Genomic DNA, 72089 nt, shown 5'->3' on the forward strand with positions numbered 1-72089 from the left:
GCTGAGTAACTTCAATGTGTATTTAGTTGTAAATGAAAAATCTGAACTTGTAGAAAGTGCTAGACAGATCATATCTGTGATGCAAACATGACCACTAGGGACTATTGTAGAACAGCTAGCCTGCTTAACTGCTTGTTATGAGAATAATTTTGCATCTTCTGTCATTGTAGATACCAAAGTGTAAACAGTGGGCAGAAAGATGATGCAAACTGAATATGTTGTTTAAAATGAGGTATTTTTCTGGAGATGAGTGGTATTTTGTGATCTGTGAATGGACCACTTTATTACTAACTGGGATTGTGGGTGCTTGAAAGGTCCATTATAAGAATTCCTGTTAATTCTCTTCTTGGGCAGTTGGTAAGAGACTTTTGGATTTGTGAAATGACATATGCATAGCAGGAGAGCAATGAGCAGGTAAGAACTGCCTGTCTGCTTGGCCAAGATCTTGTTATTAGTCCCTGCTTCTCATAATTCGGTCTACAGAACCCTGGAAGTCTGCTGATATCTCTAGGGAATCTGTAAACTCTCTGAAACAGCAGGAAATGAGTCATCTGGATAATGTGGAAATGGAGACCTTGCTGTTTCCTCAGAATGATAGTAGTGATTCTGCACCTCAGGGAAAGGATATGGAAATAGATTCCCCTTCGTTCAGAGGCTGGAAGATCCATCAGCACCTACAGTCATTTGTAAGTACAAGGTTTTCACAATCCCTTCACAACTCTCTTCAGCTAGCCTTTGGCTAGAATTTATTAATCAATGACAAAGTTTCTTGTTGTTTCCAAACAGGGTGTTTTCCAATCAAGGGATTAGAGTGGTTAATATTTGGTTCAGTACTTTTGAATTACTGTGGAATTTGCTATCTTCTAAAACCTAACCTAGGTATGTCCAGATAACAAAAATATTTGTCTAACTTGATTTTATAGAATCATAGAGTTGGAAGTGATCTGCAGGTCATCTAATCCAACCCCCTGCACAATGCAGGAAAATCACCAGTACCTTTCCCTGCCTTCCTTCTCAAGATCTGCCTAATTTCACAGAATCAGCATTGCTGTCAGGTGGACATCTAGCCTATATTTAAAAACCTCCAAGGAAAGGAGTGCTGTTAAGGGTCAAATTACTCTGAGGACTACAGAGTAGAAACTCTGTGAACGAGTAGGAACTCCACCATGGTTTGCTGCACATACTTTGAAATGGGTTTGCATGGTACTGCCAATAGGGGGAAGTAGGAGAATGCTTGATAATAAAAATGGGATTCCCAGGATTGCTCATGTTTGACAACCACTGTTTTAGGTAACTCTTCCAATGCTCCTGGACAGTACTGCCAAGTTTTAAATTTTTGGTTTCCTGTGCCTTCAGCAATTGTTCATTAAGCAGAACGTGAGAAAAGACAATATTCCCTATAATCACATCTGCACTTGTTAAAGCCACAGGAGTCTTGCAAAAAAAAAAAAAAAAAGTTGGTAATACTTGTTGTAGCTTAGTCTTGATAGTTTCAGCATGAACTCACTCTGTCCTCAGTTCTATGCGAGGCTGCCAGTGGCCCAGCCTGTGACCCCAGCCTTAGGATGCCTCTTGAAAGAAAAATAAAGTTAAATGCTACGTACCCTTATTTTCATCAATCTTGTGAATACCACTTTTTGTTAAACCCAAAGCAGAAACCTCAAAATGAAATGGAGGAAGAGGCAGAGCCATAACTAGGTGGGGGCCATGGCGCTGGCATCCCCTCCCAAATCTGCCAGATACACCCTCTCCTGGTTTTTGACCCCCTTCCCATTGTTTATGCTTTGCTTATTAAATTAGCATCCCTCAGTTCCCCCTCCAGAAAAGCATCCTAGATACAGGGAGGACAAACATTGCCAACTAATAATGACTTTTAAAAAATGAGGTACTTTTCATTTGCAAATCATGTTCTTAGTGTCTTCTTTGGCTTAGCAAGCCTTTTATTATTAACTTTATTTCTATTTTTATTGTTAATGTGCTATCTATCATTAATTTGTTAATTAGCAACTCAAAGGTTAGAAGGTTCTGGATTTAACACCACATACCACAGCTTCATCAAATTTTATTTATAGAGACTAAGGTGTTAATTAAGAATTTGATTTGGCCTGAAGCACACCCACAATTCTGCAAAGGTGTCTTTCTCCTAAATTCAGTGCTAGAATATATAGCACATGGATATGGATAACATTTAATGCTTATGTTAACATATGGTCTAATTAAAAATTATAAAAATAGTTTAGAATGTAAACAAATCAAACCATCATATGGGCATTTGAAATTTCTAGGTTTCCCACCCGCCTTGACAACATAACAATCAAATCTTCTTCCACATCTGTGCCTTTAAAGTGCAAATTATTCAGTAAGCAAATTGTATGTTTCATTTGGTATGATTACTTAAAAACCTGTTCAGAAGCATTGATATATTGACTTCTCTATGAGGCTATCAGACTATTGTACCCCGTAAGATATAATATTCTTATAGACAACTGAACTCCCAGAAAGTAGGGGTAGAATATCTGAGGCTGGGGTATAGCACGTATCTCTGAAAAATCTCCTGTTCCCTGATGTGAACAGCTAATTTCACAAACCTATGTTCAGTAACTTTGGAATAAATTCTTTTGAGCTGAATGGAATTTACCACTTAATAAATAAGCACAGATCAGGCTGTAAGTGGATGAAGTTAATCATAGATTTTTATTATACTAGTGTTTTGGATGCCTTTAGTAGCTTGCCACTGAGGAAGAGCAACAAACTGTGCTATGTAGATAACATTTTTGATTCTGACTGTTGTGTCCTAGGCTCAAATGGGAGAACTGTTACTTTTGGAGGGAACTGTTACTTTTGGAGGGAAGCCGAACAAGCCAGAGCTTGAACTCCACACCAGGGTTCCAGAGAAGGCCTAAGCATGCCCAATCAAGGGAAGGATTGAAACATAAGTAGCCAATCAACATCCAGGCTCATACTGTACCCTGATAGGCCCTTAGGGCCCTGTAAGTAGCCAATCCATGTAGATAGTTAAGGACCAATCAGAAGGGGGGACGAATTGTATAAAGGAGCGGGAAGTTTGAACAGAGCTCAGTCTGTGTGTGTTTGTTCCTGAAGTAAAGCTTGCTGAAATCACTCTCCGACTCTGGTCTCTTACTGCGCCGATCCCAGTACATTACACTGACAAAGGGAACGTTGACTCTTGAAAGCTTACAGAGTACTATTGGACTTGATTTTTGATTGTGTCATTCTAAAAATTACTAATAGTTGAGCATGCTAAAAACACTGAGTTCAATGCAAACAAGATCAAGACTTCAGTGGATTTTAATGGAAGAGAATGAAGCACATGTGCTCAGTTCTATTAAAATCAATGGCACTTAAAAAGGGCTTTATTTTGGTTTGCATTTTAAAAAATTGTTTACAGTTCTGTTGCATTTTGAGAATCCACAGTCTTGTAATTCAGTTAGAGGAGCATAAATCAGGTTTATCACTCAGGGCTGTACATATTATGGCACATTTGAACTAATATCAATACATTCACTGAAAGGTAGAGTTAGATAACAAGCTGCTCATTGTCTTTCTTGAGAAAAGGAGTGCTAGGTTAGGCAATTGAGAAAAAGTAACTGAAATAATGCAACAATTAAGCTATTAGACACAAATGGGCAATCAACAGTTATCTGGCTGCTCTTATTGCATGAATGGTGGTGTGCCTGATTAATGAATCTACACCATGTTGGAAAGCATGGGATTTTTTTTGAGTTTAAGGTAGGAATGATTCTAGCCACTTTCTGAGGATAGTACATAACATCAGTACTTCAAGGCAGGACTAGTTTGGTATCTGGTTGTCTCCTTGTCACTTTAGAGTTTTCTTGGGTGTTTACTTTATAGTCCACCTTTCTCAGTCAGACTCAAGACAATGTAAGATAAACATTCAAATATGAGAAATTTAATAAATAGAATTATAACAAAAATTAGAAACAGTGCAAACAAGTATCAGATGTATGTCAACCAACAAAGAAAACAGAATTGCAAAAATAGAAAATAATACAATAAGAGCAGAATCATAGATAATTCCCCTATGATGGTGGCCAAATGGAGCACTTCCATTGGCTGACAGGTGCACTCAAAAACTATTGGCCTATCATGTGTCAGTCACCACTTCTGGGTTCCCATTGGTTGACACTCTGTCTCCCACCTATTACAGGCATGGAAACATTGAACAAACTGCCCAAACAATCATCAACTGGCCTCAGAAACGGCTGCCCTTCTACTGCAGCCTCACAAATCGTTTTCTCAACTGGGAAAGCTGCTAGCCATAGGTTGTTGCTAGGCAACCAAGGTTGTCCTCAGCTGAATATAACTGCCTCCAAAGCAGTTATTTTCTCCAGAGGGAGAGAGATCTGTTGTCTAGAGTTCAGTTGTGAACCCAGGAGATCTTCAGGCTCTACCTGGAGGTTGGCTACCCTACTTCTGAGTGACTTGATGCCACCTGACTGGCAACTAGGCCTGGCTGTTGGCTCCGGTTCAGCAGAAGCTCCCCCTATAACAGCTAGTGTAAATTAGCAGTTGCCAACTCCAGGTTGGCAAATTCCTGGAGATTTGAGGAGTGGAGCCTGGAAAGCGTGGGTTTGAGGAAAGTTGGGACCTCAGACAGGTACAATGCCATAGACTCCACCCTCCAAATCCTGAGGAACTACTATTGCCAATCCCCATGTGAGGACTGGAGATCATTCAGAATTACAACTGCTCTCCAAATAGCAGACATTAACTTCCCTGGAGATGGCGGGGTGGGGGAATGAATGCCTTCACCAAGGGTGGAATGGCACTCTTTCTAGTGCCTGTTGCGTTTTTCTTCACAATGGGCCTTTTTCTTAGTTAACAGATAATTTACATTGTACATAGAGGTATAGTCGTGTTTTTTTAAAACATTGAAAAACTGAAATAGCCCTTGGGGGAGTTTTATCATCATCTTGAAGCTTAGAACCTGAACCCTGTGGATGTTAGGAAGTGCTACCTCTTATATATTTCTTCCCAATCATATTGATTTCTCTGTATATTTGGTTGGTAGAAATGAGCAGTGACATTTCTGTAGTGGCACCCAGCTTTCAGGATATCCCTTCAGTTCCACTAAACAACATTTCTGATATACTTAATTTGAAAGTAAAAGCTATTTTCTTTAATAGAGCTTACTTTCTCCAAGTATTAATATTTCTGTATTCTTTTTTCTGTTGTGCTAGCTTTTTGAGCCATATATTTCTTTATGGTGGTTTTTCTTTTAATAAAAAAAGAAATAAATATATTAAATTTATAAAATAACTTCTTAGGAGGAACTGGTTCTGCTACACTGATCAAGTTGTTCTCTGTATGAGTCAAATAAGAGAAAGCTTAAGAAGTTTAAAAGCTTAAGAAGGCTTAAGAAAGTCTGACTTTGGTGGTGAAGCCAGGAGCAAGAGTGTAACAGGCACAACTGAACTTGAAGGGAATTCTGGCAAACAATTGCCTTCCTGCCATTTGGAAATAATGAAGGATAGGGGCACCTTCTTTTGGGGCTCATAGAATTGGACCTCTGGGTCCAATATTTTAGAAACTTGCGGGGGGGGGGAGTGTTTTGAAGAATGCTATGATGAAAAATTGGTGCCTCTACCTCAAAAAGCAGCTCCCCAGATACCCCCTCAGATCAATTTTCCACTATATCTTATGGGAATTGTTATCCATAGGGAATAATGGAGACATTTTCCTCCCCTGCCTTGCTTTCTGTTAACCCTGGAACAGGGGGAGGCCCTGCAAACTGGGGATCCCCTGCCTCCAACTGAGGCTTGGCAGCCCTGTAACATGTAATTTTACCATTTAACACATAGTTTTTAAAAGTTGCTCAGATTCATACGCAAGTCACAGTTTTCTTAAAATATTGTGTGTTCATGTTGTACTTCAGTTTTTTTTGCATTCTATTTCTATTATGTTGCATTTGTCAACATTAAAATTGGGTTTCTACTTGTCAACCTAGTTACACTGTAGAACTGAATTCATTTACATTTGACTTACTGCTTGCAATGTGTGCAGTATTCTTCCCAATTTTATATCATCAGCAACTTTAACAATCTAGGTCAGTTATAAAAAGTAAGAAACAGCAAAAGCAGAAGCTCTGGTAAAGATGACCCCAATAAGATCCCCACTATTTTTCTTTCATCCACTTAAAAAAAAAATACTTTCTCTTGTTAAAGTTAGCAAATAAAGAGCCTGGAAATGTGACTTAAATCCTTGAAAAGTGAATTACTTTGTATTTCAACCTTTAAAACTGGAATCATCATTACCTTATTTGGCAAAGAAATTAGCAGCTTTTTAAAGGAAGGACATATTAAGTATACGTAGAGTCCCAAAAGTTATAAAACAGCTGCATATGCAGAAAGTCTCAGAATGTATACCTAATCCTTTTACAGTTCTCCCTACATTTTTGGATGAACTGAAATATTCACTTCCACCCTTATTCTACTGTTTTGCCTTGACTCCCTTACCATTAGTCCACATGTGCATCTATGCCTGGGGCAGCTAATTTTTTAACATTGCCCCTCTAAATATATTTTTGCCATCAAGTCACAGCTGACTTATGGTGACCCATAGGGTTTTTAAGGCAAGAGATGTTTGGAGGTCGTCTGTCATTGCCTGCCTCCATATTAGCCCTGCTTAACTTCTGAGAGCTGCGGGAGGATGGGGCACAGAAAAAATAGGTGAAGGAAGACAGAAATGGATAATAAACATGTGGAAAAGAGGGAGAGAAATTAAGAAAGGAAAAAATTGTTTATCTCACTACACCTTAACTACTGCTTTGCGAGATCTGGTTGAGCTGGGTTCAAGGAAAGAAAGAGAAATGCTGGATCAGAGATGGCAAACTCATTTGTTATGAGGGCTGGATCTGACATAAATGTCACTTTATTGGGCTGGGCAATATGTGCCATAAAATGTAACAAGTACTTGATTGGATTAGGTGTGTTTTGCAGAGAGATAGGCATAAAGATATTAACATTAGTAATGAGACCTAGGTCTGAGTTTAGTCCAGGAGGATGCAAAGAATAAATGGACATAACTCTGACATTAGAAACCACAACATTCAAAAACCAGTGGGGAAACGTTTTAATCTTCTAGGACATTCAGTTGCTGGCCTGAGAGTAGCAGTTCTCTTACAAAGGAATTTCAAAAGGATATTAGAAAGAGAGACTGCTGAATTGCAACTAATAATGAAGCTCAAAACAAAGACATTTTTCTCTGGAAAAAGAGGTTCCAGAACTTTCAAGAGGGAAATGAAGGATGCCCATCACAAACTTTTAAAGAATTTTTGAGAATAAAGATTCCAAGCTGCGCTCTCACATTTATTTTCTTCTTCATCTTCAAAAATGGAGAAGGGGATTGTTCCAAGTCAAATAATGTATTGATTTCAGACTGGGTAAAATCCATTCAGTATTAGTGATGAAGGACTAGGAGAATCATAGAGTTTGAAGAAACCTTCAGGGTCATTTAGTCCAACCCCCTGCACAATGCAGAAAACACACAAATACCTCCCCCTAAATTCACAGGATTCTTATTGCTGTCAGATGGCCATCTAGCCTCTGTCTAAAAATGTCCAAGGAGAGCCCACCACCTCCCAGGGAGCCTGTTCCACTGAGATCCCTAGATCTTTTTTGCACATACTACTGCTAAGACAAGTCTCCCCCATCCTATAACCATGCATTGGATTTTTCCTACCTAAATGCAGAACTTTACATTTATCCCTGTTAAAATTCATTTTATTGGATTTAGTCCAGTTTTCCAGCCTGTCAAGGTCATTTTATATCCTGTTTCTGTCTTCTACTGTATTTGCAACCCCTCTCAATTTAGTATCAACGGCAAATTTAATGAGCATTTCTTCCATTCCTTCATCCAAATCATTTATAAAGACGTTGAATAAAATAGGTCCCAGATCAGATCGTTGAGGCACTCCACTTGTCACTCCTCTCCAAGAGGATGAGGAACCATTCACCAGCACTCTTTGGGTGTGATCTGTCAACCAGTTACAGATCCACCTAACGTCAACAGGATCCAAACCACATTTTATCAACTTGTCAACAAAGACAGTATGTGGAACCTTATCAAAAGCCTTACTGAAATCGATAAACTATGTCTACAGCATTCCCCTGATCCAGCAAGGTGGTCACTTTCTCAAAAAAAGAGATCAGGTTAGTCTGACATGACTTGTTCTTGAAAAACCTATGTTGGCTCTTAGTAACCACAGCCAGCCTTTCTAAGTGTTCTGGGACTGACTGACTGATGATTTATTCTAAAACTTTTCCAAGTATAGACGTCAGGCTGCCGGGTCGGTAGTTACCTGGATCCTCCTTTTCCCCTTCTTGAAGATGGGAACAACATTTGCCTACCTCTAATCTTCCAGCATCTCTCCTGTTCTCCAAGAATTCTCAAAAATAATAGCCAGAAGCTCAGAAATTACATCCACAAGCTTTTTCAGAACCCTTGGATGCAGTTCTTCTGGCTCTGAGGACTTAATTTCATCTAAAGAAACTAGGTATTTATGTACTACCCCTATGCTGATCCTAGGTTGGAATTTCATACCCTTATTATGTTGAGCCTCTGTTGGGCTGGGTCATGACTGGCAGCTGGGAGCAGTCAGACTGTGCCACAGCCTGCTGCTGGGACAGGGATGGGCTGCGTGCACTCTGGACGAGTGGTCATACCACTCAAGTGCTTGAGAATTGCTTCCCAGGAACTCCCCAGCCATTCAGATGGCCAGGAAAGGTGGCAGGGAAGTGCTGTGAGGATTTGCTACCACTTTGGAAGTGGTAGCTCTTTCAGATGCTTCAAGGACAATGAAGGACAGGGTGAGTGCAGAAGTGGATGGTCTCCAGATGTTTGGGTCTGAATGTTCTATTTTAATCGTCTGGGGGCCATCCCTGTATTGCTTCAAACTGCCCGCCGGACCCAGTCCTGGATAGACACAGAGAAAGCTAAACTAAGAAAGCCTTTTCATAATAAGCCAAAATAATTTCCTTTTAATTTCTCTTTCCCTTTATCCCAATGCATCTCTTTCCTGCATCATCTTCCTTTCTTTTAACATGCATGTGTATGATCGGAACTCAAAGTAAACAGCACAGCATGGCAATGTCAATATAAATTTTGCTTGTCAGATAGGGTTGCCAGGTCCAATTCAAGAAATATCTGGGGACTTTGGGGGTGGAGCCAGGAGACTTTGGAGGTTGAGCCAATAGCAGGGTTGTGACAAGCATAATTGAACTCCAAAGGGAGTTCTGGTAGGGTTGCAAAGTTTGACTCAGAAAATATATGGGGACTTTGCTGGTGGAGTCAGGAGACTTTCACATTACCTAAAATAAAAACCAGCAGCGCAGTTCCCCTGAATACATTCTTCATTTCCTCACCCCAACCACTGCACCTCCTCCATACTCTCTCTCTCTCACACACACATTCACGAGAGAGAGAGAGAGAGAGACCCACCCCAACAGCCTCCATGTGCCTTCAAACCTTAAAGGCTTTAGAAGACACTGGGAACAGCTTTTTTCCTAGAAAGGTCCTGTGCCTTTAAATCTTAGAACAGGCTGGGGGTGGGGTGAGCCTGCAGAACAATGTGCCTTGGGGAAGGGAAGGGGGGGGGAGGCAAGGAGCCCAGAAACTGTGTTGACTTTATAATCTTCTCAGAGGCTGTTTGCACAGGAAAGAAATAAAATGTGTGTTTTTGCCTCAGATAATCCATCCCACTATAGATGTAGAGCACTAAAGAACACCTAACATCATTGTTACATATAGTGCTCAATAAGAACTAAGGACACCATCTTGGATTCTAGGGAATGAAATTGAAACTGGAAGGATTGTTTTAAATTGTATAATTATATGAAATGTTTAATGATTTTATTGTGATTTTATTCAACACGATGTTGTTTTTATTGTTGTTAGCCGCCCTGAGCATGTCAAGGGAGGGCGGGATACAAATGTAATAAAATAAATAAATAAAATAATTCTAAACATACTAAGCTGGAAGTAAACCATACTGAGATCAGTGCAACATACTTGGTTGGAAGTAAGCCACACTGAGATCAGTGCAACCAGTTTCTGAATAAACATGATTAGGAGTACATTTGTTAACATGGTATGATTTTAAAGTGCTTATATACTAAGGAAATAGAGATAAAGGTATGTTCAAGTTTAACTTCTGTCACTTTAACTGGACATTGACTTATGCAATTGACCATTCTCCAGGCTTGCTTCCACATACTAACTTTTTTTGTTTTATCCACATTTGTATGCAATAGCCCATATTTCTTCTGGTCTCTGTGTAACAAATAAGTGTCAGTTTCTATACCTTATGTACTACTTGCAAGTTATGCCAATTACATGGAGGTCCTAGGAATGTGGCAGATAAGCCCCTAATTATTTGGTTAAGATTATACCCACTTGTTCAAAGAGTATCAATTTGAACTTCTGTGTTGAATTTGTAAAAACCATATTTCTTATGATCATTCTAATATCAGTAAACTAACCATCCAGATGTAAACCCATCTATGTAAGAGATCTTATTGAGAAATATCTGTTTTAAAGTGGATTTTGGTTGAAAGCAGAATGATAGAGAATAACTGATAACCTGTTATATCTGTTGAAGATTTTGTTGCAGTTTTAATATAGATTAAGCTCTTCATATACAAGTATTCTTTTTGACTTTGGTTCAGCATGTTCAGACTGAGACTCTAGATTTCTTTGTGGAATCATAAATGCAACATATTCTATTGAAGATGTAAAACAAAGATCCTATTACTATTATACCAGACACATAAATTTTGTCATGGTATTATAAGTGCATAAAAATAATTTTGGAGATATCTTTTAAAGCCAGTTAGGGTATCAACTATACATACTACCCCCCTCCAGCAGGGAGCTGGCATTAATCATCACATACTACTGGAAGAGAAAAGAATGAACAGCTAGGCTAGGCTTTGTGTACAGATCTACAGTGTTTGGTAGCAGACTCATTCAAAACAACTGAAATTGCATCACCACGTATCACAAATCACTGTGATCTCTCTCTCTCTCTCTTTCTCTCTCTTTTTTTCTCACACACACTCTAACTCTCACACACACACTCTCTCTCACACACACACACAAACACTCTGAGCATAGACATGTCTGGAGGAAATGCAAAAACACAAGGGGAAATTGGATTGCTAAAAGAAGTGAGACAGAATTTTGACTTTTGGATTTGACATTTTTTACTCTTTCAAAGACATGTTTGTGTATGTATGCATGTCTACACTGCCCGCACGACAGTGTGTAGAGGAGATGGGAGTGCATACCCCTGGCTCATGACTGCGAAGCCTTAAGGCTGGTCATATGCTCCCCCAACCCCAAAGAGGCCCCCAACCAAGCCACCCGGACTGCCAAGCCTCTATATAGCCCAGTTGAGGACTCCCCCATCGCTGTTATCTCGGGGTGCTTGCCAGTTAAAAAATTCTTTTAACCCGTGCTTTTCCCGCCTTCCCAGTTAGGGCCTAACCAGTGACACCAGGCCTATTTATGCCTTACACCCTCTGACCATGTGGAGCAGGTGAAGAAAGGCCCCCCTCTCCGACCAATCTGAGTGAGGCCCAAAGAATTCCTGCCCAGCACAGACGACTAGCTAATCTCACATGGTCTTAACAAGAGGGTGGGTGGGTGGAGAGCTCACACCAGCAAAGACTGATCAGGGAATGGTGGCTTCTGCCTTTCTTGGCCAGCCAGCCGCCCCCTGATTGATTAAATCTCCCGTGCTAAGCCTAAATAGGCTCACCTCACCCTTTGTGCTTCCTTTTGAAGAAGTGGGGGTGGGCACCAAACATTTTATAAAATGGTTCCTGTATGAACAATTTTTTAAAAATAGAAACAAGAGCAATTTCCAGCCAATACTTTTCAGTCCCATTTCCCTCTCCCCTTTTAAATTTTCTTTAGGCATTCATGTTTTCAGTAATTTCTTCAACATGTCCTAGTGGTGAATGGATGCATACGAGTATTCATCTCTGTATCACAAGTTAGAAAGAGGGATATATCTTAGGACAACAAGTGTAACCAAAATCCTAAAGCGTTTAGACTTAGCGTTGCTAAATCATTCACTTGTTTTTTTCCCTTCAACCTTAAAAATTCTTACAAGATATCATTAGACTGGTACTACTTATAATGGAAAATCAATGCAGTAAGAAAATTAAGTTTTACTGAGAGCCTTTAGGCAAAGTGCAAAGTTAAAAATGCATCTTAGCTTCCCTTGTGGTTCGTAGGAAAGGAAAGAAATGGAATCTGGGTTAGCTGTCAGCACGCAACAGTTTTTAGAAGCTGGCTAGACAGCTTGTGAACTAAATTTTCTTAATGCCTTTTCTCCTTGATTATTTAATAATGTGAAAATAAACACCTTAATTCAATCATTTGAAAGGTCAGAAGCTTCCTCTGTCCACTAAAAAACCCCATCAGAATTGATGAACAGTTTCTTCCTTCCATGTACAGGATTTCACTGAAAGAATTTTTTTCTTAAATAAAACATTAATTCAGTGACACCTAAAAGACTAACATAATATATCCCAGCATAATACTTTGTAAATCAGACCTTATGTTGGAGTAAATTTTGTTAGTCTTTTAGGGTTACACTGGATTCTTGTTTTATTTTGCTTCTACAGGTTATTGTGATAACCTGTCTGATTTTTCATCTATGGTGATCTGAACAAACAGAGAACAAACACAGAAAAAATGAAATGCAATGCAGTGTTCATGGTATACTTAAGAAAAAAAAGCCAGTGAAAACAGTAATCTGCATTTTTCTAGTTAGTTGATTATCATCATCTCACTTATAAAGCAGTTAAGGAAGATATAGACAAGATAGATACTATACTTCACAGGCAAATTCAAACTGTGTGTGAAGGAAAAAAATCCAGCCAACATGGATGAGGTCTAGCAAACTGAGCAAAAGCTGAAAGTTGTATATCATGTCAAAAATTGCCAGATTTATCATGGAATGTATATCAAAAGAAGTCTACTATTTACATAGAACAATAGCTACAATGCTCTTAAAATAGCATTTAAATTAGGGTTGCCATGTCAGAATCAAATATCTGGGGTCTTTGGGAGGTGGAGCCAGGAGCAAGGGTGTGACATCTCTTTGGAATAGTCCTCCGGAAATATATTCAATGAAAATAGTTCTGGTTTGAAATGAATCTGTGTCATCTGATCTTCTGTAACATTTCATGTACCCATCTCACATTCCCACGAAAATGGACTTGGTGGGAAAAGTTCTGGAAACAGCAAAGTTGGACTTCTTGTCCCAGCTGTTAGCTGGGAAACCTAAGGAAGAAGCAAGAAAACATTGGAGGAAATTTTATGCCTGGTTAGATAATCAAGACTCTTAAGATTTTCTGATGTGAACTTATTTTTTCCTGTACTTTATATTATAAAATCTATCTACACTGGAGTTGTCAAAATTATTAGGTAATTTAAACAAAAGGTTTATACTATAAGATTTGAAAATGAATCCTGTGCAATGGAGACAAAATAATACAGGGACAATCTATGTAAAGAAAATATTGTAGAATTAAGTTTTTTTGAAAGTATTCCTATACAAAATAATACCAGCATGTCTTGTATTTTCTTTTTTACTTTATCCCATTCCTTTTCCTGTTTAAAACCAACAAAACTTTTTGAAAAGTTGAAACTTGGTGGGTGTTTTGAGGAGAGGCACTGGATGCTATGCTGAAAATTTGGTGCCTATGTCTCAAAGAATAGTTTTCCCAGAGCCCCAGATATTCACAGATCAATTCTCCATTATACCCTATGGGAATTGGTCTCTATAGGATATAATGAGTGCCCAGCAGACATTTCACTCCCCAACTGCTTTCTGATCACCTGAAGCGGAAGGAAGGGCTTCCAAACCAGGGGAATTCCCTGCCTCCAACTGGAGATTGGAAGAACCAACCACTGTGCTAGAAAATGAAACACTTACTCAAAATGTCAAAGTATAAAGAAGTTCATAAGTATAAACGATAGCAATTCATATGTATATAAGTAAAATAATTAGCACAGCACCAAAGAAAAATAAGATATATGGCTCCAAGGGTCTCCTTAGTCATTCAGTTGTAAGGCATAAATGCATTTCTCACTGGAGTAATAGGAATCCATATAGTCAAGGTCAGCTTTGAAGGGTAAAGTATCCCTTCATGTGATCGCTAGCTGAAGGTCTCACGTTTCACTGTATAATAGCTTCTTCAAAAAGCTGAAATTCTTATTTTCTATAAATAAAGTACAATACATAACAAACTACATATCCAAAAGTACATCACACATATCTCTCTAAAGTTATAAGTTATACCTATTACCTATATCAGAAATTAACTTCAACTTGCTAGTCTCTTAAGCATTCTCTCTCCAAGGTAACGGCTTGTTACATCCATGGCAACTTTTGCTATAAAGACCCAAACAGGTGTTGTATATTATCCCAATTAAAGGTACCGCACAACATATTTAAATATATAATTCAAATTTTCTCCTGCCAATTTGCACAACTTTTAAATAAAACATGAGAGATCATTAGACTGGTTCATACCCAATGGTTCCATAGTTTTGAAATTGTGAATCCACTTGGACTGATTTCTCACGCACCTTAAGCTGCTCTCATGTTTGTTTTCTCAGCGCAGCTTCCTTCCGATTTCACACTAACTGTCCCAGGGCTGCAGCAAGCATCGGCATTTTCGCACAGCAAACAGAAACTGGTTTTTGCAGTTTCTGTTTGATGCATGGAAATGCCAATGCTTACTACAGCCCCGGGGCAAATAGTGTGAAATCAGAAGGAAGCCACGCTGAGAAGATGAACGTGAGAGTGGCATAAAGTGAGTGCAAAACCAGTCTTGGCCTCTTTTTTAATAAAGTTTTCTGTAAATCTATAATTTTAAACCCGGGGTTTTCTACCTTTTGCAATACAAAGAAACATAAAGTTTCCACATCATAGTTGGTATCTACATAATGTTGAGTAAGCGGAGTTCCTGGGACGTGATGGCGAACCAGAGAAATGTATTCCAATATACAAGTCTTTATTGCCCTCTTTGAACAACCTGTGTCCATTTTGGAGCAATTTCCACAAATTATTGCATATATTACTCCTTTTGAGTTGCAATTTGTAAATGTAGTCATCTTAATATTTTTACCCATTCTGGGATCCGCAGCAAAAATGTCCTACTGATAATCTCGATTGTGTCTCTGGGAGGAGTAGGTCTGCTTTTACAAGAGAATCTTGCAAGTTATGGCTTCTCTAGAACCCAATTAAGGGTGGTATAGAACCACCCTGGAATGTCACATACTGATGACCAATGGCACAAAACAATTTTCTTTATATCCATTGCCTATGGGGTATACTGAAAGAGCAAGATATTCTTTTAGCTTCTCTAATACAAATCCTTTGCAACTGTAACATTTTGTCCCTTTCCTTCCTAAACGTCTTACATTTTGCCTGTCTCACCACATGCTCTGGGTAGCCTTGTTCCTGTAATTGAGTTGATAATTGATTGCTTGTCTTCCTAAAATCAGTCTTAAATGTGCTATTTCTCTTAACCCATAGAAATTGATTATTTTTCAAGTGAGGGGGATGATAGGCGGAATAGTGCAACAGGCAATTCTTTGCTATTGGTTTCTTATAATTTCTTGCCAATGTGTTTCTACTGGAGCAGAAGACCACTGTGTCCAAAAAGACAATCATGTCAAGATCACTATTATACGAAAACTTTGAATTAGGATAACATGAATTCATCCAAGCTAGCTTTTCAAGTATGTAGTCCTTATTATGTGCCACAAGGAACACATCATCCACGAATCTCACATAGAAGAGAATATCCATAAAGAAAGGATTGCATTCCAAATTACAAAAATATTCAGATTCCAAATGGGCCATAAAGAGACAAGCAATAGAAGGCACAAAGGCACTGGCCATTGCTACCTCATTCTTTTGAGGGTAGAATTGATCCCCATATCTAATTTTTTTTTTACAATCAGATCAACCAGATCCATAAGAAAAAAAGTTGGAGGATCTAAATTTTCTCTCAAATCAAATACATCCTGAGCAGTTCTTCTAAGATCAGGGATACTCATGTACAAGGACTGTACATAGTAAAACGGCTTCCACTTTGGAAATGAAATAAGTGGTATCCCTGATATAGCTTGGTATTTTTTCTACAAATGTCTTTAAAAAGTGGTCTACAATTTGTGATAAAGAGCCTATGCTGGAAACTATTGGACGACAGGGAGGAGAAAAGACATCCTTATGAACCTTCAGTAGGATATAAAACGTAGGTATATAGTGGGCCCACTGGCCTGATAAAAGGCCTGAAATAAAATTGATATTAAATGTGTGAAATCTTGCTGGCTAAAAGGAGAAGTTGCCCTCTGCCTTGATAACCCCCTCCCTTGCATTCAGCAAAAAGGGGAACTAAGCTTGCTAAAGCTAGCTGGAACTGGATTTAAGCAGTAAGTAGATGCACTCAGGAAAGTCCCTGAGATTCCAAGAATCAGATGCAACATGTTTATGATAACGGAAATCACTTCAAAAGTATAACCAGCAATAATGCCATGTATGGAAAGCCCTTGCTTGCCTTCTCCCTGTTTCCTTAGTAAATTGATGTGTGTAATGATGTGTGGGCCTGGCTTGTTCTGTAACTGATCTGTCATTTACTGGAATTAATAAACTGCCAATATAAAAGATATGGTTTAAGTGTCGCCGGGGTTCCAGACCTTGAGGCACGAGTCCTCTGGAGTCTGTGCATGTTAAATAAACATTTGCTGTTCTTCCTGACTGCCTGTGGCCTGATCTTTGCCCGAACCACCAAGCGGCTTTTCTGTCCTGCTACAGGTTCCCTAGGAAAGGGGTTAAATAAAAATTCATGCTCTTGTTGAAAAATATACCCCATTTCCCTTGCATCTGTAAGAACCAATTTTACCAGCCTTGCTATATTATCAGTCAGGTCTACCACTACTGACATATAATATTCCTCATCAGATAATTGTTTTTGTATTTCATTACAGTAGTCTTCCTTATTAAGGATGACAATTCCGCCACCCTTACCGGCAGATTAATGACTAAATCCGGTCGGTTTGACAAATCCTGTAAAAGCTTTCTATCTTCCTTTTTAAAATTCTTAAAGTATGGTCTCTGTTGGGTTTCCAATAGACCCACATCATGTAGCACCTGTCTCTCAAAAATCTTGATCCATGGATTCTCAATGGATGGAATAAAAGTTGACTTCCATCTAAAGATGTATTTTGGTACTCACTGTCTTCCTCCCCAAATAAACATTTATGTTTCAATTGTCTTATAAGTTTATATATCCACTCTAGAAAAAGCCCAGCAGGAACTCATTTGCATATTAGGCCACATCCCTTGACACCAAGCCAGATGGAACTGCATTCCTGTGCATTCCTATTTTAAAAAAGCCCTGATTATATGCAGGTAGGCTTGCCAAAGTGGGCAATCTTCCACAAAAAGGCTATCCCACCTGCTTTTGCCATTTGGGCTAGCAAGAGAAACAGTGAGGAATGGAAATGGTTTCAGGCTATATGAAATTGTACATCTTGGAATCTACAAGCCAGAAATATATATGAAAATCACTATTTTGGGTTGTTATGATTTTATGGAATGGTTAAACAAATATGGGATTCTAAGGCACTACAAATAATAATAAAAAACCCCACCCACCCCTGAAAATTTTTTGAAATGTACTGTGTTTGACAGGAGCAGCAGGTGTTTTTCTTTGTTTCACCAGATTTCCCAGGCAGTGGTATTTCTGCCTTCCAGTTGGATCCAATCAGGCAAGTCCTACTCAGAGTAAAGAAAGCAACTCCTGGCTGGCATAAGCTAGTCACAGTGCTTGGCAGAGCTGTGAGTCTGACTGGTGCCTTCCTCTTCCCTCCCTCATTTGTGGGGGGGGGGGGGGAGAACCATTTTTCCTGCCAGTTTGCAGTGCTGCCAGTAGCAAGGCTGGGGGACACTTTGTTCTGGGACCTGTAGAATTGGTCCAGTTGGTCCAGTTCACTTGAAACTTCAGGAGTCTTCAGTGGACAGACAGCACTATCTCCTGTGATGTTGGTGTCATTTGGCTGAAAAACAGAATATTTGGAAAAGGTTAATTGGAAAGATAAATCAGGACTCTGTAGCCTGACATCAAATTGTTCTTTTAGAGAAGACATTTGGAAAGAAAAATATCTATCTTCCTCCTTCCATTTCATGATGTTGGTGTATGCATGCTGATGTTGTTATGGTCATGAACTTTTTCATAATACATCAGGAGTTTGTACAATAAACATGCACTTCCTCCCAAATACCCTGTTTTTCTGTTTGAGAATTGTTTTTAAGTAACCATGAAAAAGAATAAAGAGATATATCTGTAATTTAGTGTTGTTTTCTTGAGGGCCCTCACCACCATTGACTTCACTGTATGTGAAATAGTATGTATTAATACAACATTAATGTTTTTTCAAAGGAATATAGTTTTGTTGAGAATGTAAGCCTATAACTGTGCATAAAATCTTTCACATGACATGTTGTATCTTTTAAAAAATTGATCCTCAGAGCTGTACTTTAATTAGACCCTGTGAATAAAGCAGTGTATTCAGACATAATAAGTAGCAATGAAAGGCATGGTACAGTATATGTCCTAGATTTTACTAGTAATTGTTAAATTGCTGTACTTAGCAGAATGCAGTGACAATTGGGGAAGCATTTATTGAGCCAAAGACATAAATTCTTTGATTAGATGATGACTCCTTGATTAATCTAAATAGTGGAGCAGAGGCAGATGCATATGCGTTTTAGGCTGGCTTTTCAGTCTGATTTTTAGTTCAAATAATTTACACTGCACAACATTATTAGACTTTATGAAAAATACTACCAGGCAGTGGCTTATGTCTATTTTAAGAATAGGCTGCTAGATTTTACAATTGGTAGTACACTAGTAGTGAATAAGTGTATAGTAGGAGTTAATACTAGAGGAACTAGAGATCAAATTGCCAACATTCGATGGATTATGGAGAAAGCACGGGAGTATCAGAAAAATGTCTATTTCTGCTTCATTGACTATGCTAAAGCCTTTGATTGTGTGGATCACAACAAACTGTGGCAAGTCCTTAAAGAGATGGGAGTACCAGACCACCTCACATGTCCCCAGAGAAACCTGTATAAGGGTCAAGAAGCAACTCTCAGAACGGGATATGGAACAACTGATTGGTTTAGAATAGGAAAAGAAGTTCAACAAGAATGTATACTGTCACCCTGCTTATTTAATTTATATGCAGAGTACATCATGTGGAATGCTGGCCTGGAAGAAGCACAAACCGGAATTAAGATTGCCGGGGAAAACATCAACAACCTCAGATATACAGATGACACTACTCTAATGGCAGAAAATGAGGAGGATCTAAAGACCCTCTTGTTGAGGGTGAAAGAGGAGAGCACAAAAGTAGGCTTGAAACTCAACATCAAAAAACTAAGATCATGGCATCCAGCCCCATCACACCTTGGCAAATAGAAGGGGAAGCAGTGGAAGTAGTGACAGACTTCAGATTTCTGGGATCCAAGATCACTGCAGATGGTGACTGTAGCCATGAAATTAAGACGTTTGCTGCTTGGGAGGACAACTAAGGCGAACCTGGGCAGTATAATAAAAAGTAGAGGCATCACCCTGCCAACAAAAGTTCGTATAGTTATAGCGATGGTATTCCCAGTAGTAATGTATAGCTGTGAGAGCTGGACCATAAGGAAAGTCGAGTGCAGAAGAATAGATGCTTTTGAGATGTGGTGCTGGAGAAGACTCTTGAGAGTTCCTTGGACTGCAAGAAGATCAAATCAGTCAGTCCTAAGGGAAATCAACCCAGATTGTTCACTGGAAGGTCAGATGCTGAAGTTGAAGCTCAAATACTTTGGCCACCAAATGAGAAAGGAGCACTCCCTGGATAAGATCCTGATGCTAGGAAAGACAGAAGGCAAAAGAAGAAGGAGACAGCAAAAGATGCAATGGCTGGACAGTGTTACTGATGTAACAAACACAAATTTGAGCAGACTTCGGAGGATGGTGGAAAACAGGAGGGCCTGGCGTGACTTTGTCCATGGGGTCGCAAAGAGTCAGATTCGACTGTGCGCCTGAACAACAAAAATGAGTTAATAACCTTGACTTTTGTTTAGGCTATTTAGGTTTTGCTGTAGTAATATACTGAGAAAGATTTTTGGAAGCTCTCTAAATGTTGTTTCCCACCTCCCCAACTCCAGTATTTGGTCTGTTGGCCCTAAAGAAGCATCCAGACTGTCAGGTGTTGTGCTGCTTTTCAGTGTTGATTATTAGATAATACAAATAGTAAGGTGATAAACTATCCTCAGGATACAAGCTAAAGTTCTCTGATTCCTAGGCTGAAACAAACCAAGTTAAATTTCATTGTCTTGTGCTTGCTGTGTTGGGGGAACTCAGTTGTAACTTCAGCATACAAATATGAATGAATAAACTGGGCCCATGAGGAATGTGAAAATTCCTCCAGTGTTCCCTGCTTTTTTCTTTTACTTCTGACAACAACCCCACCTCTCTCTGCCACCCTCTACCTACCACATCCTCCTCTCATTTTTTTTCTTTCCCTCAATTTCCTTTTTGTTCTCCCTCCCTACCACTATGACCACCAGTACCACCTATGGCTGCCAGCCTCCAAATGGAGCCTGGATAGCTCCAAGAATTACAATTGACCTCAAAACTCTAGCAATCCATTTCCCTGGAGAAAATGGATAGTTTGTAAGGTGGACCCTATGGTTTTATAGCATCCTCCTCTTCCACCTTTCCACTAGGAAGGAAAGAAGGAGCAATCAGAATGAACATACAACAGTGACTGGCAGCCTGAGCCTGACCACCCTCTTATACCAGCCCAAACACAATTAGCATTTGGTTTTTATCTCGTCTGCTTGGCCAGTCACATTCTCCACTGATTTTTGTATTGTTTTGTTGGTTGCTTGTCCATACTGCGACCACCTTCTCTCTTTCCCAGCCACCACTGCCACCAGCCAGCTGCGTTTTGGGGGCAACTTTCCTAACAGCAATCATGATCTGTTTAAGTTGTGTCTGCATAGATGCAGGCACTGTTTCGCTAGTCTGTGGTTTTAAAAAGTCTATTATTTTGTTTTAGAGTTTTAGAATTTTACTGTGGAAAAATTACCCTTGTCTGTCTCTGGCCCCATTTTTGAAAATCCACATGGGGTCAGGGTCAGAACTAGATATATGACACAACATAGAGTAGCATATGTACTCAAAATGAAAATTACAGTGCAATGCTAGGAAAAGTAACTTGATTTAGTATTGTATTAGTGGTTACTAAAAACTAAATAGCGTTGTATAAAGCTAATCTAGATAGATCTTCAGAATTTTACAAGCAATTCAGTATTTCCTACACAGATACTGTTTTTCATCTGCTAAATTATCAGCCTACAACATATAACATTACTCTGAATTCATTCACATACATGTTATAGTTACAGAAGCTGATAACATTCTTGCAACTGTTTCAGTGGCAGCTATGTGGTGAATGTAATTTGTTACAATAAATGTTCATGTAGCTTTCAACAGATTTCATAAATAATTTTTTTTTTCAGATTTTTTCAGTTAAACTTTTCCTTGTTAACTCATCTAAACTAATAAAGAGTAGCCTTCAGCAGCCTTGTTGGATTTTTTTCTGTTTAGGGAACTTAATTCAGAGGGCATGGAATTGAAGGAGATTCCCTGAATAATTAATTAATACCCCCAATAATAATTGCTATACTGAATAAGAGCGTGTTTTACTTTCAAATTAAAGGTATCTGTTGCAATACTGCCGTTAGAAATTGACTACCACCCAGCGGCTGTGAACTCCAGCTTGAAGATTAGATAAGAGAACAACCTCCTACAGATGACTTGCTGTAAATAGAGTAAAAGGAATCATGTCATGGAAATTTATTGGGGAGAGGTCCGTGAGGCGGGATTTTTGAAATCAGATAAGGTTACACCAACCTACTCGCTTTCTTACTTGCTAGAAAAACTGTTTGTGCTCAGAGAAATGGATCTCAGTCATTTTGGGGCCCTGTGCCCAACTGAGTCCTCCTGAGTCCAAAAAAAGTAAACCTTGCTTCATACCAGTAAGTCTGTGCAGACCTCGTTATTTCTCCGCTTCATTTTGGTGCATTGGCCAATGGGAAAATAATAGGGTAAGACATTTCCTTCCCCTTGGGGTGGCTGCATAACTGTCCGCCTTCCACCCTCGTGGCGAGAAGATCGGACTAGGTGCCATGGTCATATTTTTGATTGAGTCCAGCTTTCTCCTCCTCGGTGGGGGAAGGTGTCTGGCTCGCCAACCAAGATCCCATGCCTTGTTGAACCGACGTATCCAGGGAATCGGAAGATCTTCAGGATTGTGAGTATGAACTGTCTGGGAATTCTGATTACCTCTCCTTAGGAGAGAAGAAGGGTCTGATCACCTCTTAAGCTCTATTAGCCTCCGCTTTGGAGCTGAAGCACAGAAGCTAGGATCTGGGAGGATTTCTGTGGTGTGTGTGAATGAGAGGAGGCGAAGCCTCTAAGCGAAAGGGACTTTCTCTTGTGCAGTTACCAGTACGGCGACCTCACTGGGTCATGACAAAGAGGAAGGCTGCCAGACCCCTTACTGGCATCTGCTGTTTTTTGTTTTCCCTAAAAGTGTCTTGTCTAAATGTCTGGTGCCATGGTGGAAATCAGTCAAAACCCCTGCTAAAGTACATGTGTAAAAGCTTCAAGGAACATGTCTGTGATGATTATGGAGTCAAATTGACTCCCGGAACTCTGAAAGCGTTATGTCAGAAAGACTGGGTGGCCTTACATGTACAATGGCTGCCCGAGGGTAGCTTTGACCAAGGCTTGGTTCACAAAGTTTACAAGAGTGTAGCACAGTCCCCAAGACATGCAAGTCAGTTCCCCTACATCAGCAGTTGGTCAGCAATGGTGCAGAAGTCTTACAGGTGGCCAGAAAAGCAGCAGAGGATGAAGGAAAAATGGGTTCAGAGGGCTGCTGCCAAAGCTGCAAGTCAAGTTATGGCTTTGTGCCAGGATGTGTTAACAAAAACAACAATCCCTCCAAAGAAGGAAAAGCTCCCCCCCCCATTTTAGATATAGTACCAGAAGACCCCTTGGCTAGTCCCCTGCCATATGTTCCAGTGTATCCACGTCTCCCGATGCCGCCAGCTGAAGGAAGTGCTGGGGCAGCGGAAGGCGAGGCTGATGGCAAGAGCCAAGCGCAGCTAGTTAAAAGTGCTCCAGAAACCTTTGATGAGGAGAACCAGGAAGTAGGGACGAATGAGGAAACCGGGACTGTGAAAGGGCAAGCAAGATCTCAGAGAACTTTAAATCCAATCCACCAGCTGTTTTCTGAACACTCATTCCATGCAACAGCTCCCTTTTATTCCACACCTGTGTCTAACAATCAAGGACTAGCAGCAGGTCTTAGTTCACCCCTAGAATTCTCCTCCAACACTGAACTCTCTCCCAGTACTGAGCAAACTTCTAGCCCCTCCACGGTTTCCCCCTCGACTTTTTCAGGTTTTATATCTAGCGCAGAGGGCTCTTTGTTAGCTCCCCTCTGGGAAGTCCATGTCCCACTACAGCCCGGCCCTGGTATTGAAACCCGATACATGTACGCGCCTTTCACTTCAAGTGATCTGTAAATTGGAAGGCTCATACTGTAGCATTTTCTGACAATCCTACTCCAATGACTAATCTGCTAGCCAGCATTATGGCCACGCATCAGCCCACCTATGCAGACTGTCAACAGCTTTTACTGGCCCTCTTTACTACTGAGGAGAGAAGCCACATTCTGCATCACGTAGAGGGAAAAGTTCCCCCAGAGACTGCAGGTAGAGAGGAATGGATAAAAGCCCGTTTTTCTGCAAGAGACCCAAAATGGGATCCCAATGGCCATGAGTCCAAAGAGCATCTACCAGAATACAGACAGGCAATCTTAGAAGAAATGAAAGAGGCAGGCAAGAAGCCTATTAATATGTCCAAAGTCAGTGAAGTTCTCCAGAAAGTAGAAGAGAGCCCTGGAGTTTTTGCTGAGCGCTTGATGCAAGCATTTCGAATGTATACTCCATTCGATCCAGAGGCTGCAGAAAACTTGCACATGGTAAATACAGCTTTCGTTGCCCAATCTTATGCTGACATTCGCAAGAAGATCCAGAAGCAAGATGGCTTTGCAGGCATAAATTTATCCCAATTGCTAGAGATTGCCCAGAAAGTTTATGCCAATTTGGATGTAGACCAGAAACTGGAGGCAGAAAGAAAAATGAAAAAAGAAGGCTGATCTGTTGGCCGCGGCGCTGGCTGAGCAGACACATGTGAGAAGCAGAGGGGCTGTGCGAGGGCAAGGAATGAATGGCGGAAATCAAAGATCTGCAGTGACTAATTTAGACCCAAACCAGTGTGTGTGTACTGTAAAGAATTTGGGCACTGGAGAGACTCGTGAATGAATGGCGGAAATCCAGAGTGGCAGATATCGGAGGAATGAAGAAGACCCTGTGTATGGTCTGACTGGACTGGAAGAATGGGAAGATTAGGACAGAATAGCCACCGATGGTCCTGGCCCCACGGAGCCCATGGTCATTCCTTATAGATACTGGAGCTGCAAGGTCTGTGGTGCCTGTTAAGATTGCTCCTTCAATTCACAAATACATTAATATAATTGGAGCTACAGAGCACAAGCAATCCAGACCACTTCTAGCCAAACGAACTTGTACAGTAAGAGGCCATGTAGTCCACCACAATTTTGTCCATTTACCCGACTGCCCGGCAGTGCTAATATATATCAGCCCTCTAAAAGCCAGTCAGATTTTGCAATGATTGACATTTTTATTCACAGAGTTTCCACTGTCTGTCATTTGAAAAGATCTTGTTTGGTAGAAAGATGCACTAACCATTCTGCTTAAATGATATCCCTCTCATTCTCTCCCCTGTTAGCCAGGAAAATGAAAACAGCAAGGTCTCAGAATGACTATTTGATTGGAAGGCTGCCTGTCATTCTTGAATGTGGGAAATAGTTAGAGCTGAATTAATAGAATTTACTGTTTTATGAATGTGCATGTTGGAGTAGGAAGCGGATGAATACATTTCAAAATGCAGATTCCTAGCAGTGGCATACAGGATTAAATTACCTTTCCTTGTTTTTGAATATTGATGTTTCACTGTTTCTTCCTTCCCCTGAAAAGGAAAGGTCCCCTGTGCAAACACCAGTGGTTTCCGACTCTGGGGTGACGTTGCTTTCACAAAGTTTTCATGGCAGACTTTTTACAGGGTGGTTTGGTTTGCCATTGCCTTCCCCAGTCATCTACACTTTCCCCCCCCCCCCAGCAAGCTGGGTACTCATTTTACTGACTTTGGAAGGATGGAAGGCTGAGTCATCCTTGAGCCAGCTACCTGAAAACCCCAGCTTCCACCAGGGATCGAACTCGGGTCATGAGCAGAGCTTAGGACTGCAGTACTGCAGCTTTAACATTCTGCACCATGGCGCCCTTCCTGTGAACACTTACAGAAAAGAAGGACAGGCTTTTCTGTCTTAAATCCTCCCTTCCATTTTACACCTCATGTTGGGTATTAAATTATGTATGTTAAGTTTGGATTATTGTTTATTTATAATTTAAATTTATAGACCATTCTCCCCTGACTACACAGGGCTCAGGGTGGTGAACAACAATAAAAAACCCTATAAAATAGTAAAGAAGTTCCAACAGTTAAGTAATATATAATTAAAACATTCTCAGATGATGCTAAAATGTCAACATTACAAATTGTGTCACTGTCTCATGGGGAAGGAGAAGGAGGAGAAGAGATTGAATTTATACCAACCCCTTACTCGGAATCTCAGAGTGGTTTACAATATCCTTTCCCTTCCCCCCCCCCGCCCCGTCAACAGACAGCCTGTGAGGTAGGTGGGGCTGAGAGAGCTCTCTGAGAACTGCTCTTGAGAAGAGCAGCTCTGTGTGAGTTATGACTGACCCAAGGTCATACCAACAGGTGCATGTGGAGAAGTGGGGAATCAAACCCTGTTGTCCCAGATTAGAGTCTGTGCACTTAACTACTACACCAAACTAGAGGTAGAGAAAAGGTGGGAGTGCACTGAAGGTTCATTTGTTTCAACTTCTGCTCTGAAAGAAGTGCACTTACAGTATAGTCTGATGCAGAGTTGCAGGAAACTATTTCCAATAACTGCCTTCAATTTGCAAACTTTCGTAATTTTTCAAAGCTGACTGCTACCATTTGTTCTTTGTTTTGTACTACCTTTCCTTTTAATACCACTCCCCTCTCCCGCAAGGAAAGCTTCTTTCTCTTTCCAGAGTAGTACCAAAACAGTAAGGAATTGCATGGTGAATATGATGCCAAAATGCTACACAGCCAGCTAAATATATATGTTATTTTAAAATTACCATTTGTAATTTACCTTTCCTTGTTTTTGCTATTTATACGAAGGCCATATTGTATAATTTTTTTTAATGTGAATTCTGCTAGGTCAGGACCATTTTTTTACTTTTGTTGTTTTCCAAATGATATTCATAGGCAGTTGTGTGCTGGTAAATGTTTAACAATTGGTTCTCAGGGTGTGTGTGTGTGGACACGCAAACACACACTCGATTATACATTTTACCAATATAAAGGATGTGTAGCACACAATTTACAAATAATGCAGAATACAATATTTATTGTAAATTCTGTATAGGCAATTGTTTTTCACAGAATGATTTTGTTAATTTTTGCCAAATTCTTGCTTTCATAGCCAATCTATAGTTACAGTTCAACCAAGATTTTACAAATGGATTTCTATACTGATCTGCTAATTCTTTTCCAAATTAATTTATTGTCATTAAATTTGGTATGTGATCCACTGTTAAACTATTTCTTTTCATAGAATCATAGAGTTGGAAGGGACCTCCAAGGTCATCTAGTCCAATCCCCTGCACAATGCCTCCCCCTAAATTCACAGGATCTTCATTGCTGTCAGTTGGCCATTTAGCCTCTGTTTAAAAACCTCCAAGGAAGGAGAGCCCACCACCTTCCGACGAAGCCTGTTCCACTGAGGAACCGCTCTTACGGTCAGGAAGTTCTTTCTAATGTTGAGCCGGAAACTCTTTTGATTTAATTTCAACCCATTGGTTCTGGTCCTACCTTCAGGTACCACAGAAAACAATTCCACACCATCCTCTCTATAACAACCCTTCAAGTACTTGAAGATGGTGATCATATCACCTCTCAGCCGCCTCCTCTCCAGGCTAAACATGCCCAGCTCCGTCAACCTTTCTTCATAGGATTTGGTCTCCAGACCCTTCACCATCTTCGTTGCCCTCCTCTGGATCTGTTCCAGCTGCTCTATATCCTTCTTAAAATGTGGTGTCCAAAACTGAACACAATACTCCAGGTGAGGTCTTACCAGAGCAGAGTAGAGCGATACCATCATGTCATGTGATCTGGACACTATACTTCTGTTGATACAACCCAAAATTGCATTTGCCTTTTTAGCCACCGCATCACACTGTTGACTCATGTTCAGCGTATGATCCACTAAGACCCCTAGATCCTTTTCCGCACATACTACTGCTAAGACAAGTCTCCCCATCCTATAACCATGCATTGGATTTTATCCTCGTACAAAGTATATTAATTAAACTTAAAGCTCTCTCAGCTTCAGCATTACCCTCCCCTCTGGTAAAGCAGCCTCCTATTAGTCTTACAAACTAAACAAGAGAAAAGAGCTACCTTTACTAATATACTTGGGGGGAAGGAAAAAAGAGAAAGCCTTTCACTTGCACATTCTCCCTGGAAACTAGCTCAGAGTCCTGAGGCAGGTTTTTAAAGCAGCCCACTGTTGCAAGGAAAGGCTAAGGATGGCTAATTAAGCTGATCTCCACCATGCCTGCAACAAGAAACAGCCACCTGGTCAGCATCTTGTATTTACTTCACATTGTTTACCCTGGAGGGACGGTGGCTCAGTGGTAGAGCATCTGCTTGGGAAGCAGAAGGTCCCAGGTTCAATCCCTGGCATCTCCAAAAAGGGTCCAGGCAAATAGGTGTGAAAAACCACAGCTTGAGACCCTGGAGAGCCGCTGCCAGTCTGAGAAGACAATACTGACTTTGATGGACCGAGGGTCTGATTCAGTATAAGGCAGCTTCATATGTTCAATGTTCACATTTGAAAATGTGAGTGTGCAAAGGAAGGAGGGAGGCACCCTAGAGCTCCTTTAAAAAAAACTTTTAATTTTACTTATTTTATCACACAGTAATAGCTACAATAACTAAAATAACTACTATCATACAAATAACAATATAAAGAGTGGTTTTGCAACCAAATACATACAGATAGTGTATATTTGAAGACTTTAAATAGTCATAAAGTATTTGTTTTGTTTTTATTTTATTTTTATTATACACTACTATAATTGCACTATTAATATAAACAGTAAACACTCCTCTGTGATCTTCTACAGCTACATCATCTACCATATCAAATCATGCATAGCTGCAAAGGGAAAAACTACATATACAAATAAAAACTACCCAAAATTGATTATTGATCAGAACTAAAATTTGCATTAAAAGTTATTTTATATACACGTGATTTTGTTCTTTGGGTGTTTTTCTTTTTTTCCCCGGGTATAACAAGTTTTATTAAATTTAACAAGAAAAGTTAGGGAATTGGGAAAAGAATCAGGGATAGGATATAGAAAATAAAAGAATAGATTATAGTTATTACTACATCAAGAAGAACAAAAGAAAAAATATAATTAATTATACCTGCAAGTACTCAAAATTAATACATAGACATTACCTTTAAAGTCTACAAATATTTTATGATCTTTTGATATTACTGTAAAATCCTCCTGTTTTTCCAACTATTTAGTGGCAGATTCCAGATTCTTATCTATCATATCTGTGATCATACAAAACCAAATCTGTGTGTCTTTAATCTACATAAAGCAACAGAAGGAAGAAAAAAAAGAAGAGGAAAAAAAGGTTCAAATTCTGGTCTTCAGTACTAGCTTATTAACCAAGAGGTTTAAATATGTAGCAACAGCAGCTGCATCTATCTAATTTACAAAGGAATCTCAAGGCTAAACAAAAATAAAACAAGCTTCTCATTAACCAAGAAAGGCTTCTGAGTTAGATGGGTACAGTTATGATACTCATGTCTTATTAGCAAATGTTGATAACTTTAGGCATCTACTTGAACAGTTAGCTCTCTTTAATAAAGTAAAAGGATGGGTTTTCAAAAAGAAAAGAGAAAAGGTAAGACAGGAGAAGAACCCCCCCCCCCAAACCCTGGAATGCTGCTCTTACAGCAGCCCTCGTCTCAGTAGGCGCTAGCCATTCCCAATTGCTCCCACAACTTCACACTAAACTGAAAGGGAAACCTTGATCTATAGGGAAGATTCATCTCACTCCCTTCAAATTGTACTCATTTACTTTCCTGAAAAGCAAAGAAAAAAGCTCTTAGTGGATTAATTCATTGGCAGACATCTCCATGCATGGGAATGAGCAAATGGCACCTCCTCACCAACCATTCAAGAAAAAGCAAAAATATTAAAGATCTGTACACACTTTCCTTATATATATATGTATGTGTGTATGTAATTCTAGCTACAATAGTCCAAATTGGTGTCGTGGTTAAGTATGCAGACTCTTATCTGGGATAACCAGGTTTGAATCCCCACTCCTCCACTTAAGTCCCATGATATTGTGCCTGTTAGGGAGTAGTCTTGTAATCTCTTTTTTATAGTTTGAATAAAAATGAAGATCCCTAGTTTGAAAATCAGAATATTCATTCCAAGATGTTATGTCAGATCCATAATATTATGCTCATGTCAAGCCACTGTATGGTAAGAGTTTATATTCTCTTCTTCCTGAAGGCCTTCCAAGTCATAATCATTCTTGTTGGACTTGCTCTGAGGCTGTAGATTTTAATTGAGTCGACTGATTTTTCCCTTTCATTGCTGAGCATTTTTACAAAAGGCTTTGGAGCCGAATCGATGTTATTCCCCCCTTTTTTTGTCTCAGTGAACTGTAGGTTTCGTTTCTCCTGCGTAAGTGCATAAACTGCATTCATTTTAAAATCAGGCAAGGCAATCTCAGGCAATTGTCGTTTCACTTTTGCCCGCTTTTCAGGCAGATTTTGTGTTCCTTGATACCTCTGCTCTTGTATATTTTCCATATTTTCCATTTCTTTACAATTCTCAGGAATTTTCCCATCTTTTCCTTTACCAATTCTGCTAAAATACCATGTCCATGCCTTATGGGGGGTATAGTAGCCATAAAACCTTTTGAATTATTCATCTCTTCTCTGCTGTTATAATCAGTATGATAGTAGAAATCAAAGAATAAGTTCAGAGTGCCAAGTTGAAAATTCAGAAATCCAGCTTTTCTCATATAAAGTCACATTCCACCTTTGATCAAGCTTTGTATAGTATGTTGGTAGTCGAATTGTCACTTATTTAATTTTAAACCAGATCTATCCACAACTATATACTCAGTTCAATTCCTTTTACTTGAAATTGTTATAAGCTTGTTCTTTTAATTTTAGAAGCCCCTCTTGTGGGGGGGGGGGGCTTTTAACCTCCTCCCCCTCTTTGAATAGTCAAATTTGGTTTTATAATAGGACTTAAGTTGATAGGTTACATTCCAGAATGAACTTACTTGCAAAGTATAGTTCATTAGTTGAAGTGGAAAGACGATTTGGAGAAAGTATTTTGTTACTGGTAGACACAGCTAGTGTCATACAAAATGGTGATTTTTGCAGTGAGGCTTGAGAATAGACAAAGAACCAGGCTTTGCCCACCGACGAAATCCCTGGGAATGTTGTTTCCTATGCTGTCAGGGCTCCCCCTCCAGGGGTCCCCTCGGGTATTTGGGCTTCCCAGACCACCTCAAGCTGCTTAGTTTGGGGAGTTTGCAAGAGTTGCAATTCCCCCCCACCTTGCTGAGCTGGGTTTTTTCCCCTATCTTTCCCTAAGTAGTTCATATCTAACATTCCATTTTTACATATATATTGCCTATCTTTTTATCACTTTCTGTTTTAATAATTTAATCTTGATTATCAGTTATGTAATTAAAATACTTGCCATTTTTTCTGGAATTCTGAAATAGGTCTATTATGTACATAAGATGTTAATTTTACCATTATCATGTAATCATTTAATTTATTTTTCCATTCCTTCCATTCTTGACAATCCAGGCATCCTAAAACTCCTGACAAGTTTTCAACCAGCTCACAAAATTCCTTAAAAATTTAATGATCAATTTTCATGAGCTGGTATAAGCCAGTTCCAGTATACCACTGTTTGTAGGTATTCTGCTTTATGGATACAGGAGCTCCATTTAGTTACCGTGTTTGATAGCCATTAATAGGACCTGCCTAACATGAATTTATCTATTCTCTTTTAAAGCTTCCTATGTTAATGATCTAAGGTGGCATAATATGGTCTGATCTCATCAGGTATGGGAAGTTAACCAGGGTTGTTGGTACTTAGAAGGAAGACCATCAAGGAAGACTGCAGAGCAAGGCACTAGCAAATCACCTCTGCTTCTTACTTGCCTCAAAAGCCATTGGGGTCACCATAGGTTGGCTGTGGTTTTTGGTTCTTTACACATGCATGCTAGTAACTATCACTGCATCCTGTGATGGGGAGTTCCACAGTTTATGCATTTTATTAATAAGTGTTTCCTTTTGAGGAGAAGCCTCTTTTCATTTTTAACACAATATATAATTTCATAAGACTTTATTAAATCTCATTTCATCGATTTGCTTTTTTACAATGCAGTCTTCTATGTTTCCTGGACTTATGAGTTGGTAAAAACCTTTTCCCTATCTTTTTATTAATCATGTAGCTACCACCTATTACACCCGAGAAAGTGAAATCTGTTTGCAAAAACTAGTAACCCAATAAAATGTTACCGTTAAAGGCTCCACATTCAAGATTAGCACAAACTGGGAAAATGAAGTTTGGTTCATGGTTTGTGGCATGCCTGGTTCATGAACCACAAACCATCATGAACTTTTAGGAGCCAGACCTATTCAGTGTGTGATGTTCATGATCCTGTAGAATGCCTCTGCCTGCACTCTAGCAACACTAAACTCACAGGAATCTCCGGCATATTATCCTCTACCTGCCCTCCAAATTTGGTGTAGATTGGATTTATAGGGTCTGAGTTATGCCCCCCCCCAAAGAAAGTGCCCCCAGGAAACTGCTTTGTGGGGAAATGACAGGCAGTAATTTCCTCAAAAAGCACTTTCTTGGGGATATTTTCTTGGGGGGGGGGGCTGTAATTTGGACCTGTAAATATAGGTCTTCACCAAGCTTGGACGACAGGTAGAGGAGATCCACTGTAAATCTGGTATCTCTAGTTTGCACAAGTTCCATTCTATACACTCCTGAACCTGCATCTGTCAAGGTGCAGGTTCAGGAGTGTACAGAATAGATACTGTACATGTTGAAAAAATCAAACTCACAGGGGACCTCTTCTGGATGCTCCTATACATACCCTCAAAGTTCCATGTCCTTCCCCTGCTTTGAAGTTTGGCATTTAGATTGAGCAGAGATGGTCTGTCTGGAAATGTATCTGTTCATGAATCAGTACAAACTTTCATGAACAATTTGTGAACCAGTTCATGCCTATCCCTGCTTCACACAACTTTTGTGTATTTTAATTGCAACAGGCTAGCTATCCTTCTGTAATGTAATTTTTTGGGGGGAGTGAGGGTCCTTTATATGCCTTTATTTATTTGGGATTTATATCCCGCCCTTCCCACGAATGGCTCAGGGCGGCTTCCAACAGTTAATCAAACATAAAATTTAAACAATTTCAAGTCTAAAACAGTTAAATATTTAAACAGTTAAAAACATTAAAAACAGAGTAATTCAGTTTCCTGTAAACAGATGGCTGGCCAGTTACCTCAAGTTGTCATCCTAGCTAAATATAGGCTAGGTATAGGCTAGCCGGAAGAGGGTCGTCTTACAGGCCCTGCGGAACTGCGCCAAGTCCCGCAGGGCCCTCACCTCTTCCGGCAGCTGATTCCACCATACGGGGGCCATAACGGAGAAAGCCCTTTCCCTGGTGGCTTTCAGACGGGCTTCTTTTGGCCCAGGGATAGTGAGGAGATTTTGTGTTCCTGACCTCAGTGCTCTCTGGGGAACATGTGGGGAGAGACGGTCCTTCAGGTAGGCAGGTCCCAGGCCATATAGGGCTTTAAAGGTAATAACCAGCACCTTGTACCGGACTCGGTATATCACTGGAAGCCAGTGCAGAGTCCGGAGACCCGGCTGGATGTGTTCCCACTTTGGGAGACCCAATAACAGCCGGGCCGCGGCATTCTGCACCAGCTGCAGTTTCCGGGTCCGAGACAAGGGCAGCCCCATGTAGAGGGCATTGCAGTAGTCCAGCCTTGAGGTGACCGTAGCATGGATCACTGTTGCCAGGTCATCGCGCTCTAGAAAGGGGGCCAGCTGCCTTGCCCGCCTAAGATGAAAAAATGCGGACTTGGCAGCGGCTGCTATCTGAGCCTCCATCTTTAAGGAAGGCTCCAATAGCACCCCCAAGCTCTTGACCCTGTCCGCCGCCGTGAGTGGCGCACCATCAAAAGCCGGCAGGGGGATCCCCCTCCCCGGGCCGCGGCGGCCCAAGCAAAGGACCTCTGTCTTCGTAGGATTTAACTTCAGCCCACTCAGTCTGAGCCACTCAGCCACGGCCCGTAGTGCCTGGTCAAGATTTTCCGGGGCGCAGACAGGCTGGCCATCCATCAGTAGATAGAGCTGGGTGTCATCAGCATACTGGTGACAGCCCAACCCATACCTTCGGGCAATCTGGGCAAGAGGCCGCATGTAGATGTTAAATAACATCGGGGAGAGAACCGCCCCTTGGGGCACGCCACAATCAAGTGAGCGCCTCCGAGATAGCTCCCCCCCAATTGCGACCCTTTGTCCCCGACCTTCCAGGAAAGAGGAAAGCCACTGTAAGGCCAACCCCTGAATCCCTGCGTCGGTGAGGTGGCACGTCAGTAGCCGATGGTCGACCGTGTCGAACGCCGCCGACAGGTCTAACAACATCAGCACCGCCGAGCCACCCCGATCCAGATGCCGTTGAAGGTCATCCACTAAGGCAACCAACACTGTCTCCGTCCCGTGTCCCGGGCGAAAGCCGGACTGAAATGGGTCAAGGACGGAAGTGTCATCCAGGAAGGTCTGTAACTGCTTCGCCACTGCCCTCTCAATAAGTTTAGCCAGAAAGGGCAAATTTGAAACCGGCCGATAGTGTGTCAATTGGGCCGGATCTAAAGATGGCTTTTTTAAGAGGGGTCGGACCACAGCCTCTTTAAGTGGCGTTGGAAAGTGGCCTTCCGTTAGGGATCTATTTATGATATATTTAGTTCTCATAGTATTCAGGAACCACAAACACCACAGTATTGCATCATGCAATATGTTGCTTGCAAAGGGATGTTTTTCCTGTCAATTTGTGTTTTTATTCTTGTTTTCATCAGATAAAGAGTAAAAAAATTCTGCATCAGCTAAATGAGAGAAGATTTATAAATTCAGCCATTTTAACAAAATAGTATGCATTAAAATAGTGAAATTATCTAGCAATTTGCTGTCCTTATTATCTAAACTTTGGTATATGATTTTATTGCCAAACTTAATACTTTTTATCCTGCCTTCCCTTTGAAGAGTTCAGGTTGATACACATAGTGCTTCCCATTTGGGGGGGGAGAGGTATTTGTGAATTTCCTGCATTGTGCAGGGAGTTGGACTAGATGGCCCTTGAGGTCCTTTCCAGCTCTGTTTCTAAACTGTGAACAAACCTGTGCATTTATCAGGATAGTGGCTTTTCAAAGATCATATTCATGGTCGGGTGGGAATTTAACCTCTAGTCTCCCAGATGTCATGCAGTATTCTGATCATTTCACACCACATTAGTTGCCTCAGCACAGTGTATTCTGAAACTTTAAGCACAGAACATGTAAGATTGACATCTGCCTGGTCAGTGTCAGCCTTATCCACTGCACTGAAATATGTATTAAAAAGTCAAGAAGTTTCTAATTATTCTTGCTGTCCAAGAATGCACTGGAAATATTTTTTTCTAAATACTCTTGGCTATTAATTTTTGCATTTTCTGAATTCGGTATATGTAAGACTGTTTACATTGCTGACTGCCAAAAAGAAATTTTGTAAGTGAATGCTCACATAAATAGCCAAATATTCATCATGAATGGTTACAGGCCAGTGGAGCAAAAGAATTCACACATTGTCATCATTGTATTTTTTTTTAGAATTGTATGCGTGCTTGGGGGTGGAGGGAATGATCAAATGTCTGTTAAAAATGTATGAGGTAGATGCATGTTCACTGATGCAAGTCTTTCCAAAATAGTTGTGATCATACAAAGACCTGTGCAGAATGAAAAACCTATGGGTGAAATGTTGTGGATGAATAAGAAAGTTCTTTGTAGCAGAGTCTGTGAACTGGAAGAGAGATCTTGAAATACAAATGCAAGTATTACTGCCATTCCAACAGTCTTCCTCAGGGCAAGGAAAATATAGCTAAACATCAGTAGAAAATCATTTCAGCATAGAGAATTAGGAAATTATGTTTCTTCAGGAAAAATACTCGCCCAACCACTATGAGCCACTGTAATTACAATAAATAAAAATCCTGCAACATATTTATGGATTGGGCTGTAATGATGATGACAGGATTCATAGTTGGGTTTATGACTTGTTGAAACTAAAGTTCAACCTCTCACTCTGCAGTAAAGATCCCCGGGTGGACTTGGGCTAGTCTTTCCACCTAATCTACTTCGCAGATAATTAACTGTCCTGAATTCCTTGGAGGAAGCATTGAATAGAATTGGTGGAAAGTGCCATTACACTGACTTATGACGATCCCGTAGGGTGTTCAAGGCAAGAGACAGCTCAGAAGTGGCTTGGCACTGCCTGTCTCTTCGTAACAACACTGGATTTCCATGGTAGTTTCTCTTCTAAGTGCTAAACCAGGCTGGCCCTACTTAGTTCCTGAGATCTGATGAGATAGGCCTAGCCTGGGCCATTCAGGTCAGGGTTTGAATAGGGATCGAGTTGTCCATACTTATTGGTATAAAAGTGTAAAACCTCAGGGAATTTTGAAGTTGTGGGAAAACCTATGGGGGGAAAAAAGTTGACTTTCCAATTTTTTCCTAGAGAAAAAAGTTTGGTAACCCCCCCCCCCCCCCAAGTGATAATTTCTTTTCAAACAAACTTATTTTACTGCTTTAACAATATGATGCTCATCATTTATATCTTAATTAGCATATAAGAGTGTACTATTTGACATATTTTTTAAATTTAGAATTATAACTAAGTACAGTAGCATTCTTCTGAGGCCATTGACTTCAATAGTCTTAGAAGTATATGCTTTGGATTATACTGTGAATGTCTTCATTTTCTCCATTCCAAACTGCAGATACACCTAGTAATTGAAAGGTAGCTGGAGACTTCTGTATCATATGCTACCTAGCTCATGCATCTCAATTTTTTGATCTGTGAGCTGGAGAAAATAGATTGAATTAGAAAATAAATTTTAGAGTAAGCTATATTCTGCCCCCAAATAATATATAGTCTCATATATTTACAATAGGATTAGTAGCATATCAAGTTAAACTTTACACATTGAAAATACCGCTCTTCAGTAATATTTTCTTGTGGGAAATATTACATAGAACAGCTACATTTTGTACTAGCTGAAGTCATCATTAAGAGAAGTATCATGTAAAATGCCATGGAAAGGGTTAGTGAACTATGGGTAAATAAGGAAAATATTAATGGTAATTTAATGAAGACAATAAAAATAAAAATCTACTTGCCTTTTAAGGAGTTCTATGACTATCTAAGCAAAAAATCAATTAAGGTAAAATCATTTTTAAAACAGCTTCAATTCACACAAAAAGAATGCTTTCCTTAAGCAATGATCGGTGTGATCTTCTGGACATTTTACTTTCTTACTATGTACTGTCATACTTTAACCATAGTCTGTAACATATACACATGGATATCCTGTGTGAATCCTGGCTTGCTTCTTGATTCTGGCTTTACTGCAGTGCAGGCTGGAATATAAACTGGGTCTCTGTCAGCAGAGGTGAAGAAAATTGAAGGCAATGAAACCAGCATTTGGTGAAACCACCGGGGATCTGGGTGATCATCTCTGCTTTCTTTCACAAGCTGACCATATTCTGAAGCCCAAACTAGATGTACACACATCATTCAATTGCCACAAGTATCAGAATGACAGCTGAAAGTTCCCCATAACATCAGTTCTGAAGTGCTGAAGGGGTCTGATTTGAATTTTCCCAATCCAGTTAGCTCCTGGGCAATACTCTCTCTAAGCTGTGGGGTCTTGTGAGCAAAAATTCTATTTTGTGAGCTACTGGCATTAAAGTTGTTACTGCATAAATTAGTTACTGCATAAATTAGCTTTCTCTGGGGCCATTTTTTCTGAGCTAAGACAAAAATGTGTGAGCCAGAGGATAAAAAAACTGTGAGCTAGCTCACACTAACTCAGCTTAGAGGGAACACTGCTCCTGGGACATTATTTTTCCTAGGAGGAGGACTGTACTTGCAAGTATTCAGTGCATGTGTAGCTGGTGTCTTAGGAAAGCTGCAATTCAAGGTTTAAATCATTTCTTAAAGAATGAAAGCTAACATTGTAAACAGTTTTGAACCATCATACACAATCACCAGATTTCACAACATGGTTATGGTCTAATGGTCTCATGAAGATTTGATTTCTAAGTAAATCAGAACAAGACATTCTTGTGGTGTTTAAGCTACTTCCTGTTTAATGTGTGTCATTTGATCATGGGCAGAGGCTGGCAATAGGAAGTCTTAGAATGCTCTGGATTTTCCCCTCACATAGGTCTTAAAATATTTAGATAAAAAGCAGAATATGCTTTTCCTCTAAGTGCTGAATAACATTTTAGAATTGTATGTGTAAGTACTACAATTTCCTTGAAGCAGTTAAGTTTCATGTTTTGCTGACATCAGTCTCTGCTGTTGAGATTTACTTGATTGTTTTTCATTAAAGATGAGCTGATTCCTCAAGCTCCATGCTGATTGGTATTTGTTGTACATTTGGTCTTGGAGTTTAGTCAATAAAAGCTGAAGAGAAAAACACAAAAAATAGAGACCAATTCCCACCATTTCAAAGCATCTGAAGCTTGACATTTAAACCAACTGGACTGAAATTTTCTTCTGTGGACACTTGGATATGGGAGTTGGAAGTTTCCCATTTCACTCCTAGTCTGGACTTCCAGATGAGTTTTAGTCTGATTATCTTCAGCAGTGAGAGAGGAAGACCAAAATTTTATTGTAAAAACAAGAGTTTATCCTGATCCTACAAACATGTGGCCTAGGAGCTGAATCAGATCCCCGGAGGGCTCCTCTTGTCTGCTTCCTTATCCCTCTCTCTTGCCTCTTTCTGTATCTCAGCTTGCTTTGCAAAGGCTTGATCAATTGCACAGGAGCTACAGAGCAAAACCTTGATTTTCTGCATTGGTTGAGGTTCCTCCCCCTCCTTGTCCCGTTCCTTTGCCCAGTTCTCTGGATCCCATGGGAGAAATAAAAAGAAAGCATCTTTAAGACCAACTAGTGCTAATGTTTTAAGCATGTTTTAAGTTGTTTTTCTAAAAGAAAATCTTTAGTTGTGTTTGTCTGTATCCTTTAAAAAGTTTATATCTCTGCTACCTAATCTTAAATAGGTACACACATGGCCCCGCCCGACATGGCCTGACCCAGCCCAACAAGGTCTCATTTATATCAGATCTGGCCCTCATAACAAATGTGTTTTGACACCCCTGCTATACTATGTGAATGAAAGCATAGTATTAGACCCACAGGCTAGTCTGTAGGCTTGAGTCATTAAATTTTAAGTTGTGAAAGATTGCCATTTACCCAGTTCTGGCAGGGGACCTCTTGGCAATGTTCCCTAGACCCCACTCACAGTGAAATAGCAGGGGAGGGGATATAGTGTCAGTTGACACCTGAATGTCACTTCTGCTTTTAGAACAGGAAGTGGCATCATGAGGCTTTAGGAATTTCAAAAATCTCAGTGATGAAAAGTGTTATGATACCACTTCCTGTTTTGGAACCTCTCAGAAGTCTCCATCCCCAAATGCTCTTGGGGATTGCTAGCCAAAGGTTGATAATCCTAAAGAGTTGTTATGATAGGTGCTAGAGCAGCTTGCTTTTAAAGTGGACCCAGAAATAAATGTATATGGAGAATGCTTCCCTCTATTTTTTCCTTCTAATGAAATAGCTTCCTTTTATTGATTCTGTTTTCAGAGACTAAGAATACCTTATTTGATGTTAGTGTTAAAATATCATTTCTCCTATATTCTTTATATGTTAATTGCCATTCTGAAATGAATATATTTGAATAAAATTATAAAAAGTATGACATTTTTGTTTAAAAATAAATTGTAAATTAACTGAGGGAACTTGAAACATTACCATGTTAGCTTTCCTTTTAAAACTAACAGTACTTCCCCCCACCACCCTGTATTTAAAAGTGTCCAGAAAGAAGCACAAGTAACATTTCCTTTTATGAACTGTCATGTGATTTAGTAGTTATAAGTTTACACTTGGTTTCCATCTAACTTTTGATTGTTGTTCCTGAAGATCATTTGCATTATTTGAATACATTGGTTCTTTTACTGCCTTCATCTCCTATGGAGATGCTCTAATCATGTAGAAATCTTTTGTTTCAGAAACCACCAGATCTCCTGGTGCGCATCAAGCTCAGACTTTTTTTAAAAAAATAAATGCTTCTAAAAATGTGATGGTTATTTATTACTGTGATATTGTTCATGCTTATGAAGCATAATGAAACATGGATGGAAAACTGTTAGGTAGCTGAGAACCACAGCTTAGAAAGAAAATAAAATCGTTTTGAAAAGAGGAAGATAAGGCCAAAAGTGTTGGATTTTACACTGTTGTCTAAATATTTAAATACACGATGTAGTAGAGTACCATATCATAGCTTGTTTTTAGTTGATTTAGTATATAACATATAAAATACAGGAGATTTTATGTCAAGTGTAATGTACTGAGTGACGAGACTTGTTGAAGGCAACATGCTTTATTAGCGAGTATATCACAAGGCAAGGCAACGCGGGCCGGGTCCTGATTATATACATACACGGAACAACCCTCAGTAGGCCGGGTCCAATCCTGGCCAGTTAAACTTCCCACCACAGATCTTGATTGGTGGAGCATATTTGCGGAGCTACATCCGGGGACCAGTGGACTTCCATTGGTCACCTCCATAGCGTCCGCTGTGTTGTAATTTCGGGACTGAAATGCAAGACACAACACTCCTCCTCCCCAGTTCAAGACGTGAAGTCTTTCAAGTAGGCTGGCACCCTGCGTTCCCGGGTCTACCTCCTCGGGGTAATTTGGGGAGTTGGAGCTGCTGCTGTGGTTGGCAGGGCGGCTGGTTCCTTGTGCTGGGCTGATGCCAGAAAAGGGCTGTCCGTCGCCTGTTGCTGTTCCAGAATCTCCTCTCTGGGGGGGGGAGGTGCTCCCTCCGCTGTGGTGCTCTTCCGCCGGCATAGTCGGTGTGGCCAGCATAGGCTGGGCAGCTTCCAGGGGTGTTGCTGTTAGTACTCTCCCACTCCCCCGATCGCTGTCGGTTCTTCTGGCAATGTGCGACAGCGCAGCTGGTCAATATGCCTCCTTAGGATCTGGCCACCCTCTGATGAGACCTCATAGGAGCAGGACCCGGTGACCTGCAGCACCTGGGCGGTTAACCACTCCGGCCTGCTTGCAAAGTTCTTTGCGTATACCGGATCCCCTGGAAAGAATCCCCTAGCGGCTTCCCTGGTTTCGGTCTGTAGCCCGGTCAGGATGCAATCTGTCTAGCCTTGTGATCAACTTCCTCCCCATTAGTAACTCGGCAGGGCTTAACCCAGTGATGGGGTTCGGGGTGATTCTGTTATCAAATAGGAAGTCTTCCAGGCGTTGATCCCAATCTCCCTGTACAATGCGACCCAGGGCCTCTTTAGTGGTGCGCACCATGCGCTCTGCTTGGCTGTTGGTGGCTGGATGGAAAAGGGCAGACCAAATGTGCTGGATGAGGTACTGATTCAAGACCTCCTGGAATTCCCGGGAGGTGAAAGCAGTCCCATTGTCCATGACGAGGGTCTTGGGAATCCCATGAGTGCAAAAGACCCTTCGCAAGGCTCTGACCGCCGCCTCGGTGGAGGTTGAAGCTATGGGAATCACTTCCAACCACTTGATGTATGCATCGACTAAGATAAAGAATATTTGGCCCTGGTGTGGCCCCGCAAAGTCTAGGTGTAACCGGGACCACAGCCTCCTGTTGGACTCCCAGCGGTGGACAGGGGCACTGGGCGGATCAGGTCGGGACTCTTGGCAGGGTTGGCATCTTCGAACCCACCCTTCTAACTCCTCGCCAATACCCGGCCTCGATACATAGCTACGTGCCAGTGCCTTCATGCGCACTATTCCCGGGTGTGTTTCGTGTAGGGCTTCCAGCACTTGTTTCCGCAATGGGGGGAGGAACCACCACACTGCTACCCCAGAGAAGGCACCCCTTGTGCATGGACAGTTCTTCTCTGCATGATGTGAATGCCCTGAATTCTGCATCCAGTTTGCCCGTGGGCCACTCCCTTCCCACCCAGTCTAAAATGCATGCGAGGATGCGGTCTCTACCCATGGCCCTAGCTACCTCAGTGGCATGAAGGGGCCTCTCTGGTAGAGTCTCTAAGCATCACATGGTGGGCGAGGTGGGATCCGGGTCCATAGAGGGCAGCGGCAGGCGATTGAGGGCGTCCACGTGACCCATAGCTTTGCCGGGGCGGTGGACCAGGGCATATGTGTACGAGTTGAGGAACTGGTTCCACCATAGGACACGCTGTGACAGAATTTGCGGTGTCTGGTGGTCTGGGGCAAGGAGGCCCAGTAGCAGCTTATGGTCCGTGGAGATCATGAAACGCCTACCATACAGGTAGTCATTGAATTTATGCACATCCGCCACTATTGCCAAGGCCTCCTTGTCTATCTGGGCATAGTTGCGCTCCATGGGGGTCAGGGTCCTCGAATAATAGGCCACGGAAACCTCCCTCCCATCCGGGAGTTGGTGCCCCAGAATGGCACCCACCCCATATGGGGAAGCATCGCAAGCCAGAATCACTGGTAAGGATTCGTCAAAATGATGGAGCACATAATTGGAAACTAGGAGGTCCTTGACTACCTGAAAAGTGGTGGCCTGCTTCTTTTCCCAGACCCAAGGGGCGTTTTTATCAAGGAGCCTAGGAAGGGGTTCTGCGATGGCCGCTTTGTGGGTCAAAAATGAATGATACAAAGTTTCTTGGGATTATTAAATTTTTAACTCCATCTTGCACGTGGGGGCCGGGGCGTGGACAATAGCCCTGGTCTTGTTGGAGTCCTGTGGCGTCTACTGCAAACCCCAAGAACTATACCCTCGACACCCCGAGAGAACACTTCTCCCACTTTACTTTAAGTCCCACCGCCTGGAAACGGCGGAGTACCTCACGCAGACAGCTGCTGAACTCCTCAGCGTCCGGGGCGGCGATCAAAACGTCATCAAAAAACAGTTGCACTCCGGGGATCCCTTTGAGAAGAGAATCCAATATGCTCTGAAAAATCCTCGGAGCCACACTAACCCCAAATTGCAACCGCTGCACCCGAAAAGCTCCCCTGTGAATCACAATGGCCTGGGCTTCTGCTGTCTCGGCGTCCTCCGGGAGTTGCTGGTACGCCTGGGCCAAGTCAAGTTTCCCAAAAACCTTAGAGCCTGCTAGGGCTGCCAGTACGTGGCTGACCACCGGAACGGGGTATGGGTTGTCCTGAAGTGCCTTATTTATTGTGCACTTGTAATCAGCACATATGCGCACATCTCCATTCGGCTTCACTGGAGTGACTATGGATGTTTCCCATGCCGCATAGGCTACCAGTTCTAGCACTCCCTGGGCCGTGAGGTGGTCCAGCTCCGCTTCTATTTTTGGTTTAAGAGCGAACGGAACTTGCCTGGCCTTCAGCCTTATCAATCTCACGTGGGGATAGAGGGGTAAAGTGATGGGAGGCCCCTTGTAGCATCCCAGCTACCCATCAAACACTTCCGGGAATTCCCGGCACATGTGCTCGAAATTTTGCATTCGCATCTGCTGCACCCGCACTATTTGAATACCCAGCGGTCGAAACCAGGCCAGCCCCAGTAATGTGGTGAGCTGGCGTTTGACCACGAGAATGTCCAGCTTGCCTTTAAAGTTCTTAAACTCTACCCTTACAGTGGCCCAACCCAAAATCTGTACAGGGCTTTTTTGGAAGTTCCGCAGTATGAAGTCCGCCGGTTGCAGCCGTGGCCGGCCACAGGGACAAAGTTTTCTTAGAGACTCCTCCGAAATTATGGAGATGGAGGAGCCTGAGTCCAGCTCCATTAGCCATGGAGTGCCGTCGATTAGGACCAACACCCTGACCTTATCTGGGGTTGTGAGGGGCAAGTTCATTACCTGCTGGCTAGTTGTTGCAGTCGAGTAGGCATCGGTCGAGTCGTGGTTGGTGGACTGGCATCTGCGGGTGGCCTTGGCCTGGCAAGCCCGCACTATGTGGCCCATTCTTCCGCAGTTCCTGCAGTCCATGCTGCGGTAGGGGGAGTCCCGGCGCTCGTGTGGATCCCCACAGCTGGTGCACTTGGTGTTGGCTGGTCTCTCTGTTGCTTGTGGCCGCCTGGGCGCTCTCAGCCACATTCTTGGTGGGCGATATAGCTGGTTTGCCTCCTCCTCCTCTGGGTTGCCCGGTGCCATCTCTTCCTGGTGGACAGCTTCCGCTTGCGGGTTGTTGTAAGCTTTGGTTGCTCTCTCGAATGCGATGGCTTCATTGAAGGTGAGTTGGAGGGTGAGCTCTTCCTTTGCGAAGAGCTTTTGCTGCAGTCTTTCGTTTCGGAGGCCCCAAACGAAGCGATCCCTCAGGGCTTCATCTAGCTTGTTGAAGCTGCAGTTCCCTGTGATTTGGTGGAGGGCGGCCAGGTAGACGGTGGCTGACTCTCCCACCCCTTGATCCCTCTTGTGGAAGAGGAATTGGCGGGGATGATGGAAGGCTGGGGCAAGAAGTGCCCGGTCAGGAGTCTGACTATCTCCTCGTACGTATTCTCCGTGACCTTTGTAGGGGCCGAGAGACCCTTTGTGATCTCAAATGTGGCCTCCCTGCAGACACTCAGGAGCACGTCTCTCTTACGGCTGTCGTCTGTAATGTTCGCTCGTAGGTAGCAGTCGACCCGCTCCCTGTAGGTCTCCCACCTATTGGGGTTGGCGGGGTCAAACTCTGCAAGGTGGCCCATCGTCCCACTTGGGTTAGCCATGGCGGCGGGCGCTTCCATCTCCCTCGAATGCGTGCCTTCCTCATCTCCGGCCAGGTCAGCGAAGTCCTGCTTGGGGAGTTACCTGGCTAGAATCCCACCTTTGTCACCACTGTAATGTACTGAGTGACGAGATGTGTTGAAGGCAACATGCTTTATTAGCGAGTACATCACAAGGCAAGGAAACGTTGTCTGGGTCCCGATTATATACATACCCCAGAACAACCCTCAGTCTGGCTGGGTCCAATCCTGCCACAGGTTTTGTTTGGCAGAGCGTATTTGTGGAGCTACATCCGGGGACCAGTGGACTTCCACTCGTCACCTCCGTAGCATCCCCTGTGTTGTAATTTCGGAACTGAAATGCAAGACACAACAACAAGCTTTGATAATATGCTTCTCAGTTACTAGCCTGTTCTTCAGGTCATTTGATTTACTAACACTTCACTGCTAGGGATGGACACAGACCATATTTTTTCAGTTTGTAGTTTGTGGACAAATCATGAATTGAGCCATGAACTGATATGAACTGTGAGGTTGGTTAATGAACTGAACTGGTTCATATTTGTTCTTGACCCCTGCTTTCTGCTCCCTACCAAAAGTGCTCAGGAGAAGAATGCAGGTGGTTAAATGGTTCTGAGCCACTTAAAGCTCTGCTTTTTGCTCTCCACCATTTTCCATGGGGAGCACAAAGTAGGTGTTTAAATGGCTAAGAGCTTTCTGCTGTTTTTTATGAAGAGCAGAAAACAGGGGTTCAAACGGCTTGTGGCCATTTAAACCTTGGCACCATGTGATCCTGTCACTATTAATGCAGATTCTACCTGGAACAACTCTGCTGGCCTAACACTGTTCAGACTCAGTAGTGGTGAAAAAGTATTGTTTCTTTGCCGCTATCACTGCCACACTCTTTAAAATGAGCTTTTCCCAGTGCCTTATCAGATTCACCCTGAGTCGTCTTCCACTGTCACTCTAGTCATCTCCCTTCCTTTTCATTACCTGCAGAGTGATGAATCAATCTATGTGCTTTGTGTCCAAGCAGAGACCACTTGTACTACAATGTCAGGGTTGGGTCATGTCTTTGTAACTAAACAGTATTTGTCAAATATATGTTGCACTGATTCCCTGCCTGTGCAGCTGGCAAACTACCGTATATCTTTTCAATCAAAGAATACAAAACCACATGTCTAAAACAACCTACCTGTTGATCACAATATCACACAGTTTCCCACATGTTACACTTGTGCAGTTGGATAGTGGTTTCATTGCATGCTTGTTTTATCAGTGCAGTAGGTGACATTTATCATGACTGTAAAAACCGAAACCAGTATTCATCACTGAAATTCATGTGCCTCTTTATTTTAAAAAGGTCATTAGTTGGATGTGTCTGCTATTACTAATCTAGTTCCTCAAATCAGAAATGATGGCTTTATCCCTGGAAGTCTTTAGAAATGGCCATTATTCTAGCATTTTACTGCATTTGTCTGCTGTTCAGTTCTCTGATCACTCAGGTTTTTCTGCTCAGGGACAGTTTTTCCTGTCACTCTCTGAACTCAATGCAGATGTGGGTAGATGAGAAGTCTTTCCTTCCCAAGGCATAAATTTAATTTTCTACAAAAATGAGAACATATTATCTGAAATTTGGTAGGCAAGCACACATGTTTGGTGACACAGTTTCTAAGAATTTACATTAGTTTGGGAGAGAAAAAGTTATAAAAAATATTTCCCATACAAAACAATGGAAATTAAAAACAAAACAGATGTTATAAGTAGTGATAATAAAAAATCTCTATTAAGGTTCTGAGGATAAAGTAAACAAAACATGCTGTGAACATCCATAATTTCCCATATTTAAAAATATAAATATGTATATGTAAAATGCTCTGAAGCTCATCCAGGGGTCCCAAAAGCTCTGGGAACAACACTCTTTCCCAAGGAGAGGGCCATAAAATGCTCAAATTGTCAGCAGAACAGATAAGTAGATATTCGCCCCAAGGTGGATGGCTATTACAAAACATAAGCTGAACAGTCAAACCTGCAAAATGTATGTTCCACAATGATAGAGAAGGAGTGCTAGGATCCTACAAGGGCACCAGATCCCAAACCCAGGATTGAGCAACGGAATTTCAGCCAACTAGTGCAGGAAGGGTTAAACGGTATGAACACTATGTTATTGGTGCTCAGGTGCTCTGTCAAGCATTTGTTTCAACTGTTTCTAACGAAGGGATGTCAAGGTAATCTTAAAGTTAGATTAGTGAATGTGTTTTTGTTTTGTTTCTTAGATCTGCCATAATACTTTGTGTATTATTTCCCCTGTATAATGTGCTCTCAACTGTTATATTACATTGAATAGATCCCTTTCCTTTTTTAAGAAACCAGACTGTGTTCAGAGTGTCTCCACACACCTAGCTGCTTGCACATGCACACATGAATAACGATAGGGGTGTGGGAGTTGAGGTCCCCTGCATTTTGCATATATACAGAAGACCCTTACCAGTCCACAAACCTCAGGGTGTCCTGAGTGATGATGAAGGGGAGCTGCCAGCTGCAGCAGAAGCAGCAGCTGAGCCCTCTGCCAGCACAGCATCTGTCCCTTGGAAAAAACTGACAGTTGGCCACTGCTGCCCTCGCTCTCTGCAGTTGAGCGGCCACAAGCACAAAGCCCTCCCAACTCATGGATGGCTTGACTTCAAGAGAGACTTTGGCAGAATTTGGCCACCCGGTGCCAAGAACCACAGTTGAGAGCTAGGCATTCCTTCAGCCCACAGTTCTAACAGGAGCCTGGCTGCTCGCTAATGGGAAACAGCAGCAGCAAGCAGTTTAGCTCCCTGCTCTGTGCTTATTTCCCCTGTGGAAGCAATGCGTCTAACCTTGCAACATGCATCCACCCCAGCTGGCTTTGAAACCTGATCCTTCAGCTCCTGAACTCCTGGCTACAAACAACTTGGCTATCGGTTAGTGTGTTTTGGGACATTATTCTTTATTGGTTCCTATTCTGTTGTGCTCTATTGGCTCTGTCCTCGGACTGACTTCAGACTCTGTGCTTTGGACTTGCCCTGGTGGTTCTCCCTCTGCTCTTAAACTCATACCATGTCTGGGACTGAGTCTCATGCCTGCACCCCAGGGCATGACATTGGGGAAAGAAAGTGAGAAGTATCTTCTCATAAATATGCATGCACATGCAAGCTTCTGGCCTAACATGACCATATCAGAATAATATAAAGTAGTGCCAGTTGTTGGGATACTGAAATAGCTATCTGCTCTCCTTAGCTCCTGAAAGGAATAACTATTCAAAACACATGCTGCCAAATTCCAGCATTGTCCAATAGAGATTTCCTTTCATACCTTGGATTCCATGTGCTCCTTTCTATATTACCATACTCCCTAGTTAGGACTTTATTCCCTGTGATCATCTATGCAGATTCTTGTCTCCTCACCATCTTTTTAACACTCTGAACAGCAGTTGACAGTGACATGAAGATGTCAATCTGAATTCTACAGGCCAAAACCAGAGGCTCCTGACCCAGATGTCACTGATATTATAATTAGTAGGTCTTGGTGTTCTGATGCTGCTGAAAGTGAGGCCTTTTTATGTTAGGGAAGCTTCTAACCTGTAGTAGAAACTGAAGTAAAAGTTGTTCATACTCACTGAAAATCCATGATAAAGCTATATCTGTGAGTATCCTAAAAGCTTTATAGAATTGTATTTTGCTCAGAGTTCATAAATAATTATCATGGCACACATGGACATGAGGGGTGTACATTTGGATCTACCTGAGCTGAAAATATGAGTTTTTAATGTATCTATATTTTGGCATCCTGAAGATATCTGGGATTTTTGGTGGAAGACCAAAAAAGAATTCCTGAAAAAAAAAATCCTAGATATTTGGGAGGTAGATTTAAAAAAATGTGGAGAGGCTAAAGGGACTGCAGAAGCCAGCCCAAGAATCAGCTGAGCCTGTGAGAAGTGTAGCCCTTCCCATTGATCAGCTTTGGGCTGGTTTCTCCATGCGGTCTCATTTGAATGAGGCTGCAGGGGAAGCCAGTCTGAAGCTCAGCTGAGCCAGAGGGATGTGGAGCACTATCCACCAAGACAGCTTTGGGCTGGCTTCTGATGCATGGGAAGCCATCCCAAAACTCAGTTGAGCCTGCAGTGAGACTAACTGCTCCCAATAGCTCAACTGTTTGTTGGGCTGTCTTCTGCAGCCCCTTTAAATGCTGTCTGCTTAAAGGGAATGCAATAGAAAGCCTGAAAAACAGCTGACAAGGGAACAGTCTGCTCCACCTCTCAGCTTTTTTTTTGAAGCTGTTGTGCTAAATATTTCTGATTTTTTTTCCCTCGTTGGGTCTTTTGGAACTCCCCCCCCCCCCGCCCCAGGATTTCTGGGGAAAAACCCAGATCTGGATGTTTTGGAAATCCCAATTTTTTTATGGGTCCAATAGACCCAAACTGAAAATTGCACATTTGAATATTCACAAATTTTGCCTGTTGATGTATTATTATTTTAAACTGTCAGACCATGTTGTAAATTTTTGTGATATGCTGATGTAAATGAATTTTATGTCACATTTTTGTAATTAACTGTTTCCATAGCAGTCATTGAACTCAGTGAATCTAAATGTTAATCTACTAAAAGTGTGCATTAGAACATAACTGATCAAAATCTAAGCCACATTTATTCTGTTTATTAACCTTGGGAGGGGTAACTAAACTAAATGGAGCTTCCACTGACTTTTAGAATTCTTTGCTTCCTGAGGCAGCAAGGCAGAGAGTAACTTGTGCATTCCATAGTTTCCTTTGGTCTTTCAGCTGGACATCGGTTGAGGCCTGTGCCCGGGTAAGAAGGTAGATGTGCCCTCTTAGTGGCATTATGGGGGTTGCTAGGCAACCACAACTGTATTGCCAGCCTTTGAGCCTTGATTTATGTGAGAAAAAAGGCCAGAGGATGGGCAGGACCCTTTCCTGGGTGGTTTGGCCTTTGAGAAAGCAGTCACAGGGCAACTTTACACCATGTGACTTCCATGCTTCGCCCAGGACTGGCTCCTTGCTATCGTTCAACAGTATCCAAAAAAGCCAGTATTGTATAGAGATTAGTTTTAGAGTAGGATCTGGGAGGAGTAGGATTTTTGTTAATGAAGCACATTCCCAGAAGATGAAGCACATTCTCAGTGACCTATCATGTATTGGTATTAAAACCATTAGACTCTTTCTTTATCCCTTCATAGCACATTTTTGATGTTGCTACTTTGCTTTATTTCTATTTTTTAAAAATAAATAAATAAATGCAACTGACTCTTATCATAGAAAACCAGAATCAGGCTATGAAGACAAGAACTGTTCTAATTCACATGTACAGAAGCTTTACATGAACTGAGATTATAATACTTAAAATACTATATGTAAAACATACAGTAAAATTCACTTCAAATAATTAATAGTTTGTTTTTGCAGTTTATATAAAGCCTGTTGTATCTGATTAAAATTAAAATTTTATAAATATTTTACCAATGTTTAACCATATGTCAGACTGACCAAATCACTTTTTGATTGGTTAAATGTTAACCTTATGAACAAACTTCATTAAAAAAAAAAACCCCTACCTTGTGCCATCCATCAGATGCTAACTGAAACTTTACCTATGGTAATCTTTTGACCAAGTCTCATTTCTGTTGAAATTTCTGGTAAGATAAATTATATATTTGACAAGTGGTGGGATCGGAATAGGATTTTTGGCCTTTTGTCTAGCAAACCACACAGATTTAATATAGAATGCACTTTTAACTTAAAAAGTTAAGATTTATGTTGTTTACTTTTCTCTTATTGTTACACTGCAATTAAAGCTAAGGAATGACTGGGTAGTAAGTAGTAAAATCGATGCTCTCAGTGATCTCATTAAAATTTTATACCATTTTATAATACAGTATAAGATGATGCAGAGCTGAAAAGATATTGGCAATAAGAGGTTATTCTTAGTATAAAGCATCCGTGTTTATAAACCAATTTATGTCATGACATCAGCAAGCAGATTTAACTGTGGGTAATGTTGAAGTATTTGCTATTGATTCAATATTAAAGCGTGTCATTTGAGGTATGATTGAGGTCTTATTGTAAAAAAGAGTTAGCATTTTTAACCATTAAAGAAGCATAATGTAATTACATCAGCAACAGTCACTGCTGCATATTTTGAAATGTTTGCTTTTGAAATGTTTGCTTTATCTAAGAAACTCTGACTTGTCACATTCTGGGAATAGTTCCAGGTGCTTAGATATCTCAATTTTTGGCAGGTCAGTTCCAGGGACTACAGACCATTAGCAAGGTGCTGTCAGCATGGGGTTCCTGCTTAGTGCTTTCTTTTCCCAAAGGTTAGGATCAAGGCTCCAGTGCTCCAAAGTATGTGTGTTTGTGTGTGTACAGACACCAGTCTCATGGAGGCTGAGCAAGCAGTGGTATGCTGGCCATAATTCCTGCTCCATTGGTCACCATCCAAGTGAATGAATGCGCAGTAAGTTCTTTTGGCATACCTTCTTACCCGTCATGGCACCAGAATTTTGGAATTCCCTCCCAAGGGAGATTCAGTCTCCATAATTTGGTTTCTTTTACCAGGACTTCTTAATCACCAGCAGGTGAAAGAGGACTTCTTAATCACCAGCAGGTGAAAGAGGACTTCTTAATCACCAGCAGGTGAAAAAGCATATCCCTAATAATGGTTATTATCTAGCATAACCCTAATAATGATTATTGGCCCTCCTTCCCGTGTTGTTTGGTTATCTGTCTTTGACTGAGATTTGTATGTTAACTGTATTTGTGGGCCATGATTGGGTGGAAAGGCAGCATTTAAAAAGTCCTAAGAATAACTACTCTTTTTTAGTACAGTGGGCAGCAACTCTGTCCATCTTTCCAATACTGCATACCTTCTACAATACCTTCTGCAACCCAACACAGTACTTTTTTGCATTTTTTTTTTGTTGGCTCTAGCCCCATAGTACTTCAGTTTATTCCAATTTCACATGCATTTTTGTGCCTTTAGTTTTTGCTTCTTTTGTTTGTTTGTTCTTTTTTCTTCCAGTTCTACCACAATCTTTTACAGGAAACTGATTTGGAGTCGCCTTTTTCCTTGTGCATATATTTCTACTGATTTTATTTGTCCCACACACTTCCAGCCCACTTTTGCCTAATTGGACTGTCATCATAGTCAAAGCATTCCCCCTTCTCCAGTGATGACAGCACCCTTCCTTGAAACTCCTGATTATTTAAGGCATGAGACTGGGATAGTTAACATGTGAGCCCTGACTCCTCCCTCCCAGGGAGGCAAACCGGGCTGAAGTAGCCTAGCAGCTACACTGCAGTCTGCAAGCCCAGATTGCCCCCAAGGTCGGAATAAAGAGTCAGACACAATGCCTTGAAATAAAATTGTGCCACTTTATTAAACAACATGAACAACGGCAAGGGAACCCCACCAGCAGCCTGGCAAGGGCTAGGGTCACCGCAACCGCTCCCCTGCCATTAGCGGGCGAGAGACCCAGCCCTCCAGCCAGAGCTGAGTGACTCAGTTCCCTCCAGGCAGGCCCAGCAGGGAGGCACACATAAGAGGGCCCAAACCCAGACGCATGTCTCAACGGAAAGGCACCCTCTAGCTGTGCCTCCAGGATGGTCTGCATTCTCCAAACCCGGGTCTTCAAACCCCAAGGTTGATCATGCCAGACCCCTAATTCCCCAAAAGCAAGATGCTTCACAGTCCTCCCCTAGCTGCATAGTGCCCTAAACCCCAAAACCTGCCACAATTAAGGCCAAGTCTCTACTTAGGGCTTAGTGTCGACCGGGAGGCCCAAAGCCACCCGCAACCCTTACCACAAATCTCTCAGGAAAAGCATGTTACGCTTTTCCAAGAAATGCACCCCATCCCCTCTGTAGAGGTCAGGAAATTTCGTCGAAATGTCCAGATGGGGCAAATAGTGGCCCAACCCCCCTTCTAACACCTTTTTAATCTCCTTATTAGCCCTATACCGGGTCCTCTCAATAGCTGCAGGGTCCCAAGCACAACGCCAAACAAGGCGGGGCAGCATGGCTGACCACACTATGATGGTCCCAGGCCATCGCTCCCTAATGTGCTGAAAGTCATCACAGGCCTGCCAAACTAAGGCCTTTCCCTTTAAAAGCCCCAAATCATTGTCTCCCAGGTGAACCATTAAAACCTGGGGAGGAGGACCTGCACTATCTTGAAATAACAAAGGCAGCGGGCCCGGCCACTGAAGGCCCCGGCGTCCCTGCCATTCAATACCAACATGTTGGCTGAGTCCCAGCTGAGAGCTGACCAAAGTTCTCCTCGCCTGGTGAGCATCCCAAAACACGTGGCTATGGCTGCAGATGAGAACTCAGCTTCTCTGGCTAGGAACAACAGCATCTAAAGAGAAAGAACAGTTAAACAGGCACATGACCAGTAACAACCAATAACAAGCTACCTAAGGCATAATAAACGGTCGAACATAAGACTTGTAAGCCGATGAATGCCAACGACCCAAGTGCTGAATCGAAGAGGAAGGATACCCCATGGTGGCAGCCGTTGAGGCTGCCCCAATCCTAAAGGAGTGGGTCGAAAACCGCACCCCCATCAAACCCAGTTTACCTAAAGCCCGGGACATCACCGCCCAAAACTGATGTTTCGTCAATGGGCTACCATCGCGATGGCAAAACAACAAAAACCCCTCATCGGGCCCCCAGGCTGCCAAATAAGCAGCCAACACGGTAACCAGACACAGCTCAAGCTCTGAACAGCAACCCAACTCAAGTACAACACCTTTCTGTAACTGATCCGTCTTAGAGCGACGGACAGTAATCACCGCCCTACCCTCAGACAGCCTAATATCCCTCAATAATAGAGCCTTACCAGAAACATCGTTTCTGGACTGTGCCACCAGTTCACTAACTCTCAAAGCCCCCCAAAAGGCCACTAAGGACGCAGCATGAAACAAACATGCTCAAAAGAAGAAGCACATACCATGTCCCAAACGCCTCTCAAACCATGCAGAACCGACAGAGACATAGGAATCCACGTGTCAACTCTGGGTCCTGCCTCTCTGGCCCACCCCTCCAGCATCTTTTGCAGCCAAAAGTCACCTGTCTCCTCCCTATAACCCAGGCAAAAGCCAATGCCGACAGGCGCCCTCTGATGGATCGCACGGCCAATCCCTTACCTTGAAGTGAAACACAATAGTGGAGCAACTGCTCCACCGGGAGGGGCCAATCGATGCAATACCCTACCTCAGCCCTAAAGTCTTCAAACTGCCACACAGCCCGTTCATAAGACTTCCTGGTGCTGGGTGCAATGGCTAGCCCTATCGCTCTGCAGGTCTCGGCTCTGCAATCAACCATAGTTCCTGGGGCATTGGCACCACCTCTCTGTCGGCATCCGGGGCCAGCTGATGAAACCTCTCCATCTGTTTATGAGAGAGAGCATCAGCCACCCCCTTACTTACCCCAGGAACATGCTTGGCTAAAAACAAAATATTAAGCCGCAAACAGCGCAGAGTGAAGGCCCTCACCAGCCTCATCACCCGTTGTGATTTGGATGAAAGGGAATTAATGATGTGGACTACCGCCATATTATCACACCAAAAATGGACAGTGTGATTGGCCATATCCTTCCCTCACAGCCAAACCGCGACTAAAATAGGAAAGAACTCGAGAAACGTAAGATCTCGGTTCACACCAACCTTTACCCAGGAGTCAGGCCAACTATCCGCGCACCAATGTCCACGGAAATAGACTCCAAAACCCAAGGAACCAGCAGCATCAGACATGACCTGAAGCTCAGCTTCGAGCCTCATGTCGTCTCTCCAAAAGGAGACTCCATTGAAAGACTCCAAAAATTTCTGCCAAACCCTCAAATCATTCCTCATGCTGCAGGTAACCCGAGTTCTATGCTGAGGCAGGCATAACCCTGCCATAGCATCACACAGCCTCCTAAGAAAGGCCCTCCCAGGAGCAACCACTTTGTTAAGTTAAGGTGCCCCACCAGTTGCTGTAACTCCAGCAGAGTAACCTTGTTTTTGAGGAGAAAAGCAAAAAATCCTAGCCCTCAACTCCACTATCTTCTGAAAAGGTACCCTAGACTGCTGTGCAATGGTATCAATCTCAATCCCCAAAAAGGTCAACTTTTGGGTCGGGCCTTCCATTTTCTCAGGAGCCAAAGGGACCCCAGGCTCTGCCGCCAGCTCAATAAAGCCAGACAGCAGCTGCCCACGATGCCCAGTCCCCTTTGGGCCCACAAAAAGTAGTCGTCCAAATAATGAACAACATCCTGTAAACCCACTTTCTCCTGCACAGCCCATTCCAAGAATGTGCTGAAGCACTCGTAAGCAGAACATGATACAGAGTAGTCCATTGGCAATGCTCTGTCCATGTAAAACTGGCCTTCAAAGAAAAACCCCAAAAGCTCGAAATCCTCGGGATGATCTGGTAAGAGGCGAAATGCAGATATAATACCGCATTTTGCCAGCTCTGCCTTCACCCCGCAGCGTCTGACCACGGCCACCACCTGGTCAAAACTAGTATACCTGACTGAGCATAAATGCTTGGGAAACCCATCATTCACAGACTTTCCTCTGAGAAGGGAGAGATGGTGAATCAAAAGAAATTCACCAGGTGCCTTTTTTGGCACCACGCCCAAAGGTGAAACCCTAAGATTACCCACTGGAGGATGACAGAAAGGACCCAAAATCCTACCCTCCGACAACTCCTTGGCTATCTTATCCCTAACTACATGTTCCAAACCCTGAACTGACTTAAGGTTCCCAGCCATAAAAGGAATCCGAGGCCCTTGAAAAGAAATCCTAAAACCAACTTTAAAACCTTCTAACAAATACAAACTGTCAGCCCTTCGAGGATACCTTGATAGCCAACGCTCAAGGGGCCCCACTTTTATCGGGCTGGGCCCCTTTCTTAGCTGGATAGGATCCACCACCCCCACCAGGCTTCTTTGTATTTTTTCTTCCCCTCACTCTGGGGCAGCTGTCAAAGGAGTGTGACCCCCCCACACATGGGGCATTCGTGCTTGAACTGGCAAACATTCCTGTTACACACTCCCAAAGACCCGTATTCCCAGCAGAGCAAGCAGGCTTGAACTGCCTGCCCCGCGGAACTGCCTGCCCCGCGGATCACCCAAATCAGGCCTAGCCGGAGACATAACCTGCAGCCACAGCTGCTGATGAATACGGTCCCACTGCAGCGACGGATACAAGGCAGCCCTCATCCTAATCTCCTGGTCATATTGCAACCAGGCAGGACCACTAAATGCCGTGTATCCCTTATAGATTATGTCTAAATATTGAAAAGGGGCAGCTGCCCACCACGGCTGCGCCCTAGCAATAACCCCAGCATAAATACAAAACCCCGGCAACAAATTTGCCCAGGTCCTGTCAACTTTCCGTTTTTTCAATTTTTCTTTCTCCTTATCATCCAACTCTTCCTTATCTTTTATCTCTAACTCCCAGTAGAGCAGAGAAAAAATGTCCACATACTCCCCTTTCAGGATCTTCTCCCTGGTTGCGGGAAGCAAGTGGTCCCCCAGCGGCAAGGCAACATCCCCAAAGGGCAAGGATGTAAAAGGGACTGTCCCATAAGGGGAAGGTCTGCCAATAAAAGAACCTGCCACAACAGGAAGCCCTAAACCAGGATAAACACCTGTGTTACCTTGTCCATTAGGCCAGTCCAAAGAAGCCGGCACCCCAACACCTTCCGCAGAAGTACCTGGCCTGAACCCTACAGCTAGTCCCCAAGGCCCCCATGGCCAAACTTGCCCTGATCCAGCCTGCCAATTATCCCCAGACCTACCCCCAAATCCAGAAGGCACAAGTGGCAATCCACATCCCGAACCTCCAGTTGTCACCACCGCACCCAACTCGGGACCACAGAGGCCAGGATCCCTGCCGGGCAGCACTCCACCAGACCTGCTCTCAAGAATAGACAGCCTTGTAAGAATATTAGCTTGCCTACCTTTCTTAGAGGACCTAACCCCTTCAATACCACCTGGTGAAGGGATACCGAACACCTGCTCCAACTAGCATCTACTAGCATCTACTGCTAAATCACCCTCCTCGTCAGACGAGGATGACGGGGGTGGTGCCCTCTTAGCAGGTGCCCTAGGTGCTGGCTTCTTACCTTTAGACTTGCCAGACCTTTACCCCCTGCCATTATAGTCGAATGATAAAACTGCCAAAACGGCCCCTCAAAATTACCTAAAATGGCCGCCACCTCCAGAGCAGGGAAAAGAAACCTAAAATGGCTGCCAAGGGTTCTTACATACCTTTCTTCCCAAGAAGAGCTTTAAAATGGCTGCTGTACCAATGCCCTCAGCAAAGGCAGCCGCCTAAACACAAGCAGCCACCTGCCAGGGAACTTAACAAGGCAGGCTTGACACTCCTCCACACCTAAACAGGCAGTCACCAGGCAATCCCCTGCACCTGGGACTCAAGCCTCCCCCCAAATAAAGAAAAAAGACTATCCCAGGCTCCCCCACTAAAATGGCACCCAAAGAGAGCACAGATCCAGCTCCTATAGCCCAGGCCCCCACTTCAGACACCGGAAGCAAGGCCCCTCAGAAGCAACTCCCTGGCGATTGCAGCAACCCCCCAAGGGCAGCCACCAGCACCACTGCAAACCAGGGACTTAACCTCCCCAAACCAACCACCCCAGGCTCCCTCACAAGGCACCCTAGACCAGCCCAAGTCTTCCCCACACGGGCCCAACACCACTAGCCCCCAGGCCAACTCAACCTAGCAGGCTCCTCCGATGCTCAGACGATCCCCCAACGAAACCACTGCCGCCGCCGACCTCAACCTGACGCAATCGGAGCAACGCAACCACGCACTGTTCCGATCTTCAAGAACTGCACAGACGGAGTGGGGAGCTGGCCGTTAAAATGGCTAGACCCCGCCCCCAACATTGCGTGCCCAAACAGGCGAGCCCTGACTCCTCCCTCCCAGGGAGTCAAACCGGGCTACGCTGCAGTCTGCAAGCCCCAGATTTTTTCTTTTCAAGTACTTTGCTGTTTCTATTGTGTCATGAAAGAAAACAATTTTGATTGCTTGCCAATATTAAGTTTTTATTACGACTATAAATAGGTGGGAGTTTTATTTTTTTCACCACTGCCCCAGTCCCTGCAAAAGAAGCAATATAGAATTTTTTTCTGAAACCAGTAATACCTCACTAACTTTCATTAAGTTCTAAAATACTTCCACTAGTGATAATTGTGTTCATAGTGTGCAGTGTATGTATCAATGAACAAATAAATGTACATAATCAAAATGGAATAAAGTTTGAGTTTTTCTAGTAAGTTAGACATGTCATGAAAGATTTAACATGAAGTATTGGCTAAGGAAGTAGCTCAAATGGATTTCCTATGTAGAAATTCTGGTGTAATTACTTTGAAGCAAATGGGAATGCAGTATAGTATTAGTGTATTGTCTCCCCCTTCCCAGGTCCTCCTCCCATTACATTGCTCCCTGTACCTGCTGTGCTGCCTACAATCCAGTATGCTACATTATAGCAGTAATCTGCAGCAGAGTGGTTTTGTGATAAATTCTCTCCAAAAAACAAGCTACAATATGTTTCTTTACATTACTCCATTTCTCAGGATGCTGTTGTTTCTGGTCCAATATTGGTGCATGCTATCTTGAAGCTGTAAACACCTCTTTGCTTTTAGCAGTGAGTCTCATACATCCATTTCAAGGTTTTACAGTGATAAAAAGCTGACTTCCTGCATAAACTGGAGTGGGCTGCAATATTGTTGTGTTTATTGCTCTTTTACTGCACTGGTCAAATGGTTCCTTACTCTGGTACTCTGCCATCTGTACAGTCTATGTTAGACAACTTGTGTCAATGGAAGAGCTGTGACAAATATTTATAACAAGCATGCTAATTAAACAAAATGCTGCTTTACAGAATTGTGAAGGAAATAAGATTAATGGCAAATTATAAATGGCTTGTATTCTCTGTTCTATTCATTAATAATATTGGTGTCTAGAGAGAAACTGATGGTTTAAACATTAGGGCTGAGATGAAATGGAGACAGTTTTCACAGTCCCACCTCTTCCACCGAATTTGACTCTTTCCTTTAAAAGAGAAGTGTTAGCTTATTTAAGAAAGTCCTCACTCTGAGGGTATCAAGTAAATAGCCAAACAGATTGGCTGTATGATAGGCTGGAATCTTTATTGTATGATTTATGTCTGGAGGGGATCAATTTAGAAATGTCAGGGAGAAGTCCTTGTCAGGAATGCAAAGGTGCTGAAGTTGCTAGAGGACCCAAAAACATAAAGGTAAGAGCTGAATATGTTTGCATTTGTAAAAATATGAATATAGATATTTCTGCCCCTCAATAACATTTTTGACCAAATCGAAGAAAAAGAGGTTAACTTTTATTACAGAACTAATTAAGATGGTGTTCTTCTTCACCAGTCAGTATTTTTCCTTGATCACTATGCACACTTTAAAAAAAAAAAAAAAAACCATTGCAAGTCATAAGTAAATATGGCTTCTAACTTTCTAAAGTTAATCAACTTTTGGACTCAGTTTGAATAATTTAGTTGTGTACAATACAATACATCAGGCAACTCTTTTGGTCCAAGTGCCAAAAACCCACGACTGCCTGACTGTGAAGGTCTGCCAACAGACAAAGCAGGTGGGGAGAAGGGTTTCTTGTCCAGATATGCTTGGAGCAAGCCAAGCCCCAGTGATTTTGCCAGCATCAAAGGATTTGAAGTTCTATGTGCAAGCTTTGTCAGGACTCCACTGACCTTTACATTACACTGTTTTGTTGTTTTAAAATTTATGGTGTCTCTTAGCGGGTTTTTTTATTTACACAGCATTGAAGGACCAGCTGATGGTTGTCCAAAACTGAGAGGCAATAATGGGCATAAGCCATGCTTGTTGCCTTCTGCTATGATGTTGCCCTCAGAGTGTTGCCAGTACCTCAGTTGCTTGGGTGAAGATATGGCCCTGGATGTAAAACAAATTGCTCTGGTATACCACAATCAGCATATGTGTCAGGGGTTGCATATCCCTGCTATATATATTAGTAGTTTGCTTAGTGCTGGTTTTGTTAAAGAATTTGTACCTTTTTAGAAAGCAAATCAACATTCACCAGGATGCATTAGTAACTACCAAAATCAAACGACCTGACTTGCATGATCATTTGTTATTGCAACAATGGGTTTTGTGGCCAGGAGGCTCTGCCTGCCTCACATGAGAGCACCCACAAGCAGCAGGGTCCCCAACTCTGAAACAAAATGGATGCTGGTGATCAGAAACAGGCCAAGTGAAGCCATTCTCTGCAAAGGATCAGAGAAATACATCTGGGCTTGTTCTGATTACAATATAGATGTTCTCCTGTTCTGGCTTCTTTCCCCCTCTCAAAGGAATGCAAAGACGAAAGGGTTCACAGGTAATGTATTGCTCATCTCTTCATCCTGGGCTAGCTACTGATAGCTCATCTTTTCCTGTCTCCCTGCCACAATTCTGTTTCCTTTATTTATTCCCATGCTAATGCAGGGCTTGGAGTCCAAAATCTTTTGTCTTCCACTCTGTTTCTTCCTCAAAGTATCAAAGCTAAATTGATATCAACCATTAATCCCATTATGACACACCCTGGCAAACATTACAGTGTCAGTCTCACCTATTGTTTTGAACTGGGAATCTATTCAGGGGCCCAGGTAAACCCATCAACGACTACTAACATCACCATAACTATGGGAGGGCCTCCACCTCTCAAAACCTTATCTAAACTGAGTCTGAATCCCATTCCATGTGCATTCTGTAAGGCACCATATACAGTTTGTGCCCCCTTTTCGCTCTGTAATTGGGTCTTGGGGTGTGTCACGCTTGTCGTGCATTCTCTTCTCTCCATTTTTCTTGCTATATGGAAATCTGCACATCTGGAATAGCGTCCTCTTCAGCAATCCCTAAAAATCCTTATTGATTGCCTCTGTTTTCTTAGCCCTTGATTGTGTGTGTGATTGTACCTTTTTACATATTTTTCTAGTAAACATTATAAAATATATTTACTCTGGAGTCTTCCTTTTTGAAACCGGACCTCTGTATCATTGGTGGAAAATATTTCAGCTCAAATTGGCTCTATTTAAGTATCCTCTTGCTAATTTCTTCATAAAATGAGGAGACCCCTGGTATTTCTTGTAACAGTTTAAATTAGGAGCAGAAAGATACCAGCTGGATATTAGGGGGGAAAGTTTTTGCAATAAGACTAGTACAGAGGTGGTAAGCTCCTCCTCAGTGACAGTCTTCAGGCAGCAGCTGGATAAAAAATTGTCAGGAATGCTTTAGGCGGATCCTGCAATGAACAGGGGATTGGGCTAGATGGCCTGCTATAACCCCTTTCAACTCTATGATTTACCAGTAAATATTAGGAATTAATGATTCATTTCAAGAACCTAGTTTAAATTTTCTTATTGCATTTTTTTTTGTTTTGGCATTATTAAAAAAGATTTTGTATAAATTATTTCCTTGACATTTTGTTTCTGTTTTGTCCATGTTTGGACACCAGAAGGAAAAGGTCTGTCAACCATAGAACTGGACAGTCTTTGAACTATCAGTTCAATGAAGCCTCTTGGTAGCAAGGAAGCCTAGGAGTCCTTGAGTTTGTCTCTTCAAATAAAGGGACTTAATTCAGTTTATTTGGGTCAGTGAGCTTTTTTGAGGTTGTTCAAATAAACTTGTTGCTCCCTTGCTTCCAAAACTTTGAAGCCTTCTAGAGCTCTTCAATGAGTCTGAATAGTTCCCTGGAGCCATAAAAACCAAGCTTTTGCATCAGTCTGCATTGTGATTTAATCTTGCCATTTTCTTAGTTTGCAAATTTTGACATGACAATGATAGAACAGAGAAATTATTTTCACTCTATCGTTTTTTCTCATCCTCATTTACTAGTAGATATTAGCACAGAGATATGGCAAAGCCAAAATCCAGTGAGTTGGGCTTAGAAAATGATGTGGAAGATAATCTGTGCACAGTTCATCTGAGCCATGAACATATTAGTTGGTCTGACACACATCCTGCCTCCTATTACAGATAGCATTTGCAAGAAAAGGAAATGATACTGGTGCACTTCACAGGGCTGTTGTAAGGATTACAAGAAGATAATGTGTATGGGATGCTTTGGATACGGAAAGAGCTATTTAAATGCTAAGTAAGAAAACTCTTAAGTTATATGAAATACTGTATTCTTATAGATAAAAGTGTGAAGTCTTAGCATTCTTTTCAAAAGCTGGAAAGTAATTCACATCTTTATAATTTGTACGTCTCCTAGCTTGCATTCTTAAATCACATTAGTTGGACCCTTATGCTTTTGAATTATTGTGGGTCATATTAGAGATCTTGATTATGTTTATAAAAAAGTTGTTATATCAAGGGAATGCATGAAATTTTCCCAGTAAAGCTACCTTATTGCTACCTCACCTTGAACTAAATTGTTTGCATCAACTATCTGTGAACCTTGAGTTCAAAAAGTCAATTTCACACTTAAGGAATATGCTCCCTATGGAGGTCTTCTAGACCAGAGAAGAATGCTATTTTATACAACAGGTCAAAAAATTCTTGGTGTATGCTTTTAGTGGTTATCATGAATTTTTCCTCTGTCTGAATATAATTTTTTTGTTTGCATGTATGATTTTATTAATGCTTTTTGCACATAGATTAGGGTACAATCTGTGGGAAAGTAAGTGAAAATTTGTATTCAAATTAGGGGTCAAATTTTTTGAACTTGCTGTTTCAGTTCAAAAGACTCCGTGTCTGACATGAAGTTTCTCTGCTCTGGTCAAAACTAAAATCAGCTTTTGATTCCTGATGATACTGTGACAATTTTAAAGAATTATTCAATTAAAGTTGTCATGCAATTTTGCATCATTAGGTTTAAAATGTTATACAATGTTATAACTAGCAAAAACATTGAAATGACCAGCTATGAAAATGAGCAAAATGAAAAGGCTCAAGATAAGCAATGTATGAAAACATGAAGAAACTCGGAAGGGCGTATTCTTTCTCTGCATCAAATCAGTATAGCAGCATTGCACATGATATTACAGGGCTGCCATATTTAGAAACAATGCTTTATGTTTTATAAACAGTTCAGTTTTTTGCTATGCCATTAGATATGCAGCACAGCTTTCAGTGAGGGATTGAATAAGATAGCTGTTGCTGATAGAGGAAATGGAAATTGCTGCACAAGTATGCATTCAAATAAAATCCAAAAGATTTGGGATTGCCAGGCAAATTGTAGAATTGTAGATTGGGACAATTTCAGAGCACTTACATGGAAAAGAAGTGGATGCAGGAAAAAAATGAACAATAGATCAAATAGTTATTAGTAGGAAAAAGCATATATGTTCAGAAGTTTTAAAAAAGTGAAGAGGCTGTATGATAAAAATAACTAAGTTCAGTATGTTACATGTTTCTTGGAGTTGTACACATGCGCTGAAGAAAGCTGACAGCTGGCCCGTTCTCTCCTCAGCGTAATTTGCTAAAAGCTCAAATAAATTGAGATAAGTCCGTCCTCAAGGCTAATACTAAGAGGAAATTGCTGTAGGAATTTTTGGTGACTGAAAGAAGTCTTATCTGAGCGTTCCAAGGGTAAGAAAACAACTATTTTTTACTTTTCTAAGGAGGCAATGCCCTGAGCGAATACAAGCTCTCATTAGGCCTAGTAAAGTGTGAGGAATGGTGAAGACAATTAGGGAGTAGGAAAATGGATAGGTCATTAAGAATACTTTCACTGAAGGTAAATGGTTTAACATCAAATCTTATGAGATACAGGTTAACTAAATTAGCTAGAGAACAAAAGATAGATTTGATGTGTCTACAAGAGACACATTAAAAAAAAAGATAGAACACCGTTAATAAAAGATCCGTATTGGCAGGTCTTAGCAGAAGCTGGAGGGACTTCCAAGGCCAGGGGGGTGGCAACCTTGATCCATAAGAACTTAACAGTAGAGGATACTGAAACATTAACAGATAAGGAAAGTAGATACCTATTAGTCAAGTTTAAAATGGAAGGTAAATGGGTTACCCTAGTGAATATTTATGCACCAAACAAAAAACAAAATAATTTTCTAATTAAGGTCTTCAAGAATCTTCAAGAAGATTCAACAATTCTCAGAGGGTGAATTAATAGTTGCAGGGGACTTTAACATGGACATAACAAAGAATAAAAATATTAAGTTGGGAGAATAGGGATTGAAAGAAGCACATAAGTTTACAAGTTCTAGACCTAGACCCACACACATATCTAGTAGGCATAAAATGGCATCATGCATAGATTATATAATCCTGGAAAATAATAATAATATGTCTATAAAAAAAATTATAACCTTCCCAATCTGGATATCTGACCATGCTCCTTTAAGTATTGAATTGGAGTTAAATTTACCAATAACAAATAGACCCTGGAGATAAAATAATTTAATAATGGCAAAAGAAGAGGATAGAAACTTTATGAAAACACAGATAAATCTATATTTTAAGGAAAATAGAGGAACGGTTCCCACTAATATAAAATGGGATGCTGCCAAAGCAGTAATAAGGGGGCATTGTATGAAGAGCGAAAAGAGGATGAAAAGAGAATGGTATGAAAAAAGACAAGCCAAATTTCAGGAATTGGAGAAGTTACAAAAGGAACAAATGATAAAATATTGCCATGCAAAACAGAACAAAATAAAAGAGATCCAAAAACAGCTGGAGGCACTAGACATAGCTACAATATGGAAAAAGGAAACTATGGTAAGGAATGATTTTCAGAGGAATAGTATTAATACGGCGAAAAGACTGGCGAATTATTTGAAGATTAAAAAAGCAAAACAGAAGGTTAGAAGTATAAAAATTAACAAAAACTCAACACAAAGCCCTAAGGAAATTATTAGGCCTTTGAGAATTTTTATAAAAATCTGTATAAGGAAAAGCCCATAAAGGTGTTCCAGGAGTCAATTAGTCTTTCTTTGGAGAAAGAGAGGATTGAAGCATTAGAAGGCGATATTTCAGTCCAGGGAATAAGGGATGTAATAAAAGGTTTTTTAAAAAGGCAAATTACCAGGGCTAGATGGCTTTACAGGTGAATTCTATAAAGAAATGATTGAAATTATTGCACCTGAAATGCAAGCAGTTTTCAATGAAGTGTTGGGAGGAAAAAATGCCCCAGATATGTGGAGGGAATCAAAAATAATATTAATTCTAAAACCTCAAAAGGACCCGGAAGAGGTAGGTTCATATAGACCAATAAGCCTATTAAACCAAGACTATAAGATTTTTGCAAAAATATTGGCTAATAGTCTTCAGAAGGTCATTTTGACAATCATCAAAGGGGACCAATATGGGTTTATTAAGGGTAGAAACATCACACACCGCATTAGAAATATACTCAATGTCCTATATCATGGTCAAAGGGGAAAGTAGGGTCACTAAGACTGGACATTTATAAAGCTTTTGATACTCTATCTCAGAGTATTGAGGAAAATTGGGATAGGGAAAAGGTTCTTACAGGCATTTCAGGAGATTTATAAAGGAGGAAATGAGAAAATAAGAGTAAATAATAACCATACACAAGCATTTCCTATACAAGGAGGAGTAAGACAGGGTTGTCCTCTATCTCCTCTCTTATTTATAATAGTAATGGAACAACTATCGGAACGGATTAGAAATTTGGGTAGAATTGTGGGCTATAAGATAGGTAATGAAGAGATGAAGCTTAACCTTTTTGCAGATGATATTATTGTAATTATGACTAACCCTAAAGAGGGTGTTAAAGAGATTAAGATTATCCTAGAAAACTTTGAAAAGTGTTCAGGGCTAGGGGTCAATTTGACAAAATCAGAAATTATTTATTTTAATGTTAACAGAAAAGAAAGGCATGAGATAAATAGGTCTATGAAAATAGGATTGGGGGTTAAGAATTTAATTATTTAGGTATAGTTCTGCATAAAAATATTGATAAAATGATAAAGGAAAACTATGATAAAATATGGAAAAAAATTGAGAGATACATGAAAAGATGGAAAAATAAAACGTTAGGGTTATCTTCTAGAATAAGAAGTGCTAAAATGTTTTGGATACCAAAGTTAACATACCTATTTCAAATGTTGCCTCTGGGAACAAGGAAAAATAAAATTGAACAATGGAATACAGCATTAAGAGAATGGATATTCAATAGTAAAAATTGCAGATTCCATAAGTGAATAATATATAATCATAAATCAGAATTTGGATGGGGAATTCTGGACCTAAATATTTATTATGAAGCCTTCCAACTAAAACCATTATTAGAAATAGGTGAGGAAAAGTCTCAGAAGTGGGTCAACTTTGAGAATGAAATAAATAATAATATAGGTAGATCAGGCATTTTTTCTAAAATTACGAATAAAGACTTACAATTAACAATAGGCCCTAGAAGAGCTTCATTAGAGGTTTGGAAGAAATGGCAGCCGCATTGGTTAGGAAGAGTTTCCAGATGGGCACCCCTGGAAACTGTCAATGAGGAAGTGCAAGAAACTAATTGGGGGGAAAGGTTAAATCTCAAAGGTTATTGCAGAGTGGAAGACATGTTTCGAAGTGAAATCTTAAACCCTTACAGGAAATAACAGAAGAAATAGGAAAACAATATTGGTTAAAAGTAGCTGAGCTATACAAGACAGTATAAAGATTAGCGAAAATGAAGATTTTTGGATAGATACGCCAATGGAAGTACTATACAAAGAAATGGCAAAGCAGAAAAAGGGTTTGGTAGGGAAGATATATAGAATGATGATAGAAAACAAGGAAAAAATAGTAGAGTATTTACAGAGGAGATGGAGCCAGGAGGGCTGGATATCAGAGAGGACGGTGGAAAAAATTAAGAAAGGAATAGAAGAAATCAAAGTAAATAAATTTAAAGAACTTGAATATAAATTTCTTACAAAATAAGTATAAGACCCCAGCACAAGTATAAGACCCCAAGTATAAGACCCCAGCACAATTAGCTAATATGATTCCAGGATTGAGTCCGCTATGCTGGCATTGTAAACTTTCTAAAGGTTGGTATGCTCATATGTGGTGCGAATGCCCGTTAGTAAAGACCTTTTGGAACAAAATTATCGAAATAATCAGAAAAGTATGCAATATAACATTAACCATAGTGTTTAATCGTATGTTGGTAAGCACAATAGGTGGCCCGATAATAGGCAGGAGTATGCAAAATTTAGTCAAGGCTATGGTATTGGCAGGTAAGGCGGTCATCGCTTTGGGTTGGAAGGACAAAAGTAAATGGACAGTAGAAATCTGGCACAATTGTTTGTTTGAATTTATACAGTCAGACATCGTGGCGGTACTTAACAAGGAGACAACATGGGATGTGAAAACCAAGGAAATTACGACCAGATGGAAGACCTACCTAGAATGGACAGCGATAGAAGGAAGGACGGACATTCAGTGAAAGACTAAGACTTTGTGTCCATGGCTGGGGGGAAGAGACTAGGAGTAAAGGGTGGAGGGGGGAGGGAGGAAGGGCACAAAGTCTTAGGAAGGGAAATAAAAATATTTGTTGTAATGTACTAAATAGACTATTTATAAAAAAAATGTTACATGTTTCTTAATTGCTTTCTTTTAGTTTGTCAAATAAGAGACAGTTTAGTCTCTTTGTTTAACATTTCTTCACACTGGCAAACTTTTAAAATATATGTTCTTTAAGTCCCCTAGTCATTATGCAATTTCTGCTGATCAAAGGCAGTATATTGCAAACCTTTTTTCCATCTCATTAATTCTCCCCATCTTTTCCTCCCCCCCTGCATCTGCTTATGCAGTGTCATATTTCTTGGTAGAATTGGTTTCCACATGGATCTCACAATGCTGGATCACAGAGGGGAAAAGGTGGTTACTAGGAAAGAAATTTTTACTAATTTATGTAGGATTCTAATTCACTTCATTCCTAAAGTAGGTTATAGTATTTTTTAAAATCTGAACAAATCAGTTTTGAATTGAAGCTAAATAGCACCCTTTACTAAAAAACAAACAAACAAAAACATTTCCAATAAATTGAATGCCTATTTTTGTTTCCAAACGCAAACAAAAATGGTTTAGGTGAATTTCAACTGTATAAGGCCATGGTGAGTTGTATGCCATTTTCAAAAGCAAACCTATTTTTGTGGCATTCCAGACCATAAGTGTTTGAAATGTATTTCAATTAATGTTATCAATTAAGAAGAGAAAGTCTCATTTTTGGAAGCTCGGATTAGTGAAGCCCTGTGGAATACTATTTAAAACCATGTAAAATTTGCTGACAGAACGTTCCATTGTATTGCTGAGCTAAAGATGTTTTATGTATCCTTGCTTTAATTGTATGTTAGAAGATGGTCCACCTTCTTTGCTTCAGTTTGCTTTTTTTTTTTAGCTTCCTTACTACAGATTGTATCTTTCTCTGTATTATTTAGCTGTTATCAAAGCACACTGTTTAGAGTTGGAGACCTGCAACTCTAACTTTTTAAAGAAAAACTTTAGAATTATATGTGTTTGCACTCACTTTGCCACTGTTTTGTTTACTCTGCTGCATTCTAAAGCAGTCAGTATCTGCATGAGTATTAAAGTGCAATATTTACTCAAATGTAAGTTTAATTCCTCCCCTAAAGTACTTCCTAAAAAGGAGGGGGGGCATCTTAATTTCACATAGAAGTTTCTGCTATGTCCAGTAATAATTAATTTTTGTGGTGTAACAATTTAAGGGGGTTGTCTTACATTCATGGTTGTTTTCCTTTCCAGTAAATATGGTGTATTATATAGAGAAAGAAAATATTGAATATTCTGACTTTTATTAAATTCTTCATTGCTTCTGAATAACTCACCCATCCTGATTGCAGCAACACAAAATCTATTTTACATAGAACAGATTTATATGACATTATCTAGGCATTTCTTGATGGCACAAAATGCACAAAGGTATAATGTTTTGCCTTGGAACAGAATTATGTTTATTGCTGATGCTTTTTAAAAATATATTGTTATTAAAATACAATACGTAATCAGAACTAATATATTGAATCAGTATATCTAATTCACAAATTAAAAACATGAAAGAAAAGAATGTACATGGTTACATTATTGCTGATGCTTTTGTACATTTGATGCAGTGGTGGTAAAGTTATCACTTTTGTTAGAGTTAAAGTATGCCTCGTCAAGAGGATAAACGACTTCATTATGGTTGCAGTGTATGAATGAGGAAGAGAAGGTCAGGAATGGGAGCAGTGGAAAGAGTTGCTAAGCTTGGAGGATAAGTGCTCCTTGGAACAACTGATTTGTCATTGATAACCAATGAATCATTGCAAGGGAAAAAAATACACATTTCTTTTGAACAATCTACATTCAGGTCTCAGGTGCTGATGAATTCCTATTAGTATGCTGTGGGAAGCTCATGACAATTATTTAATTGTCCCCTAGAAGAGGTAGTAGGTAGGACCCTGAGAAGAAGTTGCTAGTAAATGTACATTGCATGATTCTGAGACTTCTTGTCCTTTAATTCAGTGCAGATGACTTAGAAAGATCACCACATCTACCTTTACCTCCAAAGAGTGGATTTCATGAAATGTGTTAATTAAATTTAATTAATTATTCATTGAATATCCATAGAACAGGTGTTCAACACAAGTGTGAGCCATTTAATCAAAAAGTGGATCCAAAACTAGTTCATAATTTGGTTTAGTTATGGACATCACTTAACATACAAAGATTACTTTTAATAGAATGGACACATTATTTCTCCTGAGAGGGTATTAGTTTTCATTCCATTTTTGATCAATGCATTGCTGTAATTCATTCTTTTGTTAAGCTTTTGCATTTATATATAACTGGGTCAGTGCATTCTACATTGGTGTGGGTTTTTTCATGATTAAAGAGGCTGCTTTTAGGGATTAAAAAAATGTTTTGGTTCCTGATTGTTTAATACATTGCATCTGTTTGATAACTTACCTCAAATAAGCATAAAAACCTAAGGAGAGACCCTGCTGGATCAGATCAAAGAGCTATCTACTCTAGCATCCTGTTTCCCACAGTGGCTAGCCAGAAGCTTCCAGGAAGCCCACAAGCAGAGCATGAAGCAATGGAACCACTTCTGCAGAGATTCATTAGTGCAGAGAACACTCTCAGCTGGCATTCATGTCAAAGACTACACATAGCACAAATAAATCGAGGAGAAGCAACCCCATGTTTACCATTCACATTTCTCATAGAATAGAATTGAATTTAAAGTGCTTTCATGTTAGTGCTGAATATGACATATAGACCTCCTTGTTCATTTACCATAGTTTATAATCTCTTACAATGATATAAAGAACATTAGCTCCTGGGTGTTTTCAGAAAATTGTATTGTTCCCATCAACAGTGCACAATTGTACCTTGACCTCAGGATGATTATTTTGTTTTGGTTTGTGTAAGACAGAACAGTCTTTTCCATTATTCATGCTAAATGCAGACTATCATATTGTTTCCTAGTAAATATGCATTTCAGTGGTTCCAATGTAAAGTTGGGTTAATGACTGTGTTTGATTTTGAAGTCAACTGGTTATATCAATATACTGTTATAAGCTACAGCAATATCAAGCAGATTTATCAGTCTTATAATAATGCCACCTACCATGTAGAATATTAGTCCAAATGTAATGGGGGATTTAGGGAGGCATGAACTGTCTTTACTCGAAATATGGCTTGCATAAAACTATTTCAACATTGAATTAAAAAGCTAATAAACTTCAGTGAGAACTTATTCTGTAGCAGTGCATCAGTTTCTATATTGTAGTTCAGTTCCACTTTAGAAGAACCTTAAAGGAGGGGGAATTCTGTAAGTAATGCCAGAGTGCAAAATCCAGCTGTTAGGCACTGATATCTGTGCACTGAAAGGAAACCTTTCCAACTATGTGCCAGTTTAAAGAGAGCTGGAGCATAAGCCTATCTGACATTGATCATGGCCCTGGTTCTTTAGAGTTTATTGCTTTAGAAATAAGATCTTACACTTAATGACCTGCATTGCTGCCAGGGCAAAAGAACATTTTGACTGGTATAAAAATCCTTGGGTACCAACACACTCAGCAAAATGGTGTTCTATGCCAGCTAAACGGTAAAGGTGCAAGCACCAGTCGTTTTCGACTCTGGGGTGGTGTTGCTTTCACAGCAGACTTTTTATGGGGTGGTTTTCCATTGCCTTTTCCAGTCATCTACACTTTCCCCCCAGCAAGCTGGGTACTCATTTTACTGACCTTGGGAGGATGGAAGGCTGAGTCAACCTGAGCCAGATACCTGAAACCAGCTTCCGCTGGGATCGAACTCAGGTCATGAGCAGAGAGTTCAGACTGCAGTACTGCAGCTTTACCACTCTGCGCCATGGGGCTCCTCTATGCCAGCTACAGTTTCTAAATTTAAGGGAAGCTCCAAAGGCCATGCTTTATTTGAAAGTGTTCTGAAATAGTGATGGATACTATTGGCAACATAACCAACACACTACAGATCACTTTGCTTCATCACAATTTATAAAACCTACACAAAGTGAATTTGCTTTAAATCAGCCTAATTATACATGATCACAGAACCTACACAAAGTGAATATGCTTTAAATCAGCCTAATGACTATACATGATCACAGAAGCTATATGTGAGAGCAGCTACATGGTTACATTACATTTTTTTTTTTTTAAAAAAAGTTTGATTCTCTCCCTCCCCCCCCTTCGATGTTGCCTTTGTGGTATGGGAGACTTTTCAGTATTTCTTTTCTGCATTACTTCATGTCCTATTAAAGGAGCTTACAACATGGATTCTTTAAAACTTGGGGTACACTGGCATATCTTCTCCTGTGTGTTTGGGATTTTTTAATGTTTTCACAGTGTAAAAAGACTATAGTGCAGACAATCTAATAACAGTTTTACTTGTAACCTGAGATGGCAAGCATTTGAACTGCCTCTAGCTTATCTGCTGCTTTCTCTTTCTGCACTTCAGAAGAAGTGTATGATAAAAAGTGTGTTTGAGTTTCATCTATTTTAATTTATTTATTGGATTTTTATCCTGCCTCCTCTACACAGTAAGGCTCAGGGTGGGTCATAACATATAAATTAACACTCACATTAAATACATTTAAAAGAGAAGCTAAATTAAAATTAATATACAATTCCAGATGGTGCACTAAGCAGATTGGTATAAGTCCATAAAGGGGGCTACCACACATCCTAGACCATATGCCTGATGGAACAACTCTGTCTTACAAGCCCTGCAAAACTGTTGCACATCTCAGAGGGCCTGGGTCTCATTAAATAGAGCATTCCACCAGGTTGTGAATAGCTGGATGGCCTTTAGGCCAGAGATCACCAGCAAGTTGTTACTAGCTGAGCAAAGTGCCTTTTGGGGGATGTACCTGAAGAAGTGGTCCCTCAGATACATTGGTTCCAAACTGTTCAGGGCTTTAAAGGTCAGTACAATAACCTTGAACCTGATCCACCATTCAAATGGATGCCAATGCAGCTGGTGTTTAATATGTTCTCTAATCGGCGTCCACAGACAACTGGATTAAGATGGGTCAGTGCTGCTGGAGATGGTGAAAGCCAGTGGTAACGGGGTACAGGCTCCCATAAGGAGCCGCACTGCTATGTTC

The sequence above is a fragment of the Heteronotia binoei genome, chromosome 4, assembly GCF_032191835.1.
Source record: "Heteronotia binoei isolate CCM8104 ecotype False Entrance Well chromosome 4, APGP_CSIRO_Hbin_v1, whole genome shotgun sequence".
NCBI lineage: Eukaryota > Metazoa > Chordata > Lepidosauria > Squamata > Gekkonidae > Heteronotia > Heteronotia binoei.